At 46.9% G+C, this 71,707-nt stretch overlaps 1 protein-coding gene and 2 long non-coding RNA genes across 4 annotated transcripts in view; 1 reads left to right on the forward strand and 2 right to left on the reverse strand.

Moving 5' to 3' along the window:
* Positions 1–16,682: 16,682 nt before the first annotated feature.
* LOC123284468 (uncharacterized) lies at positions 16,683–26,263 on the reverse strand. Of its 2 annotated transcripts, XR_006525437.2 has the most exons (4): positions 26,197–26,263; positions 20,220–20,323; positions 18,763–18,806; positions 16,683–17,079 (listed from the first exon to the last, which is right to left on the reverse strand). It is a non-coding gene; the product is annotated as an uncharacterized lncRNA (long non-coding RNA). The 2 variants fall into 2 exon arrangements; XR_011502452.1 differs by lacking the exon at positions 16,683–17,079 and having other exon boundaries at positions 17,516–18,806.
* A 36,534-nt stretch (positions 26,264–62,797) lies between these two features.
* PRSS55 (serine protease 55) overlaps positions 62,798–71,707 on the reverse strand; it is a 10,440-nt gene continuing 1,530 nt past the window's right edge. Inside the window, exons 2-3 of the mRNA XM_014852137.3 lie at positions 71,276–71,418; positions 62,798–65,564 (exon numbers count right to left, since the gene is read on the reverse strand). Of these exons, the coding sequence (XP_014707623.3) occupies positions 65,262–65,564; positions 71,276–71,418 (446 nt within the window). The 3' untranslated portion in view covers positions 62,798–65,261. The remainder of the gene's footprint in view (positions 65,565–71,275; positions 71,419–71,707) is intronic.
* Positions 67,144–70,952, forward strand: LOC139044965 (uncharacterized). Its single transcript, XR_011502453.1, has 3 exons — positions 67,144–67,238; positions 68,296–68,501; positions 70,242–70,952. It is a non-coding gene; the product is annotated as an uncharacterized lncRNA (long non-coding RNA).

Genomic DNA, 71,707 nt, shown 5'->3' on the forward strand with positions numbered 1-71,707 from the left:
CCAGCGTGCTGGGCTTCACGGCGAGCACTGCTGTGCACGTGCCTCTCTCCGCCTCCATTTACCTCTCTTCCCTTGTTTTCTTTTTCCCTCAACTTTCTTCCTTATTTTATTTTATCCTGTTATATTGTCTGCCTCTTACAGGACAAGGTGGGGCTGAGCAATGAATAAACAGACGCGGTCTTGGTACCCATGGTCTGGATGTCGTACAGGAAAGAGGCAAATATTCCTCAAGGCTCATCATTTATTCCCTGGGCCACCCTCCCTTGGTCTCCAATTCTGCCTGGGGGGAGTTGATTATACATTCGACACACATTTGCTGCACACATACCACATGCCATGAGCCATAAACAAAGTGATGGCAGCACCGGGGACGTCTCCGTAGCCACTCCTGGCTAGGAGCAGAGGCAGCTCCTTATACCATTACTTCACCAGCACCTTCAGGCACTCAGCCACCCGGACAAACTGGTCTAATGTTTGGCCAAGCCCCGAGATATTTGTCTGTCTGCTTCCCCCTATGGCTAGTCTACCTGAGTGATTGGCAGGCCTGCCTGGGTGTCCTGTGTGTGTACCTAGCCATCCTGCACCAGCTTAGGTTGTTGAAGAGCCCTCCTGCTGGGCATGGGACAGGCAGGAGAGCAGAATAGTAAGTGCGAGGTCATGGGGGCTCCTGGGATCAGAGCTGTGGTCATGCTGGGAGCCTCTCTCTCCTGTTCCAGCTGTGTGACGCTTGCCCTCCTGCCTGGGGAAAGCTGGAAGCTCCCTTCTCAGGTTAATGATTCCCTGTCTGCACCTGCCCTGCCCACAGAGAGAGGGGTCTCTTGGGCGCTGGAGCAAAGCTGTCAGCTTCCCTGAGAGACAGCCGCCCTCCAGCTCTCCTACCCGGGACACTCCTACCCAGGGCACCCCCCTAACCGCCAGAGAGCAGTCTCCAGCCTGGCCCCCGGGACTTGCAGATCCTTCCTCGATCCCGCCTGGCCTGGGAGAGTCCCTGCGGCCGGCTCATTGTCCCACTCCTGCCACTTTTCCTCTGCTGCATTGTTCCCGTTATCAGCATCCTACACGCTGCAGCGGCTGCACAGGAAAGCGTGGCTGCCGCTGAGGCTGCTGCGGAGGCTGGCCGCCGGGGCCCAGGTGTCCCGCTGGCGGGGGCTGCCTGCACAATCGGATCCCCCCCAGGCTTGTCTCAGAGTTCTAGCCGTCTGCGGGGGTGGTGGAGCACACGACACGTGGCCATGCTCTCTTTGGGGTATCTTGGTTCTCAGTGCTTAGGGTAGGGGGCAGGAGACGCTGGGCCCAGCGCCCCCACTTACCAGCTGTGCTGTTGGAAGGCACATGCAGTATCTCCAAGTCTCTCCATCAAGGCTGATGCTCTGCGCAGGTCAGAATCTCCATGCCTCAGTTTCCTTTCCTGCCTGTTTTATTGACAGGACTGAATAAGGCCCAGGAAATAAAGTATGAAGGGCATTCCTCACCCACAACTCCTGGGCCCTGAAGTGAGGGGTTTAGATTAGAGTGGGTCTAACAAAGTAGCTTCTATCCAGAGTTTCTGAGGAGAAGGGATTGGGGGAAGAGAGAAGGAATCCTATTTTTGGTCTGCACTGGACTGGAATATTTTAGGTGTCTCAGGAGAGCGGAGTGCTACCGATTTAGCAATTCAAAAGAAAGGACACCTAATTCAATTTGAATTTCAGATAAATAAAGATTGGTTTGTAAAATGTGAGTAGGCCCCATGCAATATTTGGGACACACTTACCAAAAAATTATTCTGTGTTTATAATTCAGATTGAACTGGGTGTCCTGTATTTTATCTGGCAACCCTACATAAGCCCCCTCGTGGGGAGGCCTTTAGGATGCTCAGACAGGACTGGACAGATGAGAAGGGGATCTTCTTGGACCTGTCTCATTCCCTAGGGTTCCTGTGGAGCACCTTTTCCAGAATCTGCTAGACGAGACCTGCAGGCTTGAGGTGGATTTTCAGGGCACGGAGAGGCCCCAAGTCTAAGGACTCCAGAACAGCTCAGGCCAGACATTCGGGCCCAGGGCTCTTTGCAGCCTCCTCAGGTGGGGCCGCCTCCTCAGCCGGTGTGGGCGCCTAGAGGGAAGGCTGCAGAGCTGGCCTGGTGATCGAGGTGGACCGAGAACCCCGGCCGTGGGCCGACTTCCTTCCTACCAGCGGGGACGTCTCGCCCTCTGCTGGCAAATGAGGATACGACAGCGTTTCTTTTTCAAGCACGGTCAAGGGAAGAACCACCAGATAAGAATTATCAGATAGTCTAGGGCTTTCTTCGACCCTTCTTTATCTGCTTTGGGAGAATCTGAATTGTGGCTTTTCTGTGAAGAAAAGATCAGCCTCATGAATCTTTTTTGTCCAAAAGTCCCATTTCTTTCACTCTAGCCAAGCAGGAACTTGAAAAAAACAAAATATGAAGTTGACCAATTTTATCTCCCGGAAGGAGTGAACTTGGAAACTTCTAGGATCAAAAAAGAATGCAAGAGTCTGTGAGGTAATGTCTCTGAGTGCCATTAATAGCGGTGGGAGCCTCAGGACAGGATGACCATGCTGAAGAGCCTCCTCGCTCCCCTTGTCCCAGCTCACCAGGGCAGGAAGCCATTATCTCCTTTACTGTACCAGGAACTCAGTTCCAAGCACTGGCTTGTGCAGTTCACTATTTGCTGTTCCCTTCTGTTGACATGGATAATTAGATGCTTCCTGTGATCCCCTTCTGTTTCAGCTCAAAGACACCTCCAAGTGAGCAGAAATCTCAGGACAAAATTCTCTACCATCTACTCAACAGGCCAGTAACATGGTTCCTACAGGTAATAGCCAATGGAGTACAATGGGAGGGGTCAATTAACTCCAGTCAATGAATAGTTTTACTCCACGTACTGAATACAGGCAACAGTAGATACTTTTCCACCATCAAGATATTTATAACTAAAATGGAAAAATGACATAGTTATTAAGTATGAGCAAACACAGCTGCAAGGATTTGCTACATATAAAAAGGGTAGCCTTAGGTTTTGTGGGGGCTTCAACAATTTGGAGGCCTCTTAAAGAAACAATACAAGATTGTGAATGCATAACTAGGCTCAAAAGTGAATATTTATTTGGAATGAGTAAATGGATCACAACAAATTGCATATTTTTTTTTAAACAGACTCTATTTTTTAAAGTCGTTTTAGATTCACAATAAAATAGAACAGAAGGTACAGAGATTTCCCATCTACCCCCTGCCCCACACATGCACTGCCTCCCCCACCATCAACATCCCCCACCGAGTGGTACATTGTTAGAACTGATGAACCTACACTGACACATCATAGTCACTCAGAGTCCACAGTTTACATCAGGGTTCGCTCTTGTACATTCTATGGATTTGGACAAATGTGTAAAGACGTGTATCCACCATCGTAGTATCATACAGGATAGTTTCACTGCCTGAAAAATCCTCCGGGCTCCAGCTGTTAAATCCTCCTCTCCCCTAGCCGCTGGCAACCACTGATCTTTTTACTTTCTCCACAGTTTTGCCCATATAGTGTTTTTTTAAAAAATGAAAAACTCCGTAAATATCATGAAACCAGACAAATAATCCAGGCAAGCTTCTGGCTCTGTATATTTCCAGTCTTGAGTCCTCTCTGCTTGGTACATGCTTCCAGGGCTGGGGAGTATCTTACTTTTGCACATTTCACAAAAATGTAAGGCCATGTGAACAAGTTAAGGCATGTGGGCTGGCAATGAGGGGCCCCAAGAGGCTTGACCTCACACAGACCAAGGCCAAATCTCAACACAAAGTTAACATTAGCCACAAAATTGTGGCTAATATTTAGAGACTAACACTATGGACGTCTGGTTATTTTCAGCGTTTCAAGTGTCTTGGGGCGTTTCTCTAAGAAGCATCGCCCTGTTAGAGGGATTTTGATTTTTGCATGTGTTTTACAGAAACCAAGCTTCTGAATTCTGAATTTTGAATAAATAATCAAATGCTCTTTATTTACTGTTTATAAGATCTAGCTGTATCCCAACCTCAGACAATGTTAAATTTAATCTGCCAGTGTTCAAATAAGCCCCAATTGTATTGACCCAACTCTACCCCATGCCTCACCCCAGGGAGGTTAACATGGTAGCAAATGCCAGGCAAACCAGAATAATGGAGGGAAGGCATTTTGGGGAAGTAATTTGATCTGCTGCAACATGAACACAAGTTTCAAAGTCAGTGGAACAGAACAAGAGGAAACGTAACACAATGGGTGAGGTTGGTTTAAGGATTTCTTGACAAGGACTGCTACAACAGGACTGAGTTCCCAAGTAAGACGGGAGCGCTTCGTGAACTTATGACCTTCGTATCTTTTGGACTGGTTGGGATGGATGACCACTCTTAGGGTATCAGAGTTTCTCTTGTCCTGGGTTTCTTGCTTGGATTCTAGGTAAACAACGCCCTCTACTGCTGACAGCTTTAGTGATAGCTTGCAGGGCCACAGCTTTCCAACGGGGGGAGGCTTTGTCTACAGAACACCCCCAAAGGGGAATGGAACACAGTAGAAATGATGGTTTGATCCATAGGACACCCAGAGCGTTTAACCAAAACATATTTAGATTCAAGCATTGGGTTGAGATTCTACTATGCGGCCCTCAGAATTCTGTCAGCACCAAGACACAAGAATATTCACATTTGTTTGAATAATTTATAAAAACCTAGACACACACTTTTTCTGCCTCTTTGGATCCAATGGATTGGCTGGTGTCTATATCTCACCAGACCAGTTCTTTGCAAGCAGAATGGAAGGCTTTGCAAGTTCAGAGCTTACTCTAAGAATCAAGAGTTAAGCTCCTCTCCCCAGCCCAGACCTCCAATTTTACTTAAAAGAGGTCAAGACCGTTGACTCCTGTGCTTTATATAACTTGAAATATCTCCCCAGGAAACCCGGATTTTCTGCTAAGACATTTGGAGGCTACAATGTATGTTGTGATCTAAAATAACCTGGGGCTCAGGCACTTGAGACAAAGCCCTGTGTCCACATTCTCTCGCTGCCTTGGCTTGCTGGGTTGCATGCTGCTGCTTGCTCCTCATGTGGGCTTTGGAGGGAACTCCACTCTCTCTGCGGCCCCTCGCTGTGGGCTGGGGGAGCAGGCCAGCCTCCACCGATGCTCTGCGCTTTGCTTGACTGCTCAGCCTCATTTTTCTCTCCTGCAGAGTAAAGAAATGGATTGAACTAGGTGACGTCTACAATATCTTCCAGTTCCCTCTGGGATCCGACAATCCCACGCCTTTCTCCCTCAAGCTTCTGCCAGGCTCCTTCAGGGTAGACCAGTTGCCCTGGGAAGTGGAGCAAGGGTCCCGGGGCAGCTTTTGTATGAGAGCAGATAGCCTCTGCAACCTGAGTACCTACTCCTCTCTCTGCAATCTGTGCTTTAACATCTGAACCCAGTATCCACCTACCCCTTCCCAGTATGAGAATGGATGATGTAAAGGAAAGTCCTTAATGCTCTGTGGACGAAAGGAACATTATGCACACATTCATTGAACCATTATGGATGATTCGACAAGTTGTTTCATTGGCTTCATTGATCACATCAGGCAGAATATCGAAACTCATCTGTGTTTAAAATACTTTCAAAATTTAAAGATAACCAGGAGACCAAACCCCCAAGACATCCAGGCTCTTTTTCCATCTAGAACTGCATCCCAAGGACTGCAAGTTCATAAGCGTCCTTAAAAGTTCAAGTTGGCAGGCACTCACCCCACCAGGTACTAGGCTGAGGAGGCCTGTGCCCTCTGGGAGCTCCCAGCCAAGCTCTAAACACCTAATTCTCTGATGTGCCAAGTCTCTGTTCTGAACGAGGCAGCTCTCCAGGGAGATCTCAGATCCTTCCAGTCTTGCTCCATTTGATTTCTTCTCCAAGCTCCTTGGCAGCTGAGGACAGGAGGGGAGAGCCTGATAAAATAAAAAATGAATCCATGACATTTAACCAGGTACCTGGAGGGATTCCTGCAAACTCCCATGGGCATGGGAACCACCTCAGAAGTTCATAAATAATAGTGACAGGGAGAAACGAGGGCTGAAGGCTTCCCCTTTGATCCTCTGGTTCCTCCACAGGGGTCTTGGCGCCTGGGTACAATGTTGACCTCAGCATTTTGTTCTACTGTTTGTGCGTCGGCATGAAAGCACAAACGCCAACTTCCTTTGGAATACAAGGCAATCCAAGGAGAACCAGGAGGAAACTCTGCAGGGACAGGGTCCTGCTTGTTCTGCCATCTCCAACTTTAGTAGGTCTGCATGGGGGAGTCTGGACGCTAATCTATGCTGAGGTTCAGGTGGAGAACTTGGAAAGTGAAAAGGCAGGCTTAATAACCTGTGTATGCACCCATGCTCGTGCACACACACACACACACACACACAAACACTCCCCTCTCACTGTAAATACAGGATTCAGCCTATAAAAGAAACAATAAGAGCTGGATTCAATGAGGTTCCCCTGGCAAATGGAGTGTTTAGGGTTTTGTTGGGATTCTATTGTGTAGACTGGAGTTTCTTAACACAGTAAGACAGCAAGCGGCTTCCTGTTATGGAAACAGCCAAACCCTGACATTCAGAAAGTCAATCTATACAGCAACTGGATAAACAACCAAGATAATCATCAGCCATAATCGGCACAATAGCCAAAATGGGATTGCTTGGAGAAAAGGGGCTGGCGCTGACCCAAGCAATGCAGATGAATACAAGCCATCTCCTGCTTAACAATCCCCATTCACTGCGCCCTGGGCTTGTGCACACTGCCCTGTACACAGTGGCGGGGAGTGTGCAGGTACACATCCCACTGCTATTTATAGGCGGCTCGCCAGGAGCCATGTGTCTGGCTTCCCGGGTGACCTTCTGAAGGCCTGGCCCACTGTTCAAGGACAGGTGTCCCCTGTCTTTGCCAGAACTGAGTTTGGTGTCATACTCGAGGTCTTGTCACTCATGGGGTGAGGTCATCCAAGCCAGTCCCTGAATCCGGGTCTTAGTTTCCCCATCTGTAAAGGGCCATCCTAATAAAGTGTTCAGACTACTCTGCTCTGTTCCCTCCGAGGGCTGCACAGATGACAGTGCCTTTGGATTACAGAGGAAGGGGTGGCAGAAATGGCCTTGTTTCATAAAGTCTCTGAGCGCTGGGCTCAGCCCTTTGGCAATTGCAAGACTGGGTGCAGTGAAACTTATCTTCTGTCCTCCCAGTGGCTTTGTCACCGAGGGGATCCTGGTCCTCCATCAGCCCCACTCAACACAAGTCTAGCTAGTTAACCTGCCCTGGGCATCGCCCAGCCGCCACAGAGGATGACTCAGTCCCTCTAACTAGGTGGACTGAGTGATCACCCAAGTGTTCTGACCTGGAGGGCCCTGGAAGGTCTTGCTGACCCCCTGAATCTTTTACTTCTCAGCCAACTTCCATCTGACAGGAAGTTCCCACCATTGGACTCACTTCTTTGGGTTAACTCAAAAGCTGGGGTGCACTGCAAGTGGGGACATTATGTTAGGAGAGCCCCCGTTGGCACAGTCACAGCCTGAGATGAGAGGTAGAGCTAAGGCCGTTGGGGTACCCCATGGCTTTCTCCCTGCATCTCTTTGTTTGGGAAGAGAGCAGGTCAGACCAGACCCAGTAGATCAGAGGGTGGCGTGGGGCACTGCCAGGACCTAGCTAGGACATTCCAGTGTCAGGAGGGACAGAGAGGGCAAGCCTGGGGAGATGGGGACTCTTGGAATTATTTAGTGGGACAAAGGGGAGGATGAAAACTAATCAATAGTTTCTCCTGCCTATAGCATTGAATTCTGAGCTCCGAGAGCCAAGGGGTTGCAATACATTTAGAGTTTTTGAAGGGCAGGAATTTACTTTTCAGAGCTAGTATTTCAGAGTTGGCAAGGATCTGTCAGATCTTTGCCAGAGGTCATTCCAGGCCAAAAACAGAGGCTCAGAGGGAGGGTGTGACTTGCCCAAGGTTGCAGCACAGATGAACAGCAGGGATGCAGTGAGAATCCTGGCTCTCTGAGTCTATTGCTCTTCCCACCACTTCTCCCTGATTCTATCCCACAGACACTGCGATGATGGCAGATGCCCTGCAAACCACTGGCTTTTCAACCCCAGAGAGAGGCCTGGCCAAGGGCCCTGCTCAGGAGTCCTGAGTTCGGGCTTCTCCCAATCCCCCTGGTGTTTCCTGCTTCTGAGTGAGGAGGAAGGAAGCCAGCTCCCTGGGTGCTCCCTCCAATCCCTGCCCAGGGCCAGGGGAAGCACGTGACCTGCTACCACACTGCATCCCTGGCAGCTCTGCATTCCCTCCCCCCAGGGTGAGTAGGGAGACAACAGCAAAGGCTGATGGGTGACAACTTTGAGCAGGAGAGTCTTAGGGTCAAGAAAATCAATCCTAGAACCCCAAAAGCATAACACTTCTAATTTCTACAGCTTTTTACAGTATATAAGCACTTTCACATCCATATCCCATTCAACGAGGACAACTTCCCTATGTTGATAGTATTCCACTATCCCATTTGACACATGAGAAAAACTCATGGCCATGGGGCTAACTTACCTAAAACCATGAACCCAGTGAGTCCTGCGGTCAGGATTCCTTCAGGCCCTTTGACTCCAAGCTCAGTGCTCATTCCACTAAGTCTCCCCAAACCTGAATCCCTAAAGCTTCCACCTAAATGTGCACGACACCCAATGACACGGGCTGATGTTTGTTTTGTTTGCCTATATCATCACAACTGGTACCTTTCAGAATTATATTAGATACCATGGTTCAACTGCTGTGGGTTCAGACTGAAATCTGTGGTGCTATTAATCTAAAGTCCTTGAGAGTAAAACAAAAGTTGGTGCTGTCTTGATTCTCAAACAAGGTGAATTTGGCATGGCCCACTGCGGCCCACATTTCTCAGTGGTGGAGAAGTCAGCTGCCTTCAATTATATAGAATAATCAAGACATGGACTGAGCAAGGGACCAGGGGGAAAGGAAGGCCCTCTGTCCGCACGCCCCCCTCTCCAAGCAGGTTATTTGCTGGACCTCATCTTCCGACTTCGTGTAGAACACACTCAACTCTGTGACTTGGAAGACACAGCGAGCAGCTTCTGTCCTAGAATCGGGTGTCACAGTCCCATTCTTTCTTTCCTCACAAGGTTCCTGGCCGGGACAGGCCTGGACCCCACATCTGTGCTGTCCTCCTGGCTCTTGCTTATCATAGACTTTGGATTCCAGTTTCCTGCCTAGCCTGTGTTTTCTTCTGTGTTGTTCCTATCCGGTGTTTAAGTCCACTGCCTCCTGCGGCAGGTACCTGGGTGTGTTCCTGAGCTCGTAACAGCCCTGAGAGTGTGATACCATTGTTATGCAGCACAGCAAGTGAAGGCTCATAAAGGCTTCATTTTGCACTCCGATTCCACAGCTAATCAGTGGCCAGAATAGGAGCTGAGCTCTGGATTTTCGGACTCCAGGTCTGGTGCTCTTTCTAACACATGATGTGGCCCCATCCCATGGTCTTGACCCCAGGACGCTCCCAGCCCTTCCAGTTCAGCCAGACCTCTGGCTTGGCCTCCTCCTGCCCTGCTGGTCTTTGGTACTCACCTCTCAGAATGACCAGATCGGATATTTCTACCCTGACTAAAGAGACCCCACTTGCCCACTCCTCGTAACCGTTCTTTGCACATTCTCAGGAGCACAACTTTCAGTGACTTTGTCTGCCTGTCTCTACTTTCCTTGGCACCGGCAATGTGGTAGGAATAATGAGAAAAAAATCCCCGTCCGCCAGGTTCCTGTCCAAGCTACACACACCTGTGGGTTGGCGTGAAGGCACACGAGCCAAGCCCGGGCTCCTTGCTCACTCTGCCAAGAATGGATCCCCCACTGCATGTGCTGCAGGCGGGATCTCCACCTTCCCAGAAACCGTAGCACGGCCTGCAGTATCATGAATCACTCCCAACACAGGCCAAGAGGCTCAGGTGGCCTCCTCGTCCCTCAGACTTTCCGTGGTTCCCTTTGCTTACAGAGAAAAGTCCTGGCTGCCTGGCTGTCTCGGCCTCCGTGGTCCCGCTCCTCCATCCCCCCTGACCAGCGAGGCTGCTGTCCCCACTCTCTTCCTGCCCCCCACACTCCTGCAGCCCTCCTCCATCCTCTCCTCCTCTCCATTTCTCCCAATCTCGTTCGTTCTTCTAGGCTCTATTCACAGGATGGCTCCCTCGTGAAACCTCTCCTTATGATCCTATTTTGCAAATGAGGAAATGGGGGATCAGTGGGATTAAAGAACTTGCCCAAACTCATACAGCTAGCAAGTGGTGAAATACAGATTTCAAACCAGGCCCATCAGACTCTAAGATCCAGGATCTTTCTACTAGACCCGCCCTCTGGTTTGGAGCACATAGGGTGACATAGCACACTCCCAAGTGGGAGGTGCCGGAGCTCTGTGAGTTCCCCTTCCACCCTCCCTGAGGACAGGAAGCACAAGCTGTGAACAGGGCCATGCCCATGTTGGGCGTCCCCTCCATAGAGACCACAGTATTGATTGATGACAACAGATGTCATTTACTGTCTTTATCGATGATAGTAGCTGCCATTTATTGAGACCCCACTATGTATGGGGGTCTCATCCCATTCAATCCTAACGCCCACCTCACAAGTTAGGTGTCATTTTTTCCATTTTCAGAAGAAGACTCTGTGTTTAGAAAGCCCACTCAAGCTAGACATTTCCCCATTAGTTCTCATAACAATCATGTGCATTATGGATGGTTATTTCTATGTTATAGTTGGCAAAATTGGGGCTTGAAGAACTTCAGCTACTGGCCATTGTACATGGCAGAACTGGATGAGAGCCCAGGCCTGATAACTGTTCCCACAGTGCCACGCTGCCTCGATCAATGGAGAATGACACGGAGACCCTCCAGGCAGAGCCCTGCACTAACCTGATGCGCACCAGTAGCTATGGCCTTTGTATGACGTGAGTTGGGGTTCCACTGTTTAACTGAGTGGAGGAGAGGAGGGGGGAGGTGAGGAAGGGCACAGCGCCTTCCTGTAAGAACAGAGAATAAGAAAACAAGAGAACAGAGAGTTCTGGAGGAAGATCCCACGAGGAGCAGCAGGAGGAGACAAGTCTGCGTCGGCCCAGGGACCCAGGCTCTAGTGATCAGGGACGGAACAGGCTGGAGGGAAAGAGGCTGGTGGAGAAGGGGGTGTCCCCTCAGCTAGGAACTTTCACCAAGTTCTGCTCCCAGGCTTGGCATACAAAAGTGGGGGTCCTGACTGGACCCCAGCAACTAATCTCCAGCCTCTAATCCCTGGAAAGAGAGACACCTTGAGAAAGGAAGGCTTCCCTCGGCACCTCCCTTACAGTGGGTGTTCACTCTGCTTGGGCCTGTGGAAAAGTGGGAATTTGGTTGTCAAGGGAAACAGGCCCAGGGTGGGACCAGCAGAAGACCCCCTCTGTAAGGAACCTACAGGGTAGGAGGCCCACCAATAAAAGGAGCAGAGGATGTGGTTCAATTTCATAGGTACTGAGCCTGCTCTGGGAACTGCGGTGGTTGGGGGATGGGAGAGACACAGAGGTGCTGACCCTCAGACAGGGTTCGTGAGTCAACCACAGCTGGGCTCAGCCGAATAAAATCTATCCAGTGCTCCATACATGTGCGCTGACCTCAGAAAATATTTATCGACCTGGACTCCAAAGTGGAGAAGAAAACAAGATGGTGAACACCTAACTAAAACGCAGGGCGTCAGTGGTATATACCAAGCCCCAAGGGTGGTGTGACCTTCTTGTCTCCTTTGGGCTCAGGAAAGCTGAGAAAGCTTCCAGGAGGAGAAGGCATCTGACTTGGGCTTGTCACTGCTTTCAGGGACAATGAAACAAGTAACATGATGCATGAGATGGTTAATTGACTAGGGGTCCCAAGACCGGGGATGAGGTCTTGCCTCTGTTACTGGCTGTGTGTCATGGGCTGGTAACTTAACCTCTCTGAGCCTCTATTTCCTTTAACTATAACTTGAGGATAATGATAACAAGGGTTTATTTCTTTGGTCACCAAATCATTTATTGAGTGCCAACTGGTACCCTTCTAGGCTCTGGGGATACAGAGGCAGACACGGCAAGAGAGGGCCTGCTCTCATGGAGATTTCTTTCTAGTGAGAAGCAGCAGAAAGTGAAACTGTGAAGGAATAACAAACAGGATCCTTTCAAGCGGTGATAACTTGATAACTGTTAAGGAGAATATGAACAGAGTAGAGAGAAAGGGAGAGAGAATGGTGTGAGTCTGTCGCTACCGACTCTGTCCTCTGCCCTGGTGGGAGCCAGGCCAGAACTCTTTCTAAGCTGTACCATTGTAATGACTTATTTGCCTCTTTGTGCCCCAAATTCATATGTTGAAATCCTAACCCCTCAATGGGATGGTATTAGGAGGTGCGGCCTTTGGGAGATGATTAGGTCTTGAGGGTGGAGGTTCCATCAATGGGATTAGTGCTCTTATAAGAAGAGACAAAAGAGAGCTTGCTTCCTCTCTCTCTGCTCCCCTCCACGTGAGGACACAACAGGAAGACGGCCGTCTACAAACCAGGAGGTGGGCCCTCACCAGACACAGGATCTGCCGGCACAGGATCTTGGACTTCCCAGCCCCCAGGACTGGGAGAAATAAACTTGGTTGTTTAAGCCACCAGGTCTACGGTACTTTGTTATAGCAGCCCAAACTGCCTAAGACACCGCATCTCTTCTGTCTACTCCTTCCCCCTGCCCCAAAGGTGTGAAAGCAGTGGTCTTGCTGGAGATCATGTTCTTGTCCTCCTTCCAAGGGGATTGCATGTCTGACTTTTCAGCCCTGGGGATCGCTGTGTTGTTGCTGGTTCAGCCACCTCGCAGGCCTGGCAGCAATTGCAAACCAAGTCAGAAACCCAGGAGCAAAACTACAATATCTCCATGAACCCATGGTGACCCCAACCCACCAGTTTGCCCTGCCTCCCAACCTGCTCCCTTCCAAAAAGCATGAGGATCAGAAAGAAATCCACGCAACATAGCCATTCTCGAAGTGTGTTAAGTTCTAGGCTAAGGGAGCGGAGAGGAGTGGAGGGCTGGGCTGCTCTGATTTGTGCCTGTGGAGCTTTCTGGAAAGTGAGAGTCTGAGCTCAGCTTGGAAATTGCAAAACTGCAAGTGATATGGTTTGGCAGTAGAAACGGTGGGGGAGGCATCGTCCTGGGGTCAAGAGGGAGAGCTGGGGCCAGTGGGGATTTGGCGGGGGTCGGGGTTGGGGGGTTGGGCAGGCCATGGCTGCTGCATTTGCTGTTTCCCTCCAGAGTCTGGGCCTGAAGGGGGCTGGGATTTGGATGGCTAGAGCAGACGGACAAACCTCCACCTAGAGCAGCATCTGCTTCCTGCTGTTTTCTCTTCTTTTAGGTGAGGGAATGGCATCTTAGCAGCCTCCACTGGGTGGACTTCTGGAAGGTGCAAGAGGTCCCCAAAGGGCACTGGAGCCACTGTGGAACACTCAATAAAACTGGAAGAAATACAAGAGAGTATCTAATCTAATTCTCTCATTTTACAGATGAGGAAACTGAAGGCCAGAGGGGAAGATGGTCGCCCAGGACCACACGGCTAGTAAGTGGCCGCTTTGTAATGTGATGCAGATTTTTGGCCCCTAGCTTGGCACTCTTTTTCCTACCATGTCTCTCATCTGCTTTGTGCCTGGTGGTCCTAGCAGGCATGTGCAGATGGAAGGATGGGGAAAGGAAGGTGTTATCCTTCAACGTCTAGCAGACGCCCTGGGCCCACTTAGCTTCCCGAGAAGCTGGAGGAGGACCAGGGTCCCCATGTTTGTTGTAAGTAAAACTAAAGTTATCCGGTCCTGGGCTGTTTCAGAAACCAACAGTTTTCCCCAGTGTGGACAATACTCACTCCGCTTAGCATTTTCTGGGTGATGTTGCTGTGGTGGATAGTGCTTTGCAGACCTGACTCTCCTGGTTGAGGGTACAAAAGATTGTCCCTGCCACTCACTAGCTATGAGACCTCTGATGCACATAGACCCACATGCTTCTACGAGCCTTAGTGCTCGTACCTGTACAATAATATACACGCTTCTTACATCATGTAGGTTCTAACCCAAAACAAAAGATAGGCTATGGACACTCTATAACTCTGTATTCACTCTGAAGCTGTTTATCTATGTACCATCAACATCACGATTACCATTAGCATCATTATCGTTGTCGCCTGGGGGAACTGAAGATATGCATTATCTTGAATGTTGGGATGCGTAACTCTAACTGCTAATTACCAAAGGCCTTAGGAAACTAATAAAGATATCAGTCAGACACCTGGACTGTCCAAAGTCAGGACTTGCTCTCCAAACAATGGCAAGCAGAGGACTGCCCTCCTCCCAGGAGGTTCTTAGTGCGTATTCATTGCTTGGCTCCCAGACCTGTCCTGCAGATGGAACTAAGAAAGGCTAGAAGTGGTAGGTTAGAATGACAGGCTTTCTGGAGGAGATGGGCCTTCCTACTTGTGATGGGGTAGGACCGACTGATTCCCTGAGCAGGGTGAGGGCCACAGCCGGTCCAAGATCTCTTGCCCATCCAGCTGGTGTGTGTTGTAAACCATCTACTGGGTAAGGAGCCAAGCCATTTATGATTTATTTTCTACCTCCAGAGAATAAATCCCCCCCCATTTGAGAACAACAAAGCCCCGCCCTTGCTGTCATGGCAGATCTATGAATCTATGAATCTGCTCCATTAAAAGGGTCAGAGTGCAGCCTCGCCGTCCCAGGGACTGCCTCAGCACCTGGTGCCAGGAAGGCTGCCCTGGTGGAGTTCCTCAGCCGGCAGTGGGCAGGTGTGTGTTCTGAGGCTGGCAGGGTGGTGGAATGCACGGACAGGGCAGCTGGGCTCCTGTCCCGCACGGTCCTATTTCTTATACAAGGCCAAGCTCACTCGTTGTTGCTCCTGTCTGGTTCGCGTGGGCATCTGAGAGCAGAGCCTCGTTTTCCCTCTTGGTTAGAAGCATCCCGGTCTCACAATCTCATTTCAGGTCACAGAAGGGAACAGTAGATGGGCAGTGTGTTCCAACTTTCTTGTTTGGGAGCTAAGGGACAGGCTCGGTGAAGGAGTGTCATGCTCGAGGTCACAGGCAAGTTAACGGCAGACTCCGGGGACATCCTCCAGGCTTCAACACGCGTCTTGTGTGCACACATCTCAGCCCTCCCTCACAGATGGGGCTCCTTCTCATCTTCTAACCCCAATCCTCCCTGCTGCTGGGGATCTCCTGGCTCCTGGCCCGCGTCCCTCACTGGGTCTCTGTCACCCATAGCTCATGACCACCTGTCCCTCTGAGTACCTGGGTTCCCTTTCATGAGCTTCCCTTATCTAACTGGGTGAGGGGGCTGTACTCTGGTGACCCCCTCCCCTCTCCCACCCTCTTCCCGCTCCTTTACTCTAGAACTAATTCCACAGAGTTGGGGCCCCAGGGGTGAGAACATGCCCATCACACAGTCCCAGGAGTCCAGGCCCAAGTGGCCTCTAGTGGATGCGGTGGGGTCAAGGGAGTCGAGCAAGGGGCTGGGGTCGGGGCCAGGGAGGATCTGGCACCCGTGGCCATCCCCAAGCCTGAATGAATAGCAGTCCCGGCGGAAACACCTGGTGGTACCGGAAATCCAGGACAACTTTTATTATCCCTGTTCACAGGTCCATTCAGACTACATTGGGGGCTTCCTATTTCCTCTGCTGGCACTTCACACTCATTCATAACAAGAAAAGCCATTGTGCTCCTGAGTTATGGGCCGAGGATCCCCATGGGGCGGGCACTAAACGCAATGGCCGGGAGGCTTATTTTTAAAATTGTATTCCCTGCTGAATTACAGGTTCTTATTTTTTCCTCCTCCCACAAAGAAAACTTTAGAGGGTGGTTTTCTCCCAACTGCGAAGGTGAAGAATAGCTATGAAATCCATTTCTGAGTCCCTTCGAGGACATCATGTGGGATCCCACTCATTGGAAAGGGAGCTCCCCTTAGCTCCAGTTCTAGATTCTAATCCTGGCTTGGCTCACACATTCACTGGTTGGCATTGGGTGAGTGATTTAACCCAATGGTTTGGTCCCCAACTGTCAAATGAGGGAGTGAGCTAGACACCCGGGGTCTCTCTTTAGTTCCCAAGTGCTGTGAATACAAAGAGCGCACCCTGAAGACTCAAAGCTTCCTCTTGCATGTGGCCCATGGAGCGGAGTCTCTGTTTGGAGACGGCAAGACCAGTCCAACACATGGGGTTGTTCATCCCCATTCAGGAGCCCACCAGAGCTCCAGATATCAAGGATTCCACAAAGCCCCTTGGCCAGCACCCCAGGAAAACAGGAGATTGGTCAGAGAGTGAGGGTGGCTGTGAGCTCAGGCTTCAGTCAGTCAGATCCTGAACAAAAAAGTCTCCAACTTTGGTAGCCACTCACAGAGTGGTGGCTGCAGTCTGCCACCCGAGAGATGGCTGTAGCTGCAGAGACTTCTGTCCATGAATTTTAGATTCTTCTCTCTGAAAGAGAATCCAGCAGCCTGGATATTCCACCTGTCCACGACTCTGTGTGTTGCTCACAATCCTTGTGATTATTCCCCAAAAGTTGGCCAGCTACACGGCTCATAAAACTGATATGCAAACACCTGCATTCAACAAAGCCACACTGACAGAGAAGATATTTGTGTTTGCTTTCTTTTAATATTACCAGCTAAAGGAACACTTATTCTGACATTTGTTAAAACAGTAGGGAGGACTTTATTCGGGACTATGCTGATAGGTGTCAAGACTGTCGCAATAGGGGAGAGAGATGGGGCTCAACTCTGAATACAACAAGGATGAGTGAGAATTTATAGCCAGGAGCAGGGAGGGGAGGGGTCAGTGGGTGGAAATTACTAAGAGGAGACACTAAAGGTATGCAGATTCTGGCTAAAATGACCCAAGAGTATTCTTGCAGACAGCAGGCCAGGGCGATCAGGCATCACCTGGGGGAGGGTGGAGGATGAGGAACCCAATCAGATATTGGTAGTAACTGGATACCGAGGGTAGAGGATTCTCTCTGAAGTGACTTAGCAGGACTCTTGCTAAAACTGGACTCTGAAAGGATAGACACAGAAGTCCAAAGATGAGGCCTGGTCAAAAGAGGGCTCAGAGAAGCCAGTCTAAAGTTGGTTGAGGAGAGAATCTTTGTCATACCCCCTGCTCCAAACATGGGAAATGGGTTTGCCAAGGGAAAAGCATGGCTTTCTCTTCTGGGTTTCAATGACTCCTGGGGCATGCCATGGACAAGTTCTCTCCTATCTTCTCCTGGCGGGAGAGGGGCCCTGCCTTGGGTGGGAGTTGGGTCTAGATCCTGTCTCAGTTGCTTTCTTTTTTTTTTTTTTTTTTTTTTTGCTTCAAAGCAGTTATTTTATTTGTCCTGAAATACACAGTCCCATGATGTCTATTAACATAAAAGCTGTTGGAAAACAGTAGTAAATTCTAAGTTGAATTCCAAGTTGTTGAGCTCTTGGGGTCTTCCCCTGCCCATGATTATTTACCCTCACAGAATTCGACTTGACCCTGGCTCTTCGTACACTTTCTGCCTGTTTAGGATGGTCAATAAGCCTTGCCTATGGGTAGAGCATGGACTTTGAGTCTCCGAATCTAATTGTGGTTGTGTCTCAGTTGCTTTCTGATTCTGAGTCCAGGATTGGAGAAGTGCTTTAGGAATGCTATGCAGGGCTACTGGGTTCACCCAGGGCAGCTTGTGGGAACTCAGCCCTTCTTGCTGTTCTTCGCCTTTTTCATCTCACTTACTCAGTTCCTCCTACATGGGGGATAGGGGGTCGGGGCATGGACTGTCAACTCTGGGAGAAAAGGGAGGGTGTGGGGCTTGTTCTCTGCCATGTGCTAGGGCCTTGTTGCTTATCCAGGTAGGGGATCAGTAAGCGATGAGTAAATGCCTGAGTGAATTCATGAGGGGTGACATACATGGGCAGAGAGAAGGGGAGAAGCAGGGCCATTCCTGGCCTCTGAGCTGCTGTTCGGCAGATCCCTGGAGAAGTGAAGCTCTGTGAGGTTGGAGGACCCTCAGCCCACCTTGGGTTCTGAGAAGGGCCCAGGTTACCCTGTCTCCACCTTCTTAGTTCCCATCTGGGATTCTGCTAGTTTGGGGGCCACTGGAAGTAGAAAGTAGGAGAGAAAACATGCTGGTCACTCTAATTTCATCTTAGTCCAGACTTTGGAGGGTCTGATAAGAGGCAGCCTCGAGGTGGGACAGGCGAGCAATGAGATTTCTAGAGACAGGCAGAGGATGGACAGAGACAATGTGCTCCTGAGTCTAAGGCCCAGTCTTGCTCTCCGTGATCCTGAACCAGCCATGTGCCATCTTTTAAGAAGGAAGGAGGGTGGGAGGGGCTGCCATATCTATATAACTGTGCTTCATGCTCACATCCTCTATCTCATCAACCACCACAAAAGTTTTCCAGCAGGTATTAATATCCCCATTTTATATCTCAGACAACCGGGGCTCATAGAGGTCAACTTTGCCCTAAGTCATACATTGCTAAGTGGCTGAGCCAGGATCCCAGCCCTGGTCCCTCTGGCTGCCAAGGCCCAGCATCAGCATTTCCCCAGCCAAGCTTCAAAATGGGGACAATTTTGCACTCCTTTTATGAGTGCCATTGTAAGAATCACACGAAGGAATTCGCAAGAGTGTGTCCTTGAGCTCCAGAGCAGCAAGCTGTGTGTAGGGCTTCCCAGGACCCCTCGCGTCCATCCTGGACAGAAGATACTCACGCCCTCGAATCCTGATGGTCCTGTCACTATAAATCAGGGGCTTCCTGGAGAAAAGCAAACAGATCAACAATGAGCTGAAAGGAAACCTTTGAAAAAGAAGTGGACTGTGGGGAGCAGCAGGTGCCCCGACCTGTTCCAGGGTAAAAGTGGGTGCTTGGTTGGCTGTGGCCACTCACTGGCAAAGAACAGTGTGTCCCAGATTGCAGCCTCCTCGCTCTAGCTGGGCCCAAGTCCTTTTCTCATCTTGTCCAGGGCACTGGGCCACTTGCAGTGCATGAAGGCACATAACACACATGCACACACATGCACACACAGGCATAAACATGTACACATGCATGCAAACACACGCATAAGTACGCAGACATAAACACGCATTATGTATATACACATATGCACACACACAGTAAGGGAGTTCGGGGGTAGAGGCCAGCTCCCCATCAGGAGTCTTGGCATCCAGAAGAAGGCTTTTTGCTTACCCTACCCTTTGTGTGGCCTCTCTGGGTCAGGATTAGCAGCCTTTCTGGGCATCATTAATCCCTAAATATCCCAACCCCATACATCCCTCCCTATCCCCAGCTAAGTCACTTTTTCCAGTGTACTGTGCATCTCTCAAAATTGGACCTCCATTCAGCCCATTTCTGTCACTGTCACAGAAATTATTACCCTTGTACCCAGACCTGACTGAGACCCTAACCAAAGTCCCTGGATGGCCATGGGTGGGCTTCAGGCCACCCAAATTGCCAATGAGTTATACACTGAGGAGATGGCTGAGGTGGAGGGACATGCGTCCTCAATGGAGCTTCCAGGGCTCTCCAGACGTCAGCCCTCACCCCATTCTTCAGTTTCAGGTCCTGCTGTCCTTCCTTTCCATTTATTGCTGTATTTCTCTGACCACTTGACCACTTGCAGAATCAATGAGTTCCCGGAGATGATCTTAGAGAAAGAGTACCCCAAACACCCCTATTACAAGCTGAATTATGTTCCCCTAAAATTCGTATATTGAAGGCCTAACCCCCAGGACCTCAGAATGTGACTGCATTTGGAGAAGGGCCCTCAAAGAGGTGAAGTAAAGTGAGGTCATGTGGGCGGGCCCTGGTCCAATAGGACTGGTGTCCCTATAAGGAGAGGAGATTAGGACACAGACACACACAGAGGGAAGACCACATGAGGACACAGGGAGGAGACGGCCATCTGCAAGCCAAGGAGAGAGGCCGCCAGGGAAACCAACCCTGCTGATACCTTGATCTTGGGCTTCCAGTCTCCAGAACTCGAGAAAATAAATCTCTGTTGTTTAAGGCCCCTGTTTGTAGTGCTCTGTTATGGCAGCCTGAGCAGATTAATTTGCCCCCCAGTGTGTGGACAGCTCAGGACGTACAGCCCACCACGCGAGGAAACGGCTGTCGGGGGTGTGCTCAGCGCTGAGCTGGCTGCTGTGGGAACATGAAGGATGCACTGACCTGTGGGCTCTGTGAGGGCAGGCCAGCATTTTCGCTGTGTCCTGCCGTAGCCCCCGAAGGCGTGAGCAGGGTGAGGCTCTGTCTCCAGAAAACTTCCACTCCAACTGTGGAATAGAGAACAACATGTCAGAAACTGCTCAGAAACACCTGGAATATGATACCTCTGTGAGGACAAACAACACATGGCAAAGGGGGGCTGTGACTGCGGCAGAGGGCAGAGGCAAGAACCCCTCAGAGCCTTCAGGACCCAGCAGGGTATGTTCGTTGGGGGCAAGTAAGCTGTAAAAAAGGTAGATAGGGGGCCATACGAGGCTTAGGTGATGGGGGTGACAGGTGGGATGTGGCAAACTAGGAAAGGGAGGTGATTCCAGAGAGAGGAACGAGCTGGCTGGGAGCCACACGCAGACGGTGAACTTCTTGAGCTGGAACCAGGGATGTGAGGAGAGGAAGTTGTGAGGTGTGAGGGACCAGGTCAGGGAAGAAATGGATCAGATATGCAGGCTGTCGGGAAGGAAAAGCATGCATAGCGGGAAGGGGAAGCCGAAGAGTCCTCGAAGCTGTAGATCTTGGTATGGAGGGAGCCTTAAGCTCCCTCGGGACTGCCTTTTGTCTGCAGGCTTGCACCCCAGCAGGGGCAGCCAGCCCCCGCTGGAACATGCGTGTGGGAGAGCATTGCTCCTGCAGCCCAGAGCACTGGGTTCTGGTCCCGGCTCGGCCCTAGGCTCCCTGTGTGCCCCGAGTCGGTCGCAAGGTGAGCCTCAGCTCCCCGTTCTTGTGATGCCTGGCCTCGGCGGCACCTGGGCACTTTCTGCTTCCCCCGTGCCCAGGCTCTTCTTCTAGTGATGGAGTTCACTGCTTTCCCAGGGCTGCACAGCCTGCCTTCAACATCAGGGAGCAACCTTTAGTGATGTGAAATAGGCCTCCAGTAGCTTCCACCCTGCTCCAAGTCCTGCCCTTTAGGCTACTCTGAGTAAACCTTCCCCTCTTCTCCGTGACGGCCCCCCACAGACCAGGGAACCCCCATCAGGCCCCCTGGCCTTCTCCAGGCTGGCCCTCTAAATCCACTTAACTGCCCTGCTTTCGACTTCCAGGCGTTTCGTCAGCTTGCAGCTCCCTCCTGCACTCTCCCTGGTTCCTCAGGGTTCCTTTGAAACTGTGTGCGCTCTCCTTGGGCCAGACCTGTGGCTGGTGAGATGTCAGTCCTCTTTCAGGACAGCTCTAGCCCCTAACACTCCATCCTCTTGCCCTATAACCCATCCCCATGTCCCAGCACAATGACATTTCAGTGTCTAAGTCTGTGATCCCAAACTGCTTCTCTCCCAAGCCCTTCCTGGGACCCTGTGTTTCTGTGCCCAACAAATACGGGGGAGATGGGGCAAGGGTCTCGGCCGCTGTGTGGCCTGTTGTTGGAGGACAGCCCCGCCCTCCTGCTCTTCTAAGGGTTAACAGAGTTGGAAGCCAACAAGGCCAGGATAGGAAGCTGGCTCCGGGAAAGCGGAAGGATATCTTGCCTTTTTATCCGGGTTACAATGCTGAAAGTGAGCCAGTTGGGGGAGGGGCTCGAGGCCGAAAAACAGCCGCCCCCAAATAAAATTATGAATGGGCTGACTCCACAACAATGCGTGAAGGTTTTGGGGAGAGGAGGGGAGGGAGGGCTGTTGACAAGCAGCAAGGTCACGGCCTCCGCCAGGGCCGTAAACAAGGGCTCACAATGCCCTCCTTTCCTCCAAGAGCCGGCTCCTCTCCTGGGCCTGGTCCCCTGGGTCCCCGGCCTGCCCTGTCCCTCATCCTTGCAGGAGTCTGTCACTGAAAAGCCACCGCTACTTCCTCAGGGAAAAGCCCAGCCTTTTGTGAGATCTTACTTCCTCCTCCTGTGGGAACCACTCTTGGGCCCATGACATCTGCTTCAAGGCGTCTTTCTCAGGGGGCCCAAGGTGGGAAAAGAGGAGGGGTGCTGGCTGCCGGGCAGGGGGGCTGCAACCTGTGCGGGGCTGGGATTGTCATCACAGCCTGGGGAGGGAGAACAATGAGGGGAGCCCTGGCCCCCCCGCGGGGTCGACGCTGGTGGGAGCTTCCTCTTCCCACAAGCCTGCTCTTTGTGTGTGTGTTTATTGGGGGGTCAGGGGAATTCTTTTGTTTGCTTTGGTTTCCCTTTTTTTTTTGTTTGGCCTTTGGCTAGCCCCAGGCTTGGGGAGTGGGGAGTGGGGAGGCTGGGACTGGAGAACTCTCTGAAAGAGTCAAGGGAGTTGGCATGGGAACGGGGTAGTGATGGGGTTTGTGGGGAGAGTTTGTGAGGGGAAGTTTGGGGCTTTGTGAGGTGAGGAGAACAAGATGCTGGGACGTGGTCCCCAGATGTTTCTCTGCTGGGTGGATGCAGCCTTCGAGCTGCGTGTGTGCTGTCCTTGGGACAGGGCACCTGACCCCTGGACAAAGGCCACACACATGACAGGTGCCAAATGACTGGCTGAAGGGCAGGTGCGTTGCAGGGCCAAGAGCTCTATCTGGAGAGGAATCTAGAAGCAGCTCGGAGTCTGTGACTCAGTCGCTCCTTGTTTCCACGCTTGCCTTCCAGGAAATGAGTGCAAGGAAGCTCTGCCTCATTCTAGTGCAAACGCTGCCCTGTCTGCTCCCCAGGGCTAGGACAGACATGTAGATTTCTTCCAGAACACCCCAGGGGGCCCAGAGAAGTCACACTCCTTGGGAGATAAACTGTCTTGACTTTGATTCTCTGCAGGAGCTCCAGGTGGGGCTCAGGGTGCCAGGAGGCTCAGCTGTGACAAGAGAGACCTCCATTCTCTAGGCAAACTCTTAGCCCCCGAGAGAGGGACAGGGTAGAGGGGCAATTGCCCCTGGCTGCAGAGCTCAGCCGGACTCCCCAACCAGCCGAACTGAGGCCAGTTTCCTTCCACTGACTGAGACCTGTGCAGATGCCAGTGTGGACACTCACATTTTCTTGAGCTCCTGTCTGAGAGGACTGCCCATAAGTAATTAGGAAGGTGGAGGAAACAGCCCACTTTGGTCCCTGGGGAACAATTGGGAAAGATTTCCCAGGAATTATCCTTGAAAAAATGGAGTAGAAGACCTCAACTCCATTAGCTGAGGTTCCCACGGCTTCCAGGAATGCCTCAGTTTGGCTTGCAGAGCAGCAGTTCTCAGTCCCAGCTGCACAGTAGAGTCAGATGAGAGTAAAAAGCAATGCCAGACAGCCCCTCTGGAAGAGTCTGGTTGTTATTTCTGATAGAACTGAACATGCAGCCACCATCTGACCCAGCACTTGCTGTTTTGGGCATTTATCCCAGAGAAATGAAGACTTACGTTCACACAAAAACCTGTACATGCATGCTCCTAGCAGCTTTCTTCATAATAGCCAACGACCGGAAACAGCTCAGACGTCCTTTAAGGGGTGAGTGGTTACACAAACCATGGTAACTGCAGACTGTGGGACACTCCTCAGTGACAAACACAATGAATTGTCGCTATGTGCAGCCACTTGGAGGGAACGCAAGGGAATTATACTGAGTAAAAGAAGCCAGTCTCAGAAGGTTATAGACTGATTCCATTCATAGACCATTCTTGAAATATCCAAATTATAGAGACAGAGATTAGGTTGGCGGTTGCCAGGGGGCAGGAATGGGGGTGGTGGGTGAGGATGTGAAGGGGCAGCACGAAGGAGCCTTGTAGCCATAGGACAGCTCTGTATCTTGATTGTGGCGGTCACACAGCTCTACACAAGGGATAAACCGGCACACAAGTGCATGGAAAACCGGTGAAATTGGAAGTTCGGTGGATGGTACCCATGTGAACATCTCGGTCTCGATATGTACTGTAGGTATGCAGGACGCTATCACTGGGGGAGACTGGATGAAGGGTACACAGGATCTTCTGTGCATTATTTTGCAACTTTCTGTGAATCTATAATTGTTTCAAAATAAAAAGTAAAAACTACAATCAAAACCAAAACATTCCGGGCTTCCTCTCTACCACAGAGTCAGATTCTTGTCAAGCGCACACGTGCGACAAGGTCAAGATCTGACTGATAGGATGAGCCACTGGTAGTCAGTTAATTTCAGAGAGTGACAGCAAGCCATCTCCCCGAGAGCCCTGTCCCACACACCAGAGAGGACAACATGGAGACAAAAGGGGCCAGATGAACTGCAACAGGGGACGTGGGACGGCCTCATAGCAGCTCCTCCCAGGCTCCAATCCCCTTGTTTCTGGACCAGCACATTTTGTCCTGCCTAGACTCAGACGAGCTGGGCCTCAAACCTCTGCCTGCGTGGCCCATGTGGATGTGCACAAGGTTGCCAGGGCGCCACAGTGATGCCCTTTCCCTGCTACTCCCTCAAAGTGGGTCTGGGCATCAATAGTGTTAAAAACCTCCCCGTAATTCTGCTGGCACCTGGGGTTGGAACCAGGCCTAACTCTGCAAGTGGAGGAGCCAGAGGTTTGCATCCCGATTCTGCCAGTGCACATCCTCAGGCAACTCAGCGACCGTGGCTGGACCTCAATTCCATCGCCTGTAGAAGTGGGGATGGCCAGCCTTAACAGGAAAGCCACTGGTTGTAGGATTTGGGACTTGCTCTCTGGGACCCTCCAGCACCTGCTGTTATGAGCACAGCGTGCCTATTGCCAGAGAAGTACTTAGGACACGCAAAGGCACATTCAATGACCACAGGTCCCACCAAGGCTTTCTCCTAGACGTGAGCAGGAAAATGGAAAGCACAGAGGGAGGGAGGGCATTGGAGAGAACAGGGCACCTGCTAAAACATGCCACAGCAGTGCGTCCATGCAGAGAGGTTTCTAGAGCAAGCCCTCTCTTGGACCAGGAGAGGCTTTTGCACACACACATACACCATCTGAACGAAGAGCATCATGGCCTTCACCTACACGTGGAAATAAACTCAAATGATGTCATTAGCTTTTTCCCTTATTCATTCAGCAATTTCATTTGTTCACTCATTCATTCGATCCACAAACATTTTAATCGTGTCTCATAATTATTTGGCACTGCTTAAATCAACTCTCAACTTTTCATTTGGAACTTCATGCTCAGGCTCGAACTCTGGGCCCGCCAGAAAAGCCCCAGGTGCCTATTTGATATTAGTTATCAGGGCCTGATATATAGAGAGGTAGCCAAGGGCAAAAGCAAGGCTGGGCACTTGGTGAAGGAGAGCAGGGAACTGGGCCTAGGATGTCTGGAAAGAAAGAGCCAGTGCATGCGCTATAGCCCAAATCTCTGCGCTTAGCTGGGCAATGCGCTCTCCAAGCCCGTGTCAGATGGCTGCACCTGTCTACGCCATTTGTGGGATGTTCACAAGCATTTTGTGGAAAAAGGGCTTCCAGGGTCATAAAAGTCTAGGGAAGGCTGGGTCCCCCAAGCCGAACGGTAGGCTTTTCTAGGACTCTCCAGAACCCTTACTGTGCTAGCATGCATTGTGTATCCCCACGATGGAGACGCAGCCAGGGGAGTTTCCCAAACCCCCTGAACACGGAGCATTTCCCGGGACCCTTGGAACGCTCTTTGGGAGATGCTGTCCGATGCTATCGACAGTATCTGTTGGAAAAGGGCAGCCTGACTTTGGGCCCCGGGAGAGCCAGGCTCATGCCAAGAAAGGGCAGGGTCAGGCAGCCGGGGGAGGGGCAAGGGACAGGTAAAGGAAGAAAGAGCCTTAGATGGGAGATTTTTGTAGGACTTTGGACAGGTGACCTAAAAGTGACAGGGGGACACTCTGTCTACTTTAGAGGAAGAGATTGCTGCTTCCTCCTGAGTCCTGGGGGACTTGGGGATGAGCATTAGACTAAAAGGCGGACCGGAGCGAAGGTCAACTCAGGAGAACCAGAAAAGGAGCATAAATGTCACATCTGCTGGAGACAAAGATCCTGGGCAGAGAAGGGGCAGCTCTGGGGTAGCCGCAGAGGCTTCCCCAGCCGAGGAAGCTTCTAGACTCCTAACCCCGGCAGCATGGGCCTGACTTACCAGTCTGAGCCAGAATCCTCCCTCCCTGGTGAACCGCCACCTCCTCAGCACTTAGTGAACCACGAACATCTGCCACCTAGTGGCAGAGAAAGATGCTGCACCGCAATGGATTTACGAGCTGGAGATGAACATGTCCGCAGGTCTCACGTGAATCTTATTTAACGCAAGGCATCTGCTGCATAATTATAGTACTGATCTGTTTCAGCTGATAACATCAGTACATTTGGCAATAGCGATGTTTACTCCAAGAGCTGCATGCCCCCATTCCAGGACTGATCATCCTCTGTGTTCAGGCCGTTGGAATCCAGGCACCCAAAATGTCCTCAGGAGGCAGCAGGGCCAGGAGTCCATGGACCCAAACCCCCTCACCAATTCTGGGGTCCACTCAGGAAGGCCTCATGTCCTTGTCCTCCATAGCCCTCCTGGGGGATGAATATATGTTCCTGAGACATGGAGAAAGGATAGTGATCCTAAAGGAGGGCAGTCTGGTAGTGAACATGAACAAATTCACAGGCAGTTACAATCAGGGTGCTAGAAGCCCCGCTAGAGATATGCACAGTTATGGGGGCTTGGAGCGAATGCACCCAACTACTCCTGGGGGACTATAAAGGGTTTCAAAGGAAATGACGTCTCAGATAACACTAAAAATGAATAACAGCCAGGCACACAAAAAGCTGGGGAAAGAGAGAAGAGAGTGCTGTGGCAGGCAGAGCCTGCCAGGTTATCTGCCGAGTTGAGAAAGAGCAGGGACTCCTTGGGGACCTGAACTCACGGGTTGGAGAGGCGAGAGTCTGACCCTGAGCGGTCCTTATGTTCTCCTTGAAATTGCAAGCAAGTCTTGGGGTAGGTCTGAGGGAAGTTTGGAGACCCACCTAAAGGGTACAAAGTCTTTAGGATGGCCTTGAACTCGAACACATCTCCTAAGAATCTTCTGGCCTGGGGACAACGTGAGACTTGGGAGGATACCCAGGACTTCTCCAGAAAGACTGGGCTTCTGAAATGGAATGGATGGGAGATTTGGGAGGGTGGGTATTGATTCTTCTCTAGCGTCCTGTCTAGATGGATAGACCAAACACACAGCCCTCTGGATGAAACAGCTAAAGCTATCCTTGGAGAAAAACATGCATGCAAGAGGCTGAATTGTGGGGTCAGAACATTGGGTTTGGTGACCTAAGAACTCGTCTCTGCAATACAGCTCCCTCCCCTAAAATTCAATGAATTTTTCCCTCTGTTGGTCTCAGTTTCCTCATCTACAAAATATGAAGATTGGACTAAATAACCTTAAGGACACCCCTAGCCTGGAACATTCTATGGTTATTAATCATCCCTTTGTCCAGCGGATCCACGCTGTATACACCACCTGCCTGTTAGTCACTTAGTAGTCGTCTCGGTCACCATGTCTAGTGTCACGGTATCACAATGCTAGTGTTCAAGTCACCCTTATTTTACTTAATAATGACCCCAAAGCGCAAGAGCAGTGATACTGGCAATTTGAGATTGCCAAAGAGAAGCTGTAAAGTGCTTCATTTAAGTGAAAAGATGAAAGTTCTCAACTTAATAAGGAAAGAAAAAAAGCTGATGCTGAGGTTGCTAAGATCCACAGTAAGAACAAATCTTCTATTCATGAAATTGTGAAGAAGGAAAAAGAAATTCGTGCTAATTTTGCTATTGCACCTCAAATATGTACGTATAAGAAAAAACAGTATGTATAGGTTTCTGTACTATCCTGGGTTTCAGGCATCCACTGGGGGTCTTGGAATGTATCCCCCATGGATAAGGGGGACCTACCGTACCAGGCAGCTGCTGACATTAGGGCAGTGTGCCAGGAGGCAGAGGCCCTGCTGGTGAGTGGCTGGACAGAAGGACCAAGTCAGCTCCAGGAGGCAGTGTCTGGGGATCATTTGGACCCTAGGCTCCTCCTCTGTAAATGAGGATAGTGATTGGATAATAATGGGGATAAATAACTGTAAATGGAGATGGGGGTTAAAAGAGATCAGGCACACGGAAGTATCTGTTAAATGGGGGGATGAGTTTCCCGTGGCTGCTGTAACAAACGACCACAACTGGGTGGCTTAGAACAAAGGAAATTTGTTCTCTCGCGGTTCTGCAAACCAGAGTCTAAAATCAGTGCCGCTGGGCTGAAATCAAGGTGTCAGCAGGTTGTGCTCCCTCTGGAGGCTCCGGGAGAGAATCTGTTCCTTGTCTCTTCCAGCTTCTGGGGGCTGCTGGCATTCCTGGGCCTGTGGCTGCGTCACTCCAATCTTCAAGGCCAACATCTTCTGTTCTCTCTGCTCTGTCTTCATATTGCCTTCTCCCAGTGTGGGTCGAATATCCCTCTGCCTCCCTCTTATAAAGACACCTATGACTTCATGTAGGGCCTGCTCTGATAATATGGGATAATCTTCCCACCTCAAGATCTTTACCTTAATCACATCTGCAAAGACCCTTTTTCCACCTAGGGTCACATTCACAGTTTCCAGGGATAAGGACCTGATCTTTTTGGGAGCCATTAGTTTGCTGACCACAGAAAGGATGATAAAACCACGTGCCTTCAGAGTTGTTATGAGGGTTAAATAAGGTGAGGTATTTGGGAGTGCCTGGCACCGTGCAGGGCGCACAGATGACATCCAAGAATTGGCTCTAAGATGTAGTCTGGGAGGCGCAGGGACTGGGCCACCCTTTATGGGAGAATCATCAGGACAAGGAGGAGCCCAGTTCTGGGATGAAGCCTGCCCATGGGGTGGGATAGGAGGAGGGGAAACTGAGCCCACAGTTGGTACTAGCCTAGGAGGCCCGGTGCAATGGTCCAGCCTAGGTGGGGACAGATGGGGCCCAGGAGAAGACAGGGGCCTTACAAGTTCCTGCAAAATGTCCCTGCCTGGACCTCAGGCTTCATTTCTCAACTTGAGGTTTAAGCTAAACTATTGTACCCTTCTCTACAACCATTTCAGAGCTGTCCGGTGAAATCCAGGGGCAGAGAATACTTTGAATCAGGCCCTAGAGGGCTCCCAAAGCTGAAAGGTCTGGGCCTCCACCGGCAGCTCGGATGCTGGGCTGGGAGACCAGCCAGGCCTGCTTACAGGAGTGAGCACGTGGTCAAGTTCTTCCTCAGGCCCTTCCCATTAGGGTTGGTCTTCCCAGGCTGGGTCCCAGGGTCCCCCACTGGGTCTGGGATCCCTGAGGAACCAATGGGGTTGCCAGACTAGGGTAGGGGGATGCATCCTCAGGGCTCCACTCCTCGTTCGTGGTTAATGTGGGGAGTAGGTCCCGTATCCCGGGGTATCCTATGGCCTCTGGGATCCTGTTTTGGGTTAGGGGGATTCTTAAGGACATGAATGCCCACAGGGGATTCAGAATCAAGAAGAGTTCAGGAGTGGTGGCTCCTGGTTCTAAAACTCTCTCTCTCTCTGAGCAATTGGGCAGTGATAGAAGATGTTTTATTTTCTCTATTGGGTCTTTATTGGGACTCTTTATTGGGTCTGGAGGTGTGGTATAAGTCTTAAAATTAAGGCTCAATATTATGTGCTCCAGTTATGGACTGAATTGTGTCACCCCCAAATCCATATGTTGAAGCCCTAACCCTAAATGTTTGAATATAGGAGATGTATGTATATATATGGATATATATATATCTGAAGATAGGGCATTTAAGGAGGTAACTATGGTTAAATGAGGTAATTAGGGTGGAGCCCTACACCCATAGGACTGGTGTCCTTATAAGAAGAGAAGGAGATACCAGAGGTATGCGTGCACAGAGGAAAGACTGTCTGAGGACACAATGAGAAGGCAGCCATCTGCAAGCCAGGAAGAGAGGTCTCACCAGACACCAACCCTGGGGGCACCTTGATCTGGGACTTCTAGCCTCCAGAACTGTGAGAAAATGAATTTCTATTGTTTAAGCTATTTCTATTCAATAGGTCAATCACACCCTTCTGCTGGACCCAGGGGGCACCTCACCCTCTTGTTACTACAAAGCCTGCCTCCCACAGCCGCTGGTGTTCATGCTGTTTCTGAGTGCAGCCCCCGCGTGGCCCTGCGTGATGCAGTATCCTTCTCCCCCTGGGCTGTGAGTCTACGTGACTAATAAACTGCCCTCAATCTCATCAGTTCAGTGTCAGTTGTTGTCAGACCTTCCCCATAACTCTGGGGTGGGAAACCCTCCCTCCTCAACAGGGCGAAGAGGAGTTGGTTTAAGCAGGAGGTGGCTCACAAGCCAAGAGATGGAGGTCTGTGCCGGGCGTGGGGTACTCCAGCTCCAGGGAAATTCCAGCCTTTGCTTCCTCCTGGAGTTTGGGGGGGCCAGCAATCACTTGTTCTTTGGGGCTTCTTTGCAAGTTTCTCTAGGTTTAGGTTGGCTGTGGAGTCCAGCTTCAGGTGTGGCCTGACCAGAGCTAGGATGAGACCCCCAGGCTGAAGAAGGCCTGCAGAGGTATCCCTTTGGCCCTGTGCACCAGGCAGAGGCCAAGCCTGTGTCTGTGGGGAGCCTGACCTTGGATTCAGAGGCTCCAGTGAGCAAGTGGTGTGCTCAGGGTGGTTGATGTGCAGACGTTGTCTTAGCTCCTTGCTGGGACTTCTCTGGTTCAAGTCAAAAGTCTTTTTGACCAGATTCTGTGCCTTCTGTTAGGCAATAGGCTTGAATTCCTCTAGCCTGTGGGAAAAAGCTCTTGGAAATGGGTGGGTGGGGACCCAGCGAGATTTATTTTTAGTGAGTCAGGGTATCGGACCGACCCTGTGGCAGGGCTCCATGGAACAGGAGGTTAGCTGAGAACGAACTCCTTAATCTTGATGGGAACCCTGGAATCTGGCTTGTGGCTCTGGAGATCTTGGGAAATCTCAGGGCCCCTGGACACATGAGCCCTGGTATGGGTTCCATATCCAGCTGTGGGTTAGCTGGGACAAACAGTCTTAATTCTGAAAATTTCAATCTCAGCCAAGAACTCCTATAGCAACCTCCAGTGGGGTGCCAGTCACCCAGCTTGGGTTCTGAATATTCTTGGTCTTTCTTTTCAACTTTGAGAGAATCCGGAGTGATGGGATTTTAGATAGATTTCAACAGAATTTGATGAGTCCAGATATCTTCCAAAAATGTAAGCTTTCTGCCTATAATGCCTGCCTTTCTTTTGCATATATTATTTTATTTTATATTCATGGTTGTGATGGAGGGTGGGTTGGCTAGGAACAAGGAGATTTTCAAGGTCATGGAAGTAGACCCAGGAGCCATGGAAGGAAGCCAGTCAATGAAGACCTCAGCAGCAGCCAGCGCCTTTTCCAGATGTGTGGATTTGCTTCATTAAAATACTCATAAAGTAGCTCATAATAGAAAGGTGTTAGAGTCTGTTAACTATTGGCTGTCCTCTAGAATGCAGAAATAGGCTGGCCAATAAACTGGCGCTGGCTTCAGCATGCATTCTGTCTGTCTTTAAGAAAGTCAGAGGCAGTCTAGCTGATTCTCCTTCGTCCCTGTCTCAAGGAATTGCATTTTCCTCTCCCCAGAAACCTAGATTACTTCCTTGCCCACCCACTCTTGTCCAGTGTGCTATCAAGTCCCATCAATTTGGCCTCTGAGCTAGCTCTGGAGCTTATTGACTTCTCTCCTTCACCTCGAATGTTCTCCTCCTGCCTCTTCCCATCCCACCTACCAAAGCCGTTGACCTCTCCCCTGGACCACATCACAGCATCGACTGATCTGCAGGCATCCACTCTACTCCATTTGCAAACCTCCTCCCTGACATATCCACAGGGGCCTCCTCAAAATACACATTGATCACATCACCCTCTGCTTACTCCCATCAGCGGCTTCCCCTGGCTCATAACAGGAGGGCAAAACTCTGGACACAGCCTCTTTGGTCCTGCACACTCTGCCTCTGCCCAGCTCTCCAGCCACATCACCACCATGCACGCCCCTGAGTTCTCTCTCCACAGCCACCTGACCCTCCTTCAGACTCTTGGATTCACCATGTTCCCTCTTGCTGAGGCCCTTGTGCATATTGTTCCCTTTGCCTGGCATTTTCTTTCCTCCGTCATTCTCCTAGTCATCTCTATCTATCCAAGTTTCAATATCACCTTCATGAGAAGTCTTCCACAATATCCCACATAGGCCAGATCCTCATCTGGTCTCCTCTTTGTCACTAGTTATCTCTCCAGCGTCACACTTACCAAAGCTGCCTGTCTCCCCCACAGTCTATGCAAGCCCCACAAAGTAATGGCTGCTCTTTTTGCTTGCTATCTACTTCCCCAGCCCCTAGCCCACAGAAGGTTTCCCAGCAGACATCAGTTAAATAGATGGAAGACCAAATGTAGGCCTTAAGGACAAACAAAATGGGCAGTGCAGACTGGGTGAACATTTAGAGTGAAAGGGATTATAATTAGAACTCGTCTTGGATCCTTCTTTTAAAATCATTATTGGTTTCTTTTCTGGATGACACAGCAATACATATCAATTTTTTTAAATGTGTGCATCTCAGCTGGAGAATCTGGAGGCCTAGACGGTGGCCACAGGGGCCAAGGCCATGAAACAAGAGCAGACGGAGACCTCAGAGCCCGATTCCCTAGGGTGGGAGACCACATGCAATTTGGAACCAAAGCCTGCCTGGCTACACAGGGCTCCCATTTTCCCGGGTGATTCTCAGCAACCCCACGGGGAGGGCCCAGGAGCAGGAAGTCCACTGAGCTCCTGTGTGCCTTTGGACAAGTTATTTAAACCCCCATGTGTCTCCTTTTCCTCATCTATCCAATGAGATAAATAGTAGGGCCTACTTCACTGGGTCATGTGGAGTTTTAAATGAGAGTTTACAGCTCACGTGTTGTCTAACAGCACACATAATACGTGTTCAATACATACCATTACTATATTAATCCTTATCTAAGGGTTTATCGAGGCAGGCTCCCGGCCCCCTCTCTTGCCATGAAATGCAACCAATACAGTTGCAATCATGAAGAAGCATCGTTCTCCTTCTCAGACCAACTTGGTTCTTTTCCCAGCAATTACCTGAGTTTTTATCATTAGACTGGAAAAGGGACCCTTGTAACAGCACTTGTAGGCTACTTCCAACACAAAGCCTGAACATTATCAACAGGGAGAGGCTTCGCTTGATTTTTCCACCATTCGCGCAGAGCAAGTCCTCAAAGATTTTCAACTTGAGACTATGCCTAAGGAGTGTGTTTTCTGCCTGAAAAATGGCTAACTAGAAGAAAAAAAGCAGGACAGATTTTGCAGATGGAAGGCATAGGGTCCATGCGGTCCTCCTTTGCTAGCTTCCTGGGTCCCGTTCTGTAAAGCGGGGCAGCCGCTTTGCCTTTTCAACCCGATGCTCACAGATCACAGTAGGAAGATGTTTCCTGGAGCCCCTCCAGCCACTGTGGCTTAGCCATTACCGACACTCCCGCGATTCCACCCTCTCAAAGAAAGGCAGCTCTCAGAAGTGCCAACTTCAGGGCATCGGGAAGTTAGAAACGGGATCTCTGGTCTGGGTCAAACAGTCCCCAGCTTTATGCTAAGAAGACGAGCTCTCGTAACGCTGGAGCATATTCCCTTTAATGCCCCGCACCTTGAGGCTTCCTGTAGCAACGCAGGAGGACCAACGAGCCATGTTCTTCCAAGAATCTCCAGCCATTTTCTGCCAGGCTTCTCGCCACTTGGTTGCTCCCTACTACTATTATCCAAACGTGTGCAATGGTTCTGTCGTTTAACTGTCCCTTTGGGCAGGAACATTTGAAGGTGGGGATTTCGCAAAGGTTCAGCTTTTGGAAGTGGTTTGTTGGCTCCCATCAAACAGACACACAAGGAAAGAAAAGGGGATCTGGAATGCTCTATAGTGATGACAGTTTGGGACTTGACCTAGCACAAAGCAATATGCAACTGTTTGCTTGCCCCCTAAAAGGATGGGGTGGGGACGTCTCCCCAGTCACTGAGAGCCTCAGGGTCAGTGCAGGATGAGGAGGCACTGCTCCATCTCTCCGGGCTGTTCTGTCAGCCCCTCCCATTGGTACCCTGGTCAGCCGGGCCAGGGTTAGGGAGCGGAGCCCCTTTGTGCAGCTCCCGAATCTTGAACAAGATGACCCAGGAAACACAGTCACAGGAAAACTTGTCTTCAGTCCTCTGGGACATGTGGCCGTCAGTTCCTGCCTGTGGTGTGGCACTTCTATTACTGTATCCATCAACCTGTAACGCTGCTGAAGACTCTGCCTCCACCACCAGATGTTGAGCTCCCCCAAGACATAAACCGTGTGTGCCTGCCATTGTGTTTCCCGGCACAGAGAAAGGAGCTTAACACTGACTTCGATTCAATAACAAAATGAATGAGTGAATGAGTGGATGAATGAATGAATGAGTGCATTTGAAAGCCAAGGGTGTTTCTGCCTCACACAGTCATTGTCTTGTGAGGAAAGAAGGCAAATGAGAAGGAGATCAGTAAGAAGTCCTGTGTGCAGGATTGCTTCCTGTGCCTTTTGACCCTCAGCTATGAAGCATGACCTTTGCTGCTTGTTGAGCACAGACTGCTTTTAGAGGATATCCTTCCACTGTCCTCCCAGAAGGAAGGGGAGGCTGGACGGGGCTCAAAGCCCACCACTCTCAGGATCTTCCCAGCATGCTCTGCAATACGAACACAAGCAAGGGAGGCGGCAGCAGTGAGGAATCCCAGCGCCGTCCTGGAGGGAGGCTGGGCACACTTGGCTGATGGCGTAGGACAAAGTCTTGGTGGGAGTAGTCAACTTGTTGAGAGTCATCTGAAAGTGAAAGGAGACAAGATAACCAAGCAAACACTCTTCTCTCAAGCCCTCCCTCCACCCCAAACAAGTGTGTGCATGCACACACACCCACGCACACGCAAATGCACACTGTCACGTCCTTTGGGAAGTGGATCATGTGGTAGACACAGGTATTGAAGTAGCCACTTCTTCAAAAGAGGTTAATATAGTAACAACCCAAGATAACATAGCCCAGAGTTACTGGAAGTTGGATATAAGGCAGTTGGCATTAAATATTCTCATGAGGGGGGCAGGCTGGGAGGAGAGGGCAAAGCTGGTGGGGAAACGGCAGGTATCCTGGCTCGGGCAGTGGGGAGGTAGAAGATGGGTCGCTGCGCCCCAGCTTTCTCCAAAAAGGACAGCAAAATGGCATCAATTAGGAGAGTCCCGGAATCTGCCTCTGCCTTAGAAGTCCCCCAAAACTCCCAGGACCCAGAATAGTCTTTGATATTTAAGCCAAAACAGAGAGCTGCCACCAGGTGGCGCCAAACCAGAGCCTGGACCTCACGTTTTAGGAGCTTGCATTTCTTGGCTCCTCCTTTGCCGTCGTGGCAGGGTTTTACTATAGTGATTCTCTATGGGATAATGGTGACCCTTTGGATATCTAAAATGCCCTGTAGTTCATCAAGGGCTTGCCTTTACATTATTTCTTTACAACCAGACTGACAGCTAGGCAGGAAGGGGTCATTGCTTCCATCTTGCAGGTAAAAAAACTGTGGTTTAGAGAAATTCAGAGAGAAAGGAGGAGCCAGCTGTGCTTTGGCTGTTTCACGGCCCTGAGCTTTCTGTCCTTCTCCTCCTTATTGATCTATGGCATATTTACCATGTGTAAACACTCTGTGTCAGGGGTTTCAAGGGACCCAGGGGTGAAAAAGTGTGTCCCTGCTGTCATGGACCACCTCTCTGTCCCTCCTTACATTTTTGCTGTTGTATCAGCACAAACAGCTGCCTCTCTCTTCCGGGCCCCCGTTCTCTTTGTCATACCCATTGTCACATTCTCATCATCACACCACAGACCAGGCTTTTCAAAATTAGGTCCCCTCACCTGGTTGCGCCAGGGATACCAGGAGCTACGGAATGAACCTGAACATTCTCCTGAGACATCTTTGGAGAGCATCACTGTTACTCAACACGTAACTTAAAAATTCCTTCTACATCAAAATACAAGAGCTATATCATGGAACAGAACGCAACACTCACCTAGATTTTACAGAAAACCTGAGGCTTCAGAGACCTCTCGTGCCTGTGGAGCCCTTTGCTTCCAGACCCTGGGGCTCCCCTGTCAGCTCCCCTGTGCCGGTGCGGGCTCCCTGGGGCAACGTGTGAGGCCGGCTACAGCTTCTCTGCCTTTCTCTCCTTTTCTGCGAATGAACTTGTGCCAGAATGTGCTGGGTTTTCAAGGCTCCCTGGGTTCACAGAAGCCCTGGTCCCAGCAGAGCATCCTCAGAGGCCTGTGCTGCTGTTACTGGCTAGGAAACTCCTGGAAGATACCAAGCATTCAGTGGGAAGAAGAGAAGCAGCCAGAAAGGGGACACAGAACATTGAAACTGACACCAGGAAGCTCCCACCTGGCGTTGCTAACATGGCCACTCTACAGCTGGAGGGCTGACCTTGGACCTCATTTCCCCATCTTCAAATGAGGGGCTTCTCTCGATGACCTACATGGTCTCATCCGCTGTTGCATTTGGCAGGACTTGGTGAGCCTCTGTGTGACCCCAGAGTGCCAGGACGCAGACTGGACACAGATTCAGCCCTAGACTCCCTTCCACCCTCACACTCACAGGCTCTCATCCATCCTCCGAAATCCTGCCACATTGGCTCCTTCTGCATACCCCTAGATCCTGGAGGGTGTTGGCCTCTCTCTTCTCCTCCTAGACTATCACAGCTGTCTCTTACTGGGCGCCAGGGCTCTGCTTGCTCGCCCCCCTCCTCCACTTTCCACACAATCATTCTTGGGATGTGATTATGTCACTCCTGCTCAAGACCCTCCCATGGCTCCCCACGGCTGATTCAGGGGCCTTTCAGAGTCCTAAAGGATAGGGCCGTCCTCCTCTTGCCTGCCCCATCACGGCCTTGCAATCATGTGTTTCCTTCCTGCGCTCTCCCTTCAGACCAGCAGGCAGCAAACGTGTTCTGTAAAGGGCCAGGTAGTAAATACTTTAGGATTTGTGGGCCCTGCTGTCTCTGTTGCAGCTCCTCAGTTCTGCCTTTACAGCACAAAGCAGCCATGGACAATATGTAAACCAATGGGCAGCGCTGTGTTCCAATAAAACTTTATTTACAAAAGCTGCTGGCAGGTGGATTCAGCCCTTGGGCTATAGTTTGCCAACCCCACTGTGTGACCATGAATGGTCTGCCTCGTCGGCCCCTAGGTTCCAAGAATACTGCCTGGCATGGGTAGATGTTTCATTAAAAGTCTTTTGAACAAATGTACAACCAGAAGGGCTGTGTGGTGGGGGCAGTAAGGAGCGTGATTTTCCTAAGGATCCGAGTCTAATACTCTAGCACTGTGAGCAGGTCAGGCTTCAGGAGTCCACTCTGAGCTGCCACACCATGGCTTCTGCCTCCCACAGCACCCTCATATCCCAGGAGGAGGCACCCCTGGCTCCGCGGGTGAGCACTGGGTGAGCCAGGGCGAGATTCCTGGCTCACTAGGGCAGAGGGACAGCAAGGCACCACAATGACCCAGCCACAGAGCGAGGGAACCCTCTCGCCAGCTCTGTGTATTAAGTGGAGCCCTGGGGGGCCAAGCTCCCTTGAGAATATCTGTCAGCTACGACTGCTCTGGCCCAGAGCCCTACCAGTGAGGGCCAATCTGGGGGTGGGGGAATCCAGTGGCTCCTGGAAAGCTCTCACCAGTTGTCAGGCCAGGAACCTTTTCTTCCTTCTCACTCTTCAAGACTGTATCTGCGGCTCCCTTGGCCTCCTGGGCATCTTGGGCCTGTGCAAACACACCTCATTTGGAAGAAGAACTTTCTTCCCAGGCACCTGGTGGACTTTTTGTGTAAAGTCACTTTGCCACCTAGTGGCGACACCTGGAAATTGCAGTCCCATTCTGGACAATCCCACATTAGCCCTGTTGGCCGGGTTCCCTCCCCCTCCCCCCCGCCCCCCCCCAAAGCCTTCCCCTCTTCATTCTGAAAAGTTCTGTGAAGACCTATTTTGTAAAGGCACCCCGTACAGTCTACAGTGCTCTTTCCCCTGCAGTGGCTGGTTCTGTCCCTCACCTCCCTTAGCTCTGAGCTCTCAGCGAGGTCCTCCCTAAAAACGGCTCTAAAGCTCCCTGTCCTCCTCCCCACCCGCAGTCTTCCCACCCTCGTCCCCTTCTTTCCTTTCCTTCACTGCACTGTCCCCACCTGTCACTTTTGGTAACAACTGTTTGTGTTTATTATTTCTTGCATCTGTCTACCCCCCGTTAGCATGTCGTTCTTCCTGAGGGTGTGCTGTGCTGCCTTGTTCACGGTTCTGTCTCCTCGACTAGACCCGCACTGCACGCAAAACTTCCAGCAAATGTCTGAAGAGTGAATGAACAGCCCCAACTGCACGCCAGTCCGGGACGATTTTGCTTTCTCTAAACACTTACCTGTTTGTGACCTGCATTTCACTATGTGTCACCTGGTGCATGGCTCTACACGTGTAAATCTCACATTCCCTCTTGAATTGCAAATTCTGGAGAGGATTATGTTTGCATTTTCTAACTGAAACACAAGCTCAATACATAAATATTTTTATTATGAATATTAACATATTACTATCCTTAATAGCAACCCCTCAAGTTTATAATCTGTTTTATAGTTTCTGTCAGTTTCTACACTTGATCTTCTTGACAATTCTATGAAAGATTAAAAACAGGAATTGTGAATCCTATTTTTATGTAAGGAAACTGGGGCTCAGCGAGGTTAAACGACATGCCTGAGATCAGCTCCTGAGTGGATGTGCCAGGACTCCTGGCTCCAGGCTGAGCATTCTGCTCCTTGCTTTCCTTGCTTACCATCCAAATGGGGAGAGCGCCATTCGGATGAGGCGACATTACAGCGCAAATAAGCTGTGGTCTGTAGAAAAGCAGAATCCCCAGCACTCCTCGGCACTGCTGTATTAATCTGCTCCAGCTGCCAGAACAAAGCACCATGGACTGGGGGGGCTTAAACAACAGAAATTCATTTTCTCACAGTCCTGGAGGCTGGCAGTCCAAGATCAAGGTGTCAGCAGGGTGGATGTCTTCTGAGGCCCCTCTGCTTGGCTTGTAGACGGCCCTTTTCTTCCTGTGTCCTAGCATGGTCTCTGCTCTGTGCATGTTCACGTCCTGATTTCTTCTTTTTATAAGGACAACAGTGATATTGAATTAGGGCCCACCCTCATGACCTCATTTTACATTAATTGCCTCTTTCAAGGCCCTGTCTCCAAACACAGTCACATTCTGAGATACTGGGGTTAGAACTGCATCAAATGCATCTTGGAGGGACACAGTTAAGCCCACAACACTCTGCCCTCTGCCCTGGCCGCCTATCAGCGGGCATCACCTTTCTCCACTGGTCTGTGTGCTCCTCAGAGAGACCCTGGCTGTCTTTCTGCCTGCCTAGAATTGCCAGGTAGTTGGCTGATGACTGACGCGTGGAAGGGCAAGGTCCCAGGCTGCCAGTGACTGAGAGGATGGGAAACACCAGAAGTCATGGAGGCCACTGCAGGCAAATTAAAATCCTGAGCAAGTGGCAGGGGACTTCTAAGAGGAATGCCATAGGGCCAACATCGAGGAGAACTTTCTGTGCACATGGACAGAGGAGGCAAGCACTTAGAGTTCAATTTCGGACACTTAAGAAGCTCTCCAAATTTGTCCCCACTAACTGACACCTGAAATTTGTTCAGCTCATTTTGTGGCAAATCTCTTCATGACCCTGGACCTCCCTTTCTTAACCTGCAAAATGAGAGACTTGGACTAGATCCAACAGTAAGATTTAAAAGGAGGTTTTGAGCCCCTGCTCCAATTCCAACCAGCTGTGTGACCTTGGTCAAGTCACTTAAGCTCTCTGCAACTTAGTCCCCATCTCATAAATTAAGAGTAGGATCAGGTAATCTCTAATTCAGTGCCAGCTCTGAAATTCTCTTTTTACAAAGATTTTCAAGCAATTGTAAACTGACAGAAAAGCAGGAAGTACAGTTACATAATAAAACCTTTCCCTTCATAATCATTTGAGAGTAAGTTGCTGACCTGATTCTCTGTCAGTGTGTGTTTCCACAAACAGAGACATTCTCTATAAACACAACACAACCGTCAGCATCAGGAGATAGACATTGATACATTACTTCATCATCCTCCTCAGACCCCACTGAAGTGTTACCAATTAGCTCAATAAGATCCATTCTGAATGACGCATGCCTTGAGTTGTCACTCCTCTTTAGTCTTCTTCATTTTGGGACAATGCCTCCATCTTTCCTTGATTTTCCCGACCTTGCTACTTTTGAAGATTATGGTCCAATTATTTTGTAGAATGTTCCTCAATGCCAGGCCCTCTCCACAAGGACACTAATTGGACTCTGACTTCCTGTGTCAGCTCATCCTGCTGCATGGACACTCTGTTGTCCCATCCAGGCTCTGAGTCTCCCTTTGGGCCACTCTTTCTCGAGGATGTTCTCCTCACCCACTTGGGCTCCAACACCGCTTTCCAGGCCACCTTTCCTTGTGGACATTGTCCTTGCTGCTCTCACACAGCTATGAGACGCCTGTCCCTGAATCGAGGACATAAGTAGGTGCTCCAGGCCACATCATGGCTTTAGGACTCACTTGCTCAAGATGAAAGGGAAGGGAAGAGAAGGGAATGTTGGGAGCCTAAGACTTTGAGTCCTGAGTATGTCTCCCCAAGGGTAGTTGATGCCTGCTGCGTGGGAGTCAACAAGGAGGAAGAGAAGGACCAGGAGGCCTCAGGATGCAGGGAGAGGACGTTGTGTGGTCATGAAGAAAAAAATGAGGAGCTGAGGGCAGTGAGGCTGGTTCTGCACATTCAAGGTTTCAAGAGGTCAAGTGTGAGGTCCACCTTTGGGAATCACAAAGAGAACCCCACCAGAGCAAGAGGGGATGAGTCTCATCTTGGGAGGCCATCTCACATGGGGGTGTGTTCTGAGGCGAGGGACAGGATGGTGTGAATTGTGAACTGTAAGTAGGAGAAGTGACGGGGAGCTGGGGGAGTGTAACTTGGAGAAATCAAGGCTCCGTGAAGATAGCAGCGTGGTCTTCAAGCATGCACGTGGCCATCTAGATGGCCCCAGCAGCCTTACCCTGTGTGTGCGTGAAAGAGCCACAGGGAGGCTGACGTAGCTCACCATGGGACTTTGTTCTCCCTGCCAAAGCTGTGTAAAAGCTGCCAAGGGCTGCCAGCAGGGGGTGAGTTCCCTGTCCGACAACTAGTTACTGGGGTGGATACAGAGAACTTCAAGGGGATTCAAGTCTGGGCCAGGGAAGGGGTGAGGGGAGGAGAGACTATTCACTAAGGGCCCATCCCAACCTGAGGTTTTGTCACTCAGCTTTGCCCTGTGACAAGCATTTGGTTCTACTGAGCGTTAACTATGTGCCAGGCTTTGCTCATCGCTTTATCTGTGTCACTACGCCCTGGCTTTGGCCTTATGAGTCCATGTGATGATTCTCATTTTACAGGCGAGGGACTTGGGGCTTAGATGCTCACAGTCTTGGGGCTAAGCCTTGAGCCTTGGCCAGTGCGATTCTGGACCTGACCCCATTGCTCAGGACCACTGCTGTCCACTGCTCTCAAGACCAGCTCAGGAGAAGGGAGCCCAAGCCTTGCCTGCTCCCCTTGGTGGGTGACACTGAGATCTGGCTCTGCTCTCCAAACCCCAGAGGGACACTGCCTTTCCTCTCCGCGTCTGTGCCAGCAGCTGCTCACACAGCATCTGAGCCCTTGGGTGAGCTGGGGACAGCACTTTGGAAGGAAGCTCCACAGGGAGGGGCAGCCCATTCACACACACAAGTAGAGAGAGATGAGCCAGGAACCAAAGATAGAAAATGCCTCTTACCGGGCCTGTTCTGATGTAAAAATGCAGAACTCGGAATTAAACAGGCTCTTTGCAGTGCAGAGCAATCGTGCCCAATTATGCTTTTCTGGGGCCTGAGGACACTGAGGAATTTTGTGAGTTTTTATTGCTCGAGAATGAATAATACATAAATCTCTATGGTCTCAATTCAAACGATGACTCATGAGCACATCAAAGGCTTTGTTCCAATCCAGTCCATATCCTGATGTGATCCTCCCGTATTTTAGAAAGCCTGGGCTTGGCAGCCAGTGGCCCCCTATTTCTGGGTGATTAAAGTTTGGATCTTCGAGGGAAATTCTTCTCAAAGTGTAGAACATGGACCACCGTTGGTCCGCAAACTGCTTGTTCCTGGTCCATGCAGAGGAAAGTACAGAAACGGGAGTAAATGCTTAGAAGCCTGTATAGCAGTTCAGCAGGGGGATTTTATGTGGGTTGAATCTAATAATAAAAGTTTGGGCTTGCATTTTATATGCTCAGCGTTGAGTGCATTTTTCCAGGAATTCAATTTTCTTATATTTTATGAAAGTATTGGTCTGCAATAAGTTAGAAATTTAAAACAAAAAACAAAAAGCCCAGATTCTTCCCCAGCAAATGGTCTGAGAAGCATGGGTCCAGGCCACAGTCCTTCCTGCTCATTGTGGCTGAGCCTGCAGAGCACACAGTCAGCTTCACGCCCCTCGACGGCCACTGACTGCAGAGCGACAAGTAGCGGTTCAAGGCATTGGTGAGGAGGAAGATGACCTTTATTCGCTGTGAGGCTCTCTGTGCCAGGCGCTGTGTGGGGCTCCAGCTGTGTGACCCCTCAGCTGGCAACAACTGACCTTCTAGGAGCCACAGTTCCCTCCTGGGGCTTGCAGATCAGCCACTGAACCAGAACGTCTGAGATCAAACCCTGACTGGGTAGCTGGGTAACCTTGGGCAAGTCACTTCCCTCTTTGGGTTTCAGGTTTCTCATTTATAAAATGCAAAGATTAGACCAGGTTGTTCCTAAGGGGCCCCCGGGTCTTTCATTCTATGATTCTAACACTGGCTTTTGGAACCACTGAGCAACTCATCATAAAACAACAAATCAAGGCCAGATGTCTACACAAGCTCTCAGCACACTGAAGACAAGTCGTTCATCCAGATACAGAAGAGTCACCGACATCGACACCCATGTTTTCTTACACCTCCATAAGGTTTAACTTAACACAACAAGCTGTGCATATCTGAAGTGCATACTGTGATGAGCTTTGAGATAGCGTTCACCTGGGAAGCCACATCTCAACCAAAATAGTGAAGATTCCCATGACGCCCAAAAGTCTTCCTGTGCCCCATCAAATTCACTTTCGCCTCTACCTCTGGTCCCCAGGCAACCACTGATCTGCTTTCTGTCACTACAGATGACTTTGCACTTTCTAGAATTTTAAGGCATAGATTCACACAGCAGGCACTTTTTTTGCATCTTTTTTTCACACAGCATAATGGTTTTGAGATTTACCCATGTTGTTGTATGCATCAATAGTTTACTCCTTTTTATTGCTGAATAATATTCCAGTGCATAGATATAACACACATTTGTATGCATTCAGTAGTTGATGGTAAACATTTGGGTTGTTTCCAGCTTTTGCTACTACAAATAAAGCTCCTGTAAAGATTCATGAAAAGTCTTTGTGTAAACGTGTGCTTTCATTTTTCCTGGGTAAATATATAATGAAATGGCCGGGTTTAGAAACCACCAAATTTTTTTCTCAATGGGTTGTACCATTTTACAATTCCACCAGCCTTGTATGAGAATTCCAGCTGCTCTACACCCTTGTCAACAGTGGGTACTGTCAGTCTTAAATTTTAGCTGTTCTAATGAATGCATAGTGGTATCTCACTGTGGTTTTCATTTGCATTTCCCTGGTGATTAACAAAGTTGAACATCTTTTCATGTGCCTATTGATCATTTGTAGATCTTCTTTTGTGAAGTGTCTGTTAAATATTTTCCCCATTTTTAAACTGAGTTAATTGAGATGCAAGAATTCTTTATATATTCTGGATAAAGTCCTTTGTTTGATATATGTGTTGCACATATTTTCACCCGGTCTCAACACTTGGTGTTTAGTTTTGTGATTGTATACAATTTTAAGTAATTTTATAACTCTCTATAAGGTCATCCATGAGCCGGAGTCCTAATCATGGACCCACATGAAGAATATCGGCTCTAAGGTTTCAAGCCTGGCCAAAAGATAATGATGCTGGTGCCAGTGGCAGAAACGGGCCCAGTGAAGGTAGAGTACTTTTTGTGAGTAAGACAGTGTGTATAGTTTCAGACCAACTGAATTTTAGGAGATGAAAGCAAAGATAAGTGAAAATGTTCAGCAGAAAATGGATTAATGAGATTCCCACTGTCCCTACCTACTATCCAGAGAAACTACAGCCAAGAGAAGTTTCGTGGGATCTTCAAGGAAGACCTAGTTGAGTCTGTTGAGAGAAATGCAAATCAAGTTGGGATTGAGTTGGAAGTCATTCCTGGTTGAAAGCAGGACACTGAATGAGTCCTCTAACTGAGAGTCTTTAGAGGACATAGAAAGAACAAGAGATTGAGGACTGAAGAATGAGGGAATGAATATCCCCAACCAGAGAGAGCAGAAGAGGAGACACGGAGGACTGACAGGGAGCCTGAATTGATGTGTTTGACTTTTGTGACATTGGCTGGGGAGATGTGTACAAAAGCAGACATGAAAAATGGAAGAATCTCAAGGGAGGTGCATAAGAAAGGGCATGTAGATACTTGGGGAGGAGAAGAAGAGGGTGGGGAAGGGAGTTTGCCAACAGAGGAGAGGCAGGAATGGGGCGGGAAGACCCAACAGGCCAGGAATTTGACGAGGAGGAGGGATGAATTTGAGCAGCTGCTGTGAAATGTGCATTTTGGGAAAGAAAGATAAAACTAGAGGATTTGTGGCAAGTTTTGATGTGTGTATATGTGTGTATCCAGTGTTCTCTCTTCTTCACCTCCTTTTCAACAAAATTTCCAGTAAATTTCTGATGCACCAAACTCAAAGTTTTTGGAGTCAGATTTGTATTTACTCTGAATGCCACAGCATGCCAAGGCTGGCCTCAAGACAGCCCTGTTTTATTCAGGTTACATAAAGCTTTGATGGTGAGCAGCCCTTGGCTCAGGGACCTTGTATGTGCTGTTCTTTGTTTAGGAAGTGTTGGCACGTCATGTGTTCTCATCAGATGCTGGTTGAATGTTGATGCAGGAAGCCTGTAGTCATGTACTGTGTATTGCCTGTGGGATAAGTGTAGGGAACAGGGTTCCTCTAAAGAAAGCATTAAGCAGTTGGCCTCCATGTTAGACACCTGCTTCCCCATCTTCCTCTTTTCTTTTCCACGTGACCACATTGCCTTTCTTATGTAGATCATTTCGCCCTCTCACTCTCTACACCTTTGCTTATATACCCATTACTCCGCTCACCCCAACAAACCCAGCAAACAATTTTCATCGTTAACCAGCTCTGAGAGATGACTGGAGACTGTAAGCTAAGGACTTAAAATACAGAGACTTCTGGAATGCTGTAGGAATTGCAGGGTGTTAGCAACATACCACAACGAGCTGGAAGTTCGTTGGTCTGAAGAACACCGTGTGTGAGTTAATGTGAGGTGGAGAAAGGAGGTTCTGACCTTGGGAACTGGTCTTACTTCATCGTTTCTTGGATTTGTCTCTCCCAACCCTAGACTTGGTTAAATCTGCAATAGAACACTGGACTTCCCTTCAGTGAGATTTGTCACTCTGTCCTTACCTGTCCAATGCTGTCTTCCCTACCACAACGTAAGCCTCAGGGAGGCATTCACTGTGCCTACCTTGATCATAGCAATATACCCATGCCTGGGGACACTGCAGGTGCTTAATAAGTGTGTGTTGACTGAATGTCCTATTGACTGATGCTTCCTGTGTTCTCAGTGGAAGAGCCGCCAAGAGGAAGGAAGAGTCTCCTCCCCTGTCTCCTTCGTCTTCCAGGATCCAGGAAAGAGCTTCCCACCAGATAAAGAGCTGAGGTGCGGCCTCAACATTCCCTGCCATTGTAGAACCATGGATTGTTACTCTGGGAAGGGCTCTTAGAGTTTCTCTAGAGATTCCTTTTACGAAGGAGGACAAAGTTGGAACAAGTTTGACTAAATCCCTCAGAGGATGAGCGCAAACTGAGGCCCTGAACTCAGGTATCAGACCCGTGGGCCAGTGTCCCTGCCTTGGACAGCATCTAGAGGCAATGTGCTCCCTCTAGAACCAGACAATCTGGTCGTGAACCAACCCAAACACCTCATGGCTGCATGACCTTGGGCAAGTCACAAGTCACATCACCTCTTCAGGCTTTGGTTTCCTCAATCTGTAAAGAAGGCATGAGAGTAAGACCTACTTCATAGGGTTAGTCCAAGGATTGATGGGGATCTTACAAGTAAAAGTACTTAGAACAGTGCTTGGCATATAGGAAGCATTACACAAATGTTAGCCATTATTAACAATGAGAGTTGGATGGTATTTCTTACACCTAGGGGCTTCAATATGCCTGTCCCACACCAGTCCTGGTTCTTAGCCCTATTCTCTGAGTCAACGCTTTCCCTTCTCTGAACCTTGGTTTCCTCATCTGAACAATCGAAGTGGTCATCTCTGCCCTGCTACCTCCACGGGCGAGGCGTGGGTGAGAAGATGCTTTTAAACAGGAAGAATGAAAGTTTTCACAGTTATTTTTCAAACAAGTGATTTGTCGGGGGAAATGCCACCAGAGTTTTGAGCAGGAAGCACTCCTCCTGCAAGAAATCGCAGAGAATCTGCTTCTTAGCAAACCAGGTGACCTCGAGTGGCGAGCCAACAGTTCATTTCATTGGCTCCATCTGTGCCCACGCGGGCGCTGCCAGCGGCAGTGGCAGAGCGCCCAGGCCGGCGACGGCGACAGCGACAACCGGCAGCCAGGAAGAGGCGGTGACATCTGCGTGGGGGCGGAAGCGGATGCGGTATTTAGAGTTGGAAAACAATATGCATTTGTCAGGGTTTTGCTCTTTCTGTTCTAAATTCAGAACATTTGGGGAGAGAAGAAGAGGGAGGAATATTGATTTCCCCTCCAGGAAAGGACGATGGATGGCAGGAGCCGATGGGAAACAGGGACGCTTCCTCTCCCCCACCCGCCCCATCAGCCAGGCGTCTCTCCATCCCCTCCCTCAGCCTGGCCTTGCTCTGCTCTGGCGCTCTCTCTCTCCCTCCTCCTCCGCTGCCTCCCCTGGCTCCCCCTCCGCCTCGCACTCTCTCACTTTCCTTCTCCCTGACCAAAACGAAGATGCTGTCTAAGCTGGAGATTACATCACATGTCTCAGAAGGAGTTCCCACGGAGCTCCCTCTGCGTGTAACGTACTGTGACTCCCTGCCCTGAGAGAGGTGCAGACCCCATTAGGGTCATTTGTGAGGCTGGGCAGCAGGGTGGCTGTTCCCAGGAGACCCAAAGGCTGCATCCGTGCTGTGAGGAGCAGCAGAGGCTGTGCAGGGTGGAACTAAGTTCACCAGCAGATAGAAGGCAGTGTAGAGAGAGAGAAGGCAGAGAAGAGGAGGAGGGGAGGGGAAAGGCAGGTGGGGAGGGGACCTTAAACCTGAAGGCTGTCAGGGGTCCTGGATGTCAGGGGCCAGAACTCTGAAATCCAGTTGTGAGACCACCTCCTGACCACCACACCACCAATCTAGAGCTCAGATAAGAGAATCAGAGTCTACATTGGGGGTTTCTCAACCTGGGCACTACTGATGTTTGGGACCCAACAAGTCTTTGCTCCAGGGGGCTGTTCTGGGCATTGTGGCATGCTTAGCAGCATCCCTGGCCTCTCTTCCCTAGACAGATAGATGCCAGTAGTGCTCCCACATCAGTTCCCAACTACAACAACTAAAAAGCCCTCCAGACATTTCCAAGTGTTTCCTGAGGGGAGGGGCAGGGGGCAAAATCTCCCTGGGTTGAGAATCACAGAAAACCGTTTCTGTTTGGACATTATTCCTAGTAGGACAATGGGCATTTAATTTTTTATCAACAAGTATTCAAACCCTGATTCTAAGCAGACTAATCCTGATATTTCTGTTGACCTTAACTGTGCAGGTAAGAAGCAAAGTGGAGAGAAGTTTAGCACTGGGCAATACAGCCAGCATACTGGAAAAGAACATGGGCCAGCTGGGTGCCCACTGGACACCATGACATATGGTTAAGTCAACTCAACCATGGGTTGGGTCGCTCAGGTTTTGTGGTCTTGTTTTGTTTTGTTTTGTTTATGCTGACTGATATTTTGGAATTAATTGAGAAAACCCACCATAAAATGCATGAAAATTGGATGTTAATTCAGGTAAAGTGAGGCACAGAAAAGGAAAATCCTTAAGTAATCCTGTTCAGAACTAGACTTGGGTTTCTGCTGCAGATCTCAGCTCGTGAGCTTAGGAGGGAAGGATGCACAGAAGTTCTTCGCAAAGCCCTGTGTCACACAAGCCATTCAAAGTCAGACACCAGCTCTCCTGTAGTGAAGACAATGGAGTAGGAAGAGAGAAGGAATCTGGATTCCTGGGGGGCACACTCGCCATGAACCGCCTATCTGCAGACTTCCTTTATGTCAAAGAATAAACCCTTGTGTGTCTTCCCATTGCCTTGTCAACCTCTGTATCTCTTGGACACTTCTATGTTCACTGACCCAATCACAGAAGCTCAGCTCAGTCCTTGATTCTGGTCCTCAAGATCTTGTTCAAATGTTACCTCCCCGCCTCAGTTTCTCTTGATCCTTGTAGCTGGAGGCAGCCTCCCTGTCCTCTTACCCCTCAGTGACTTTGGTCAGCTCCTCTCTCACAGTACCTCTTTCTCATTGCACTGTTACTCATGTCCATGATTCACTTGTCCTTCCGTCTTTCCATCTTACCTGCCAGCAAAAAGCCAACTCTGAACCAGTTCAGCTGTCTCCATTCCTCTTTCCTTCCTTTCTCCTTCCCTTCCTCCCCGCCTCACTCTCTTTCTCTCTTTCTTTTCTCTCTCTCTTTCTCCATCCTTCTCCCCACTCTCTTATTCTTTCTTTTATTTAGTTATTCAACAACTATTTAGTGAGTGCCTCTTCTACTACATGCTAGGATGGGCTCTGGGTATTCAATGGTGAACAAACATGGTCTTTGCTCTCATGGGCTTTCATCAGAGCTAATAGTCTTGTGGAGGAGATCATCAATAAGTAAATTCAGTGCTATGATAACCACAGCAGGGTGTTCAAATGAAGAAGAAAAGGGGACTAAGTTAAGTGGTGGAGAGGTGGCTAAAGACACTTTCTTATAGTAGGTGACATATCAGAATTGAAGGATGAAAAGGATTCAGTGTTGCAAGGCAGGGTGGAGGTGGGTGGAGGACATCCAAAGAAGAGGGCACAATACCTTCAAAGGCTGAGAGATGAGAAAGGGCTGAGTGGGTTTAAATGATGAAAAGAAGGCTTGGAGTAGAGCGAGTGAGATGGAGACGTAAGCTGATGCCAGATCAGACAGGGCAAGGATAGACAGTCATGGAAAGAAGTTTGGACCATATGCTGAGTGTGTTTGGAAGTCATTAGAAGGTTTTCAGCTGGGGAACGATGGTCTGATTTAAATTAAAAAAAAATGACTCTGAGACTTCCAGAATGATATCATGAGAAACATGACAAACCCTCTACCTGAACAAAACAATTTAACATCTAAAAATGATTTTTAAAAAACCCAACCAATTAAAATTTGCAAAAATTGTCCTAAGGCAATACCATAAATGGAGAAAGTTATTCAAGGAAATATGTTCAATCTTGGTAAGAACCATGAGAGTCTGTGGCATTTGAATCATGACCTACTCATATTCCCTCCACCACTCAGTGTGACAGGAGCTTCACTTCCAGAGGATGCAGACAAGCACTTGAGGCTTTCTCCATCATCTGGGTCCCAGGCTAGGGCTATGGTTTCACTGTGGGAGGGCAGGCCACTGGCATCTCTCATTCTTCCAGCCCCGTGTTGAAGAAACTCCATTCTGAGTAGATGTGGCTGAGAGGACCAGTCTCTCTTCCTCCACCCAGTCCCCACTCATAGGGTGACATCTCTACTCCAGGTAGAGCAGGCTGTGAGTACTGGGACCCAAAGGCACTTACCCCAGCTCACTTGTAGGGCAAAAGTTCCATGCTGGGAGGGGGAAGCCAAGGAACCAGGGGTTACTATCTCCATCCAGAATCCTGCTCATAGAGCAGAGGTGTCACTCTGGGAGAAGCAGGCCACTATCTCCATTCCTTACTCCCATACAGTGTGGCACAGACGTTCTGCCCAGAAGAGAACAGCTCTGCCCACAATTGATTTATTTGCAATAGAGTGTGGGGAATTTCTCGCCTAAGGACATTGTTAAAAGCAATGGAGATCTTGGTTGTAAACAATTAAGAGGAGGCTGTAGCTACCTGATATTCATAGCAACAAGTGACCTAGTAGACAAGCCAGAAGTTTACAGAAAGAATCAGGAAAAGAGACAACTAAGAGGAACCCTCCTGGAGTCAGAGCAGGCTCAAAGACTGGCAACATCCTGCCTCTGCAAAGGGACCTGCTTTAGTTGAATCAGACTGTGGAACATCATATGCCCTGGAGTGTTGTCAAAAACAATAGAGCAATCAGCTAGCAATTAGTGGAGGCTAAAAGCTTAGTGTGAAACCTATAGAGGCAGACTCACCCAGGGAGACTGTTCTCATGGCCAAGTATACACCCTCTGAGAAGGGACATCAGAGGCTACAGACTGCAGCCAACTTCACTGAAGTAGTCCAACGAAGTCACTAAAAAAAAAAAAGCAGACAGGAAAACAGCGGTATGCCCTGGGGGAAGGGAGATCAGTATCCAGGGTTGCTACAATATGCTATATAAAATGGCCAGCTTTCAACAAAAAATTTTGAGACATGCAAAGAAACAGGCAAGTGTTATCCATACACAGGAACAAAGGCAGGCAATAAAAACTGCCTGTGAAGGGGCCCAGATGTCAGGCACAGCTGACAAAGGTTTCAAAGCAGTTATTATAAATATGTTCAAAAGCTAAAAGAAACTGTGTCTAAAGAACTAAAGAAAGGCATGAAGGCAATATCTCATCAAATAGAGAATATCAATAAAGAAATAGAAATTATTTTTTAAAAGAATCAACTGGAAATTCTAGAGCTGAAAAGTACAATAACCAAAGTGAGAAATTTATTAGAGGGGCTCAAAAGTAGATGTGAGCTAGCAGAAGGAATAATTAGGAAACTTGAAGGTAAATTGATAGAGATTATGAAATCTGAAAAACAGGAAAAAATGAAGAGAAATGAACAAGGTCTCAGAGATATGTGGAATGCCACTAAGGGCACCAACATACAGTTATGGATATCAGAAGGAGAGGACAGCGAGAAAGGAAGAGGAAAAATATTCAAAGAAATAATGGCCTAAAACTTCCAAAATCTGATAAAAAATATTAATCTCTATATACAAGAAGCTCAATGAACTCTATACAGGATAAACACAAAGAGATCCCCACCCAGACATGCCACAAACACAAAGAGAAAACCTTGAAAGCAGCAGGAGAAAAATAACTCACTATATACAAAGGAAACTCTCTAAGATTGACAGCTGACTTCTCATCAGAAACAACAGAGGCCAGAAGACAGTGGGATGACATGTTAAAAGTGTCAGAAAAAAATTGTCAAACAAAAATCTTATATCCACTATCTTTCAAAAATGAAGACAAAATAAAGACATTCTCAAATAAATAAAGACTGAGAGAATTTGTTTCTGGCAAACCTACTTTACAAGAAATTCTAAAGGAAGTTCTTCAGAATGAAAACAAGTGACAGCAGACAGTAATCCAAATCCAACAGAATAAACAAAAAGTGTCAGCAAAAGTGATTATGTTGGTAACTACCAAAGACAGTATAATTGCATATTTCTTCTACTAAATGATTTAAAAAGCAATTACATATTGTCACAAATGGCAAGAGTCCATCTTTTTTTAATGGCTGAATGTATTATGCTAAGCAAAATAAGTCAGATGGAGAAAGATAAATATCATATGATTTTTCTCATACATGGAAGATAAACAAACAAACAAACACAGAGATTAAACAAACAGACTGGTGGTTCCCAGAAGGAAAGGCGGTGGGGGAAGTGTGAAAGGGTAAAGAGGGACATTTGTATGGCGACAAATGGCAACTAGACTTTTGGTGGTGAACCTGATCCTGATGTAGTCTATACAGAAGTTGAAATATAGCTGTGTACACCTGAAATTTATAAAATGTTATAAATCAGTTACCTATATAAAAATAAAAAGCAATTGCTTAAAGCAATGTATATAATTGTGTTATTGGAGCTATATCATATAAAAATGTAGTGTATTTGACCTTAACAGCTCAAAGGAGATGGATGGGAACAAAACTCTCCTGGAGTAAGGAAATGATACCAGATGGTAACTTGAACCCACAGGAAGAAATAAAGAGAACCAGAAGTTGTAGGTTAATATAACAAGGTTAATATAATAAATATTAATATTTGTTAATTATAGAAGTTTACTAAAACAAATACTATAAATATAAACTTTATCTCCTTTCTTCTCTCATGTAAAAGGCATAAAATCATATAATTTAATAACTATAATGATGTATGTTGAGTTTTTAACATATACAGATGTAATATATGTGAAAATAATAGCAAAAACGAAGAGGAATTGAACTATGTATGAGTAAAGTTTCTACATCTCACTATAAACAAGTTAGTATACATCTGAAGTAGATTCTGACAAGTTAAGGTATATATTGTAGGTCCTAGAGCAACTACTAAGACTATTACTAAAAAAATAATTCAAATCACTAGAGGAATTAAAATCTTACACTATAAAATATTCTTTGCAATAGGCGGTAATACAATAGGCAGTAAAGAAGGATCAGAGGAACAAAAAAGACAAGAGACATACGGAAAACAAAAAGTAAAATGGAAGAAGTAAATTCAACTGTATCAATAATAATATCAAATGTGAATGGATTAAACAATCCAATTAAAAGACAGAGACTGTCAGACTGGATAAACAAACAAGTGCCAACTATACACTGTATACAGGAAACATGCTTTAGATTCAAAGATATGAATAGGTTGAAAGTAAAAGAATGGAAAAAGATGACTATGCAAACTATATTCATAAAAGAGCTGAAGTGGCTATAATAATATCCACAAATTGACTGTAAAACAAACAAAAACGTCACTAGAGATAGAGAGAGACATTTTATAATGACAAAAGAGTCAACCCATTAGGAAGATATAACAATTATAAATATATATGCACCTAATAATAGAGTCCTGAAATACTTGAAGCAAAAACAAAATAACAGAATTGAAGGGAGAAATCGAGAGTTCAACAATAGAAGTTGGAGATTTAAATAAATCATGTTAAATAATGGATAGGACAAATAGAAGATTAACAAGGATACAGAAGACTTTAGCAACACTATAAACCACCTAGACCTCACAGACATTTATAGAACATCCCACCCAATAACAGCAGCACACACAGTCTTCTCAACAGAACACCAAACATTCTCTAGGGTAGACTATACTTTAGGCATAAATCAATCCTTAAAATTTTTAAAGGATTGAAATCATACAAAGTGTGTTCTCTGACCACAGTGGAATTAAATTAGAAATTAATAACAGAAGGAATTTACAAATATGGAGAAGTTAAACAACACACTCCTAAATAAGCAAAGGGTCAAAAAAGAACTCACAAGAAAAATTAGGAAATGTTTTGAGATCAATGAAAATAAAATCACAACACACCAAAACATATGGGAGGCAGCTAAAGCTGTGCTTAGAGGGAAATTTATAGCTGTAAATGGATAGATTAAAAATTAAGAAAGGGGGCCAGACTGGTGGTGCAGCAGTTAAGTTTGCACATTCCATTTCAGTGGCCCAGGGTTCTCTGGTTCAGATCCTGGGTGTGGACCTATGCACCACTCATTGAGCCAAGCTGTGGCAGTCATCCCACATATAAAGTAGAGGAAGATGAGCACAGATGTTAGCTCAGGGCTAAACTTCCTCAAAAAAAAAAAAAAAAAATGAAGTATGATCTCAAATTAGTCACCTAACTTTTTCCCTTAAGAAACTGGGAAAAGAGAAGAAAATTAAAACCAAAGCAAGTAGGAGGAACAAAATAATAAAGAGCAGAGTGGAAATTAATGAAATAGAGAATAGAAAAAAATAGAGAAAAATCAATGAAACCAAAAGCTTGTTCTTTGAGAAAATCAACAAAATTGACAAGTCTTTAGTTAGATTGACCAAGAAAAAAGAGAGAAGACTCAAATTTCTAAAACCGGTAATGAAGGATGGGACATCACTATTAACCTTACAGAAATAAAAAGGAACATAACGGAGTACTATAAACAACTACATGCCAACAAATTATATAACAGATGAAATGGACAACTTCCTAGAAAGATACAAATTACCAAATTTACTCAAGAAAATATAGATAATCTAAATAGACCTATAACAAGCAAAGAGATTGAAAGAGTAGTCTCAAAACGTCCCACAAAGAAAAGACAAGGTCAAGACAAGGCTTTGCTGGTGAAGTCTTCCGAATGTTTAAATAAAAATTCATACTAGTCATTCACAAACTTCCAAAAATTAAAAGAGGATGGAACTTCCCAATTCATTCTATGAGGCCAATATTATCCTGACACCAAAATTAGACAAAGATATCATAATTAAAGTAAACTCCAGGTCATAATTCCTTATGAATATAAATACAAAAATCTTCAATAAAATACTAGAAAAACAAATCAAAGAACATATAAAAAAATTATACACCATGACAAATGGGATTTATATCAGGAATGCAATTGGTTGACATTTGATATCAATCAATCTGAGGTGCCATATCAACAGAATAAAGGACAAAAACCAAAAAAATCATCTAATAGATGCAGGAAAAGCATTTGACAAAATCTGACATCCTTTCATGATGAAAACACTCAATAAACCAGGAATAGAAGGAAACTTCCTCAACCTGATAAGAGACCTCTACAAAGCCCACAGCTAACATCATATGTAATGGTGAAAATTGGATGCTTTCTCCCTAAGATCAGGTACAGAACGTAGATGTCCATTCTTACCACTCTATGCCTCCATTCTAGCCAGGGAAAATAGAAGAGAAAAAGAGATAAAAGCCATCCATATTGGAAAGGAAAAAGTATAACTATACCATTTGTAGATGACATGATCTTATATTAGAAAATTCTAAGTCCATTAAAAAAACTATTAGAATTAATAAACAAGTTTAGCAAGCTTGTAGGATACTTGATCAAGATACAAAAAATCAATCGTATTTCTGAACCCAGCAATGAACAATCTTAAACTGAAATTAAGAAAACAGTTTCATTTACAGTAACACCAAAAAATGAAATACTCGGGAATAAATTTAACAAAGAAGTGCAAGACTTGTGCACTGAAAACTACAGAACATTGTTGAAAGAAATTAAAGATCTAAATAAATGGAGAGACATACCATGTTCATAGGTCAGAATACAATATTGTTAAGATGGCATTACTCTCCTACAGATTCAACGTGATCCCTATCAAAATCTCAGTTACCTTTTCTGCAGAAATTAACAACTAATCCTAAAAGTCTTATGGAAATGTAAAGTACCCAGATAGCCAAAACAATCTTGAAATAGAATAACAAAGTTGGAGAACTTATGCTTTCTGGTTTCAAAACATACTACAAAGCTACAGTAACCAAGACAGTATGGTACTGGCATAAGGATAAATATATAGATCAAAAGAATAAAACTAAGGGTCCAGAAATAAACTCTTAGATTTCTGTTCAGTTGATTTTTGACACGGGCATCAAAATAATTCAACAGAGAAAGAACAGTATTTCAACAAACAGCGCTGGGACAGCAGGATATCCACATGGATATGCATGAAGTTAGACCCTTACCTTCCATCATACAAAAATCAACTAAAACTGGACTATAAACCTAAATGTAAGAGCTAAACTTATAAAACTCCTAAAAAGAAAACATAGAAGTAGATCTTTGTGATTTTGGGTTAAGTAGTGGTTTCTTAGACACAGCACAATCATTTCTTACATATAAAAGTGACAAAAGAAAAAATAGATAAATTGGACTTCATTAAAATTAAAAAGTTTTGTGCTTAAAATGATACCATAAGAAAGTGAAAAAACACCCCACAGAATGGGAGAAAATATTTTCAAATCATGCATCTGATAAGAGATTTGTGTTTAGAATATATATAAAGAACTCATACCTCAATAATAGAAAAATACGTAACCCAATTTAAAAATGAGCAAAGAATCTGAAAAGACATTTCTCTGAAGAAGATATATAAATGGGCAATAAGCATGTGAAAAAATGCTCAACATCATTGAGTCATCAGGAAAATGAAAATTAAAATCACAATGAGGTTCCACTTCATACCCACTGGGATGGTTATCATCAAGGAGATGGGCATAACAGTGTTGATGAGGATGTGGAGAAACTGGAACTCTAACACATTGTTGGTAGGAGTGTAAAATGGTACAGTCACTTTGGAAAACAGTTTAGAAGTTCCTCAAAAAGTTAAACATAGATCTACTATATGACCCAGCAATTCCACTCTTAGGTATGTACCCAAGAAAAATGAAAACATACATCCACACAAAAATTTGTACATGAACGTTCAGAGCTTTATGATTTGCAACAGACAAAAAGCAAAAACAACCACATATCCATCAACTGATGAATGAATAAACAAAATGTAGTATATCATACAATGGAATGCTGCTCAGCAATAAAAGTAATGAAGCTCTGATACATGCTATAACATAAATAAACTTTGAAAAAATTATGCTAAATGAAAGAACCCAGTCACAAAAGAACACATGTTCTATGATTCCATTTATATGAAATGTATGAAGGAATGAAGGAAAACCTGTAGAGACAAAAAATTCCATTTGGTAATTGCTTAGGGCTGGAAAGGGAAGGTGGGTGGGAGGAATGGGGTGTGACTGCTACTGGGCATGTGGCTTCTTTTTAGGGTGACAAAATGTTCTAAAATTAGATTGTGGTGCTGGTTGCACAACCGTGTGACTATACTAAAAATCGTTGATTTGTACACTTTAAATAGGTGAACTATATGGTATGTAAATTTTATCTTAATAAAGATACTTTAAAAATCCCTCTGACATGTGCCAAATGAGAGGCAAGAAAGGAAGGAAGGAAACCAGAGTAATCCAGCCAAGAGAGAACGGCTTAGCTTGGGTTGGTGGTGGAGATGCAGAGAAATGGAAAATTTTGTAGTTATTTTGGAGGAAATACATAAAGGATGTGAAGATGAGTTTCACATGGAAAGGAAACATTCAAGGATGTTTTCCAGGTTTCTGGCTTGAGCCGCTCCGGTTTGAGCAGCTGGGTGAATGATAGCGCCATTTGCTTGTCTTGAGAAGACTAGAGGAAGAAACGCATTTGGTGGGAGAGTAATCAAGGGTTCAGTTGTGTACATGTGGATTTGAGATACTTGGACACTCAAGTGTACGTCCCTGGCCTGCTGAGCTCTCCTGCAGAAACTCACATAGCTCATTGGGATGAAAGCATTCCTAAGCAGTTTCCTGCTTCTACTGAGTGGTCCGTGGTTCCTAGAATTACTTCTCTCAACTCAAAGTCAGTTTTACATTCTAATCTCTGCAGAAGCTTTTTCAAAACTTCTCCATTCTTCTAAAACTTCCTATCCCATGGACTTTCCCTTCACTCTCAAAATTGAATCTTGACTCGTTTCACCAAAAATTAGAAGCCACTAGATAAGAATTCCCTCAGCTTCTTGATGCACTGGCAGCAAACTCCTGTCCCCAAATGCTGTTGAACCCTGCTTCTACACCCAGCAGTTTGTCAGAACTGGTTCCTACTGGCCTGCAAAATCCATTTGTAAAGTGCTGAGGAATTTTGAGAGCCCATTATTTAACCAATAGTAGCTTGAAAATCAGCCAAGGTGGTAGTATTTACACGCTAGAAATCATCATGTGCAAAAAATCAGTGTTTTCCTTTTGTTTAAGAGTCAGTTTACTAGAATACCACTTGTTCTATTTTTCCATCTATTATCCCCATTCAGACACCTTCCGCCTCCTTCATACTTTCACATTCACACGAGTATTTATATGTGTTCTCCGAAGGGGAAAATGTTCTTCAGCCTAATTTCGTCTTCCATTGCTGCCCTGTGTCTCTACCGCCCTCTCCAGTCAAGATTCTTGAGTTGTCCACCCACGTTGTCTCCGTTTGTTCATCTTCTAGTCACACCTCGATCCACCACAATCTAGCTCTGTTCCCACCATGCCACGAAAACTGACCTTTCCAAGACCATCAGTGACCTCCTTATTAAATCCGGTAGATGTTTTTCCACTCCTTATCTTCTCTGACCTCTCAGCCATAGTGGACGGAGATGAAAACTCAATCCAGCTTCTGGGACATCACACTTTCCTGGCTCTCCTCCCACCTCCCTGGCTGCCATATCTCAGTCCCCTTTGCCAAGTTTTCTTCTTCTGCTGGTCCTTCAAATGTTAACTTTTCTCTAGGACTCTGTTCTCACCCTTATTTCTTTTCATTTACACTCTCCCTTGGCAATATCTTTCACTCCTGTTAAGGATAAAGCCTACAATCCATTCTTTCCCTCTACTGTGGGGATACCCTGGGAAAAGAGGGATGGTCATGTCAAATCCCCTTGTAAATATAATAATGCCCAACCTCTTGGAAAATACACTAATGACATTTTCTAGTGGGATATTTTCTACAGAATGCATTTGGCAGGATGTACCTGGTCTATCTGGTATTGCTTAATGGCAAATAAACCTGGAATCTATGAATTTATAGGCACGATGCTCTGGAAAATATCATGTAAATCATGTACCTAATGGAATAGAAAATGGAGTTCTTTCTTGTGTGAGTGATGTCCCCACAGTAATCACTTAGAGAACTCATATGGTAAATCCAGGCCAGAGCTTACCTCACTGCAGCCAGAGAAGGTCTGGCAAGCAGCACTGGCAGCCTCAGATGCCGGCGTGCTTTGCCTGTGCCCTTCAATTACTTGTATCCTTGAAATTATTAGTCAACTTGATACTGGGCAAGAGATCTGATTCACAAATCTGATTTGACAATCTGCCCCTTGTCATGGTTTATATAAATTTATATATAAAATTTCTTTTCCCCCAGTCAGTCCTCTCACCTAAGCTCCAAACCATTCAGCATTCGAATGCATGCATACTAAACATCTCTACTGGATGTTCCACTGAGAGCTTAAACTCAGCGTATCAAAACCTGAGCTCTTCATCTCATGTCTTCCCCTCTCTTCCCCTTTCCTGCCTTTCCTCTGATGTCAGTCAGTGGAGCTGGAACTTCTGTTCCCCCAGATGCTTGAACAATAGCCTGAAACAGAGCCAGCAAGGGGCCTGGGGCTGACCAAGTCACCACTCAGATTTAAGTGCTGTGTGCTCCTAAATCTTGCCGAGCTGTTCTGTCACCCATTGCCAGACCCTAATGGCCCCCTGGGGCTTTCCTGTCTTATCAGCCCTGCAGTTCTGTGTCCTGGGAAACTCCTTTGAGGTTAAAGTATGCAGATTGGAAGAATTAATATTGTTAAAATGTCCGTTCTACCCAAAGTGATCTATAGATTCAATGCAATCCCTATCAAAATTCCAATGGCATTTTCCATAGAAATAGGAAAAAAAGCCCAAAAATTAGTATGGAACCAGAAAAGACCCCAAATAGGTAAAACAATTTGAGAAAGAAAATCAAAGTTGAAGACATCACAATTCCTGATTTCGACCTATGTTACAAAGTGACAGTAATCAAAACAGTATGCTACCAGCATAAAAACAGACACAGGGACCAATGGAACAGAATAGAGAGCTCAAAAATAAACCCATGCATGTATGGTCAGTTAATTTTGTGGGGGACTGGAATTGGCCACCCCAAGATATGTCTCTTTGGCATGAAGATTATTTTGGGCTGGTTGCTTTTAAAAGCTGCAGACATGAGAGAAACTCTGAAAAGTAGAATTTACTTACCCTTTGTTAAGAGACATTTACATTTGTAAAGGAAATCGCCATCTGTAAAGGTGTCTCCCTCTCTGTATCAGGAAGAAGAGGCAGATGATCTTATCTCTAGAAACTCTTAATCAGTGCAGAAGGCAAGGACTTAAATCTACATAATAACCTTACTCTTATTTACTGTGCTTTTCTGGTAATGTCCCATAACTGACTCCCCCCAGCCCCAACATCCTCTTTGTCTTTAGCTGAAAGTGGTATTTAAAGGGAGAGATTCCACCATTTTGGGGAGTTACTCAGTTTTTCTGGGTCTCTCCCATGTATACATGTTATAAAGCTTTGTTTAACTTTCTCCTGTTATTCTGTCTCATGTGAATTTAATTTGTTGTCTGGCCAGAAGGACCCAGAGTGGGTAGAGTAAATGTCTTCCTCCCCTACAATTTTCAGCAACAATGTCAAGAATATACAATGGGGAAAGGATAGTCTCTTCAATAAGTGGTATTGGGAATACTAGATATCCAAATGCAAAAATGAAATTAGACCCTTATCTTACACATACACAAAAATCAATTCAAAATGGATTAAAGACATACATGTAAGACCTGATACTGTAAAACTCCTAGAAGAACACATAGAGGAAAAGCAAAAATAAACAAGTGGGACTACATCAAACTCAAAAGCTTCTCTATAGCCAGGAAACAGTCAACAAAATGAAAAGGCAACCTGTGAAATGGGAGAAAATATTTACAAACCATATACCTGATAAAGGGGTAATATTCAAAACACATAAGGAACTCATACAACTCAATGACAAAAAAACAAATAACCCAATTCAAAAGTGGGCAGAGAAACTGAAAAGGCATTTTTCCAAAGAAGACATACAGATGGTCGACAGGTATATGAAAAGATTCTCAACTACTCACCTAATCATTAGGGAAATGCAAATCAAAACCACAACGGGATATCACCTCGCACTTGTTAGGAGGGCTATTATCAAAAAGTCAAAAGCTAACACACATTGGCAAGGATGTGGAGAAAAGGGAACCCTTGTGCATGGTTGTGGGACTGCAAATTGGTGCAGCCATTATGGAAAATAGTACGGAGGCTACTTTAAAAATTAAAAATAGAAGTACCACACGATCCAGCAATCCACTTCTGGGTATTTATTCAAAGGAAATAGAATCAGTATCTCAAATAGACATCTGCACCCCCATGTTCACTGCAGGATTACTCACAACAGCCAAGGCATGGAAACAACGTGTCTATTAGACACTATTAAACACTATTAGAATGAATAAAGAAAATGTGGTACATATATAATGGAATATTATTCAGCCTTTAAAAAGAAGGAAACCTTGCCATTTGCAACAACCTGGATGAATCCAGAGGATATTATGCTAAGTGAAATAAGCCAGACAGAGACAAATATCACATGGCCTCACCTATATATGAAATCTTAAAAAAAAAAAAAAGTCAAACTCATAGTAACAGAGAGCAGAATACTGGCTACCAGAGGCTGGGCAGTGGGGGAAAAGGAGAGAGATTGATCAAAGGGTGCCAACTTTCAGTCATAAGATGACTAAGCTCTGGAGACCTAATGGACAGCATGGCAACATAATACGGTTAATAGTAATATATCGTACACTTGGAATTTGCTGAGAGAGTAGGTCTCAAGCGTTGTCACCACACACGCAAAAAAGGTAACTGTGGGAGGAGATGGGGATGCTAATTAGTTTGATTTTGGTAATCATTCCACAGTGTACGCATTTATCAAAATATCACATTGTTACACCTTAAACATATAAAACTTTTATCAAAAATATAAAAAACTTAAAATATAAAGTGTGCAGGAGTGTGGCTGATCCCCTTGACATGGGTTGGAACTCTTCCATTTACAAGACTCAGAAACCAAACTTTAACAAAAAGAATTTCATTGGTTCATAACTTAAAATCTAAGCTCCTTTTTAGCATCTTGCAGTGCCGGAAAGTAAAAAAGTACTTAAAACACACACACACACAATTGGTGGGGGGTATGCCAAAATGGCACAGAAGCCAACGGAGAGCTCCCATTGACTAAAGCTGGAAAATTTGAAAAATAAAATAAAATAAATAGTTTTAGATTATGACCCAAAGTAAAAAAATAAATATCCATCAATCCATACTGATATACATAAATGATTGAATAAAGTAATAAATGGAGGAGGAGAGAGAAATCTCCCATGCAGAAGAATTCCAAATATACTCCACTCTAAAGGAGGCAGGGCCTACCTCCCCACTCCTTAAGAGTGGGCGGTGTATTGTGACTTCCTTCTAAGGAGCACAGTATGGAAAGGAAGGAAAAAAGACTAGTTTTACAGTGGAGAGACCTGACAAGCGCCGCCTCAGCCAGGTGATCAGAGTCAACATCAACATCATAAATCATGTTGGTGCTATGGACTCTTGACACGATGCAATGAGAATGTGCTTAACCATCTCTGATCTTCCTCCCCAAACCTGCAACTCGAGTCTAATCATGAGACGAGAGCAGACGAATTCCAGGAAAGTGGCATTCCACAATATGCTTGACCAGCACTTCTAAAAACTGTCAAGTTTACCCGAAACAAAGTAAGTCTGAGAACCTTGTCACAGCCAAGATGCACAAAATTTCTATAACAATCCAGGCTTTATTCTTAAGTACTAAATGTTAACATCAGCAGTTATCACCTAGGTCAGATCCCAGACTTTCTCAGTTCACGGGCCCTTAGTGTCTTAGTAATATTTTTCACAGCACTCCTAGGCCAAAAGAAATACTGAATAGTTGGATTTATTAAGTATGTCCATAAGTAAGTTATGTCCAAATAACAGTAGTAGTCCGCTCAATGTCCAACGGATGTTGCCATTTCCCTCGATGCCCAACAGATGTCTGTCTGCTTCCATCACGTCCCTGCAAGTTTGTGGCAGTGCCCTGGGGCACCTCAGTGCGTAGGTCAGGAATTGCCGCTCTAGGTATTAAAACTCCGATGGGACATACATGTGGCACAACTAATCACAAGTCAATTGACTGGATAATGTTTAAACTTAATGGTTTCCAAATCATGATAAAGCATGTCATTTGTTAGTTAAATGAGCAATGACAACATTGCTTCCACCTCATTATCTTAGCAGCCCCCTTCACTGTACTGAAGATATTCCTCACTGTATTAGTCAGGGTTCTCCAGAGAAACAATAGGAAGTATATATATATATATATATGTATATATATATATATACACACACATATATATGTGCAGGGAGAGAGAGAGATTTATTATAAGGAATCGGCTGGTGTGATTACGGAGACTGGCAAGCCCAGATCTGCAGGGTGGGCTGGCAGGCTCAAGACCCAGGAGAGCTGATGGTGATAAAGTCCGAAGCCCAGCAGGTGGAGACCTGGGAGAGACGTTAGTGCAGGTGCAATCCAAAGGCAGTCTGCTAGAGCAATTCCCTCCTGCCTGGGGAGGATGGTCTTTTTGTTCTATGTAGGCCTTCAACTAGTTGGATGAGGCCCACCTACGTTATAGAAGGCATTTATTTAAATGTTAATCTCTTCCAAAAACACCCTCCAAGTAAAATTAACCATCACACTCCCCAGCTATCCTTCACACAGTGGTTCACGTTGCTCACATGTGTTAGAGTTAGGAATGTGCCCATGCTTACACTTACTTTGAGGACAACAACTCATTTTCACCTCTCTCGGGCAACTTTAATTTTTCCTAAGGATCCTCCTTTTTTTAATCATCTTATTTTTAGTCTCTGTCTTGGGAGTCCTCTCTTTTGGAGCATCAGAGTCTGCTCTCTTTCTCTCGTTCCCAGCTTGTTACCGGTTCTCACTTCAGGTATATTCTTGAGCCAAACTGACAATGCTTAGCCCCACCCGGCCCTCACTGGCTCTCTCCCCATGCCTGGAGAGGCACCCTTACTTCTCCCTACAGCTGACCCTCCTTCTTGGTGCCGCCCTTCTTAGGAGCCTTCTGGGTTCTGCCGGCTCGTGGTGATAGCCTCCTCTGCACTCCGCAGGATTCTCAGCTCCCACGCCCTCTAGAACTCGGTCGGAAGGGTTGAGTGTAGCGTGTATCACTGTTTGCCAAGAAGCTCCTTGAGAATGGGCTCCTGCTTTCTGCTGAATCTCCCACAGCACCAGACACTGAGTTCTCAATACCAAGACTGAATGGCTGCCCTGTGCCTCTTTCCTCTGGCTCTGATCTCCATTGGATTCCCTGGGCTTCCACTGAAGACGTGGTGGCAATTCAGGAAATGCAAAGCTTTAAATGGAAATTTGTGGTTTTCCCATGAACTACAGCATGGCTGATACTTTTTCAGAAAGAGATTGTGAGAGACAAAGCTCCCCAGTTCTCCTTTTCCCTGCTCTAGCCCTGCTCCCCCAGCAGTCCTAAAGCAGCAAGCTCTGGACATCATTTCTTCAGAAGCTCCCAAGACCCTTGGATTTGGCTGGCCTGGAGGTCAGCCAGCCAGAATGTCCACCATCAAAGGACCACTCCAGTACCCAGTTCTCTTTTTCTGTTCACAGCACCCTGATTTCTGTGTGCGGCAATACCTACCCTCACTATCAATGCACATAGTTCTCGATGGCTGGCCCTTTGCTGGCTCCTGGAGTGGGCAGGTGACGCGGGCCTAGACTAGAAGAGTACCACTGTTGGCCACAGTGATTGAGTCGGCAACAGGCCGTGGTCACAAGAGTTAGACCACAGAATTTTGCTGGAATTGTCAGGAACAGGACTCTTTCTTCCTCCTGGGGCTACCAAGCTGGTAGAATGCGAACTGGGAAGTACTGGTGGTCATTATGGCCACCACTTGGAAGCCCTTTTTGAGGGTAATGGCTACAAACAAGAAATAGCCCCTGTCAATATCTATTGAGCCCCTATATTCAGCCATGCCTAAAGCCAACCTACCACTCCTGGGATTTTTCTGTCATGCGCATCTATAAGTAATGCTTTTTGGCTTTAGACAGTTTGAGTTCAAGAACTCACCTGCAATGGAAAGAGTCCTGACTAACGCAGGGACCCAAAGCCCAGTCCCCAAACCAGGGTCCCAGCCTGTCTGACTTTCTGGTCCTACTTTCTGTTATCAACCTCAGTTCCTAGTCCTTAGCTCTAATCTGTAGCCAGTCCCTCTGCTGGTGGCACATTCTTACACACCCTCCTTGGTTAAGGAATAGCATCTGTTTTATTATTGGTAGAAAATGGCCTAGAATAGCTTGTAGGACAGAAGGCAGAGCAGGAGCCAGAATCTGGGGCTTCCTGGCTTTGGGAATTCTGAGGCCTGGGAGCTCCTTGGTTTCTCTTTGGGAGGAGATCTCACTTTCTTAGCATCGAAGGGCCTTCCTTCTAACTCAGTTACTTTCTTGACCCAGAAGTTGTAATTTTCTAACAAGGTGTATATTCCTGGAATGTTCTTTCGTCCACAGCTCCTTCCCCAGCTGATGATGCCCACCTGGTACCACGTCCTACCAGATCCTTTGGTGCAGACCAGAGGTCCCCCACTGTCACCCTGTGGGCAGAGAACACAGTTCAGTAGAAAGTCCCATCCTAAACTGTCCATCTGAGGCACAGCTCAGCTCATTAATGGAAGAGGAATCTTTGATCTCCCCTACTCCAGGCTTCCAAAGGAAATCTTGTCATTGCTGACCAATGCCCACCTTTACCCTGGGTCCAGGGGAGGAGGGTGCTGCTGTCAGGGTGGCTCTGGGAGTTGTGGGTTGTAGAGTTGGTGAGCAGTAGATGGGACAGGACTGAAGAGGGGGGAGGAGGAGGAAGGGCTCAGTGAGAAAATAACTCCATCTGAAGCACAGTACGAGAGGAGCTGGCAGATGGATGTTGCACAGGCTAAGAGAAGAGTGGGGACTAGTTTTGTGGGTCTTATCAAATCAGAAGCTCTGGAAAGGTCTGTAAAGGGAAGGAATGAGAATAGGATGCGAGAAGCATTGTTGGGGTTGTGGATATGAATTGGGTCTCCTTTGATGTTCTCCCAGAGGCGTGAGGGAGAATAATGTTCCTTTCTAATTCTTTCGTGTGGGTGTTTGCAAGGGGAAAGTGAGCTAGACTTTTCTGAATTTGTGGTCCCTCCGGGGTGGAATCATGTGGGTCTATGACTCATCTGATTATTTGTCTAGAAAACATGTATGGAGTCCCTATGGTATACCCACATATATATGGCTTCCTTCCATCTATTTTAATACAGGGAAAATGAGTCTTAAGGAGGATAAGTCCTGCTCAGGGTTACCTGGTAGCCAGGCCAGAGTTGGAATCAGGACTTTCTGATGCCAAAGCCCATGTTCTTTCCACCTTGCCTCTCATCAAAGGAGCTGAGTGGCTACAATGTTTTAATCGGTCTTTCTTCAGTGGAGAGACATCTCCTTTCGCATGATGGTAAATAGGCGACTAGAATGAATGGCATCTTATAATGAACTCTAACAGGGGAGGAGGAGGATGAATGTTTCCTGGACATGATGTGTGAGGCACAGCGTTAGCCCATTGACTTTTCTTCTCTTTAATCCTACCACCTCACATCTCTGGGGGGTAGGCATTTTGATCCCCATGTTATAATTAGAAAATGGAAGGTCAGAAGAGATTCGATCACTCTCATTTAACAAATCTTCACTGAGGAAAGACTAATTGTCAGGCATTTGGGATACAAGACCTTATGGTCCAGTGAGGGAGATAAAAATGTAAGCAAATAGGACGAACTGCATTTGATGGGAGAGGAGAAGCACGAAGAAGATCTGGAAGCGGGACAAAGCGGGGAGGATCTGATTCTGTTGTGGGAAGGGTCAGTCAAGAGAGACTTCAAAGCATTGAGTTTGAAGGATAAAGAGGAATTTGACAGGAAGGGTGTATGTGGAGGATCGATTGAGTGGAGTCAGACAGGAGGTAGAGGGGACTAGTTAAGAGGAGGGGAAAATGATGAGGATCTGAACCAGGGCACGAGAAGGTCGGAATGGAGGGAGATGGATTGAAACTGACATGATCTGGTGACTGGTGACATTGCACAGGACGGTGAGGTCTAGTTCCAAGGTTACGGGATGTGGTTAACAGAAATAAAGTGCAGGGGAGATAATGAGTAAATTGTGTTCACGTGGAGTGTAGGTTGACCGTGGAACATATCACCAAGCAGAGGGATATTTGGGGCAGAATTAACAGAGAGATCAGAGCTCAAAGACACCAAGTAAGTGTGGGCCAAAACCAAAATTACCCTTTCCAGTACAAAACATTGCCTCTACCACTTTGTTTTTTGTGGGGATGTGCTTTTCTGTGTTATTTCTGTTTCAAAGTCATCAGGCAAGAACTAAATCAACAGGATTTCCACCCAAACAGCTCCTTCCATAAATGTTGTTTTTATAATTTTCTTCATTTTCTGCAGGCATGAATGTTACAAAAGTTTTATAAATATGTTGCCTGGCTTCTTTGTTATTTCTTTACATAACGGGGGAGAAAAGTCCTTGGGCAAGTAACTTCTCTAAGCCTCAGTTTGTGTGTTATTAAAATGGAGATAATGCCAACTGCTTTCCAAGATCATTGGCAGATGAATTTTTAAAAATCTGGAAATCGCTCGGCTCAGGGTAAATGCTATGTAATAAGTGCTCCAGAAATGTATTAGTATTATTATTTTACCCTTGTGTATTACAAACATTACTTGTATATTTAGGAAACAGAGGTTCCCTTCAGGACTGCTGGGACCCAAGAGGGACACCTGTAAATACAGGTCATTTTCTTAGAAAGAAATCAAGGATTACCTCAAAGGAGGGTGTGGCCTCACTCAGCAAGGACCCGGGACTCATGACAGCCCACGTAAGGGGGACTTTCTTCCAAGGACTAAAGCTGGTAGCCAGGGACCTGACTGGTTAGAAATATACTGACCACAAGAGCCGCCCGTGCTCACCGTGTGAGATAATCACACACACGATCCTCCTGTCCATTTGGGGTCGAAGCAGATGACCTGGCTTCCAGCCTGGCCCCACCACTACCTGGACTTTGGGCAAATCCCTCCCATTCTCAATCCCTGTTTTCTTATCCGTTAAACAAGGAGAGGGAGACCGGCCCAGCCCATCTTCCAGAGCAGCGGAGAGAGTGAAATTACTGAATATGTGTGAAAGAGCTACAAAGCTATTTTACTGCTTTGGATCCATTCCGATAGTGAAGGGAATGATTGATGATTAAAATCACCTTGTTTTCTCATCTGTAAAACAGAGTTTTGATTAAATATTTTTATACATTCTTTTCAGCTCTAAAAGTCTGTGATTCTAAAAGTCAAAGATCCTGTGGAATGAAATAAGACTTCTGCGTACGTATCGTGGGTGCTGTGCTTGAGATAGCGCCCTGGGAAGCAGCCCAGGACAGTGAAAATACTCTCGATGATACCGTCGTGATGGACACGTCAATATACATTTGTCTAAACTCGTGGAATGCATAAGCAAGAATGAAGCCTAAGGTAAACTGTGGGCTTAGGGTGGTTCTGCTGTGTCAACGCGAGTCCATAGATTGTAACAAATGTGCCACTCTGGTGGGGGATGTTGCTAATGGGAGAGGCTATGCATGTGTGGGAACAGGGGGTATATGGGAAATTTCTTCCTTCCTCTCAATTTTGCTGTGAACCTAAAACTGCCATAAAAAACAATAGTAAAGTCTATAAGAACAAGTAGCTCAGGTCTTAATCCAGGTCAGCTTGACAGCCTGGTGACCATACTGCCCAACAGCCAAGCTGGCTGCCAGCTCTCGCCCCCTCCCCTTGCAGACTCTCAGCCTCCTTCGGACCTCTCTCAGATGTCCCTTCTGCTACAGCTGCTTTCCCGACAGAGAGTTGCTGGCTTCCTTGGAAGCTTCATCTATCTGACAGACATTTGTTGATCATGTTTTATGCGCCAAGCACTGGGCGAGGCGCTGGGAATTCACACACGAATAAGACAACATTTCTGCTGGCGCTGAGGAGACAGATAAGAACACAGACAGTGCAAGACATTGTGATGACTCTTGCTCCAGAAGGTTGCTAATCCTTCAAAAAAGTATTGCATTACTAGCTGGGGATATGTGATTTTATATTTTGTTTGACTGTGCCACTTAAAAATTATTTTTTTAAGTTGAACTTTATATGTATATGTATATACATGTGTGTGTATATATATATATATATATATATATATAGTATAACCTTAGTCAGGGGATTACAAAGAAAAAAAGTGCTGGGAGAAGTAAACCAAAAAATCCAACTGTTTTTAATGTTAGCATTTAATTTTAATTTGTTTTTTAAGCATAGCATAATCTTATCACCATTATTTTGAACATGTTTAAATGCTTTCATTATAAAATTATAATTTCCCTTAATTATGTGATTATATGGTTTTTGAAAGTTTGCTAAGTTTATGGGGCTGGCCCCGTGGCTGATGGGTTAAGTCCGTGTGCTCTGCTTTGGCTGCCTGGGGTTGGTCAGTTCGGATCCTGGGCACAGACCTACCATCGCTCATCAAGCCACGCTGAGGCAGTGTCCCACAGACAGGAGCTAGAAGAACCTACAACTATGAACTGGGGGGCTTTGGGGAGGAAAAAAACAGAGGAAGAGTGGCAACAGATGTTAGCTCAAGGCCAATCTTTCTCACTACAAAAAAAAAAGTTTGCTAAGTTTAAAAGCATGATTTTATTTTCAAGGGCAATTATTTTTAAGCTCTAAGGGACTTTCTGCTTAGTTTATATGTTTTTAAGTGATGATAATGTTGTATAACTTCAGAAAAATTTCCTTGACTGGATCACTGTCAGCTTATTGTTAACAATAGAAAGCTTTCTAAACAGAGAGCAAAGCTTTCACTTCCCAATTTTAAAAAAGGCTTAAAATGATAACAGCGCATTTATTTATAGCACTTGAGCAATAGATGATTCGTTTTAGAGGCTTTCATTGAAGGACATTTTGATAGGGGAGGGAGTGAGGCAAAACTCCTAGACTCCAGATGGTGGATCCAGCCATTGAAGCAAAGGGCACAGAAAATGTCATCAAAGACGACGCTGGATTTGCCACAGTTGGCTTTGGCTGTGTGAATATGGGATGATGATGCATCAGAGACTGAAAGGAGAGGGGCAGTGTCGGTGTCTACTCCATCTTAATGTTTTAAGTTGTCCAGAACGTGAAGAAAACACAAGGTTCATGTGACATTGATTTTGTCTCTCTTTCTGGTCCTCACAGTATTCAGTACACTGGGACGCCTGCTAAACCTGGTGCCATTACTGCTGGAGTCCACTCTGTCTTACCTCTGAGCCCCTTCTCCATTCTCCTCTCTCTTGATGCCCCCAGCCCCTATCCTGGTGACTCCCTCTCAAACTCTATCTCGTAGTCTAGCAGGGAAATCTACACCCTCCTGACATTAAATGGTAATACATAATTCTGTAGATAAATACTCTCCTCTTCCATGAGGCAGCCTTTTCACCACTCTACAGAATCTTTAACATCTGCATTTATAGTTTTACACCAATGACCAGATCCACTGCCCAGCCAACGAGTACAACTAAGTGGGCGCATCCAGATGACGCCTCCAATATGAAGAGAGAACCTTTGAGCTGTAAAGATAAATCCCATCATTCACCCTTAGAGTCAGAGAAAGCTAATTTCTGATGGCTTTTTTTTCCTATTTTTTCTAGCAACAATCAAAAAATGTTCTTCTTTCTTAATTTTTGTGTTCATTTTATTAAAGAGAAGATAAGATACCTGACTTTGGTTCAATGAAACCCACATGTATCATTCAATACATTATAGTTGTTTACCCAATTGCCTGCTCAGGAGACTGTGGGCTCCTTTCAGTGAGAAACCATCCTCATTCGTGGTTGCATCCACAGGGCTTAGTCTGCTCAACAAAGGTTGCTAAATTAATTGATTAAAATGACTCTTTGTATAAATCTCAAATCCTCCTTGGCTTTTTGTTTTTTAGTAAGTCCCAGAAATGAAAAAAATCTTGGAGCCCTGTTTGTCTAGTGTGCCTGGAGAAGACTAGAAATATTTAGGCAGGGTTGCGGGATACTGGCTTCCAGGCATGCACTGATATCCCAAGGATCTGACAATGAGTACTCCCCAATCCATGTCCCCATTCCCATGGCCGAGCCCTGATTCCCACACATTTTCCAGAGTCCTATTGCCTATTCCCAGTGGAGAGACGATACCCTTGCTTTGGCAGCCTTGAGGAGATGGGGGCCTTTGGGGTGAGGGAGGGGATATCCCCTAGTTACCTGGCAGGCATCGTAGTTTTCAGTCTTGTATCCGGCACACAGCATATTTCTGGTAAGTTTTGGAAATTCCTTTACACATTCTTCCCAGTGCACGATGATCATTGGTACTTTCATCAGATCAGTAGTCATAGTGTTTTTGTCATCTGGCCCACAGAGAAAGCACATTAGAAAATTCACTGGACAGTAGTCCCAGGCCAATAATGCAACTGACTGTGCCCTAGAGCATCCCGCACGTCCAGGCGTCCCACCAGCCACCCATCCACACCGACCTTCACAGCCTCATGGCCTCTCACTCTCCACTTCCTTCCGGTAATCCCACAAACTTCACTCACTCCACTGCTCCAGGCTCTTCCAAACAATTCCCCACCTCCTTGAACTATTCCTCTCATTCAAAATCATATTCCTACTTCCAAGAAGACTTCCGGCTTGACT

The sequence above is a fragment of the Equus asinus genome, chromosome 3, assembly GCF_041296235.1.
Source record: "Equus asinus isolate D_3611 breed Donkey chromosome 3, EquAss-T2T_v2, whole genome shotgun sequence".
In the NCBI taxonomy this organism is placed as follows: Eukaryota; Metazoa; Chordata; class Mammalia; order Perissodactyla; family Equidae; genus Equus; species Equus asinus.